Here is a 62,167-nt window from a genome sequence, read left to right as displayed (position 1 = left end):
CAGAGGCAGTTTATGCATGTATATCTTCCAGCAACATGGCAGGAAAAAACATTGCCCCCCCCCCCCTTCCCCCTTCACTGCCATCCCCATCACCTCCATCATGGCAGTTGTAAACGGAGAGAGACGGGCAGTAATCTGCTTGATAAATGTAAAGCGAAATGAAGCTATCAGCTGAAAGCAATTTTCGAGCCAGCGGCTCAGGATTTTCACCCCTCCATCGATCATGAGCCTCTGGTCCAGGCCAAGATACACAATGCCCCCAAATTGCTGACATATGGACCCGGGACCAGCACGAACCTGCGCGTTTCCTCTGTCTGCGGACTAGCCCCTCTAAACTTCTGTTTATTCAGTCACTTCACTGTTTTTCTCCATTAGGATGACGCTTTTCGTGCAAGCACTAGCACTGTTAGCATGAATGCTTCTCAGTGACCCGTGTGTGGGCCCATACTTCAGATGATATGTTTGATATTAGTTTCATAGAAGATTCTGAATTATTATCAGGTACTGATACTAAATAATTACTTAAATACTTAATACTGAATAATTCTTACTGAATTTTAATAGATACTAAATAATTAGTACTTATTACTCAATTTGGTGCTGAATATCTAGTAGGTATGGAATCATTAGTAGGAACCGAATAACTAGTATGTACTAAATAATTAATACTTATTGAATAAGTCGATACTGAATAACTAGTATGAACTGAATTATTAGTACTTGTTTAAGAAGTACGAACTGAATAATAAGTAGAAAATTAATAAATTGAACGTAGTAAATATTGAATAATTATTGAATAAGTCAATACTGTATAGCCAGTAGTTATTCAATTGATACTGAATAACTAGTATTTACTGAATTATTAGAATAAGTAGAAACTGAATAACTAGTAGGTCTTGAATAATTTGTACTTATTAAATAAGTAGTAACTGAATAACTAGTATTACTATTGTGTATATTTTTAGTATTAGTATTTAGTATTTACTAAATTAATAAATAAGTACTAAATAATTGGTGTAAGTCAATACTGAATAACTAGTGATACCAATTAGTGCTTAATAAACAATAAGTCAATAATGAATATATTGTATGTTCTGAATAATTAGTACTTACTAAATAATACGTACAAACTAAATTACTAGTACTTATTAAATAGGTAGAAACTGAATAACTAGTAGGTCCTGAATAATTAGTACTTGTTGAATAATAAGTCAGTACTGAATAACTAGAATGTACTTCATAATTATGTAGTAAATGATTGTAATTTTTGAATAAGCAGACACTGAATAACTAGTATGTACTAATTAGTGCTTACTGAATAACAAGAAGTACTGAATAATTAGTACTGACTGAATAATGTTTTACTCAGCAATTAATAAGTACTGAATTAGTAGACAAAGAATAAACACTACTTATTAAATAGCCCAATTAGCAGATACTGAATAATTAGTACTTACTAAATAATACGTACAAACTGAATAACTAGTAGGTCCTGAATAATTAGTATGTAGTAAATAATTGGTACTTATTGAATAATAATAATACATTAATGCTGAATAAAAATTAAGTACTGAATAATTAGTATTGACTGAATAATAAGTATTACTAATAGGTACTGAATTAGTAGGCACTGAATAAACACTACTTACTACCACTACTACTACTACTACTAATACCCTATTTAGCAGATACTGAATAATTAGTATGTAGTAAATTATTGAACTGAATAACCAGTACGTCCTAAATAATTAGTACTGTCTGAATAATAAGTCTTGCTAAAGGTACTGAATAAACACTACTTATCTAATACCCTAATTAGTAGATTCTGGATAATTAGTATGTACTGAATAATTAAAACTCACAAATAAGGCTGGGCTTAAAGTTGTGAAAAGGTATTTATGAAATCAGAAGAGCTGCTTCTAAGAATCCCTTCAGAGAACGCTTCCCCGGACCTTCATGTTTATTCTTAGGGAGTTCTGTCAGGGAGTACATGGCTGTTCCATCAGACATCCCAGTGATGAACCAGGCGTGGCCCAGAGGTCCAAAATAAGTAACCTCATGATATCAATGACTGATCAAGGGCCTGAAAGATTATTCAGTGTGCATTTTTATTGTGTTTGTATCGGTAGCTGTACGATTCATCCTCACAAACAGAAGGAAAGCAAGACCGTTTTTAGCCCAGTGGCTGTGAATGTGAAACAAATGTTGGCAGTGCCTTAGTGGGAGCGCTCCCGCACAGTCCTCAGAGACTTCCACCATCCTGTAAAGACCACAGAGTTTACATTCAGTGCTGCGCTTTCTTACATAAACACTGCACTTGTGGCATCGCTCTGATTAGGAGGAGGACCCCCAAATCACATTAAAACTTCATCTGTCCTCCCGATTGTTTGTTTGAAGAAGTGAGGACGAGGGGAGCCAACAGCCACTGGCGTGCCATGGCAACATTTGTTTATGCACGAGATGAAATACACAAACATCGCCCCAAACGGCACCTTCAACACTCCACATTCTATCACCACTGTCGCCCCAGTTTTTGTGCCCACCCCCCATTTTTGTTGTTTGTTAAAGTGTCCTTTTCTTTCTTTTTCGAATGTCCAGCTGAAGGCCCGACTGACAGCTTCCGGCCTGAATCACGACAACCAAAACAACCGCAGTGACGTTATGAAGGTTTGGAAGGCCTTGTCCACGTCAGCCCAGCAGCTCCTTGGTTTTTGCGGCCAGCTGTTTGTCAACGTCTGCTGCGTAACTGTCTGCCATCTGCTGAACCTGGGAATGAACGTCAAAAAAAGAGACAAGAGAGTCAATGCTTTTAATCATTTTTTATCAATAAAAATGTTAGTAATTACAATAGCAATAGATTACTCTGATTAAAACACACAGAGACAGACAGTGAAAGTAAGTAGCCTACTGCTACAGCCTTCCTTTCACACCATGACAACACCCTGTATGTTTACTATACTTATAAACATATGTAAATTGCAGCAGATTTAAAAATATATATTTTTTTAACTTACATGTTTTTATTGTTTATAGTTTAAACTGTTGCTGATTTGTAGGTAAAAAACAATGAGCAAAAATGAGCTATAATTAAATATTCCAATGTGTGTGTGTCCTTTTTACAAATTTTTCAGTACATTTTAACAATATCACAATAGCCAAAATTGTGGCCAATGACTTGATTTTCACTGGACAATGAACAGCTGATTATATTAGACCATTAAAACATGCTGAACTATGCGGCACTATGGCCTGCTTGCCTCCCAGGTAGTATATGAGCAGATTTGTCTGGGGAAACAATAAATAAATAAAATAAAAATAATAAAAAGCAGTTCTATGCTGTACTGTATGCTGTCAGGCACATGCATACTCAGTTTCCAGTAAAGTGAGGGAAAATGTTGTGCAGTACAAACATATTAGTTAAAACAACAAAAAAAAATTATAATAAAATAATAAATCAATTTAAAAATGTATTGAAGCAGAAATCAGGTGATTTTACCTGTTTTTCTAACAGGTGGATAGTGTCTTCCGAGACGCCTTCCTTGGCCTTCTTGACCTTGGTCAAAGCATTCGAGCGCACTCTCCTCACAGACTCCTTGGCCTTGTTGCTTAACTGCTTGGCCAGCTTAGCCAGGTTCTCCCTGTGCTCCCGTGTTACTCTGCCAAATACACAAACACACACACACACACACACACACACACACACACGGAATTAGTTTTTATAAAATATAATCACATTCAAAATCTTAATATACCTAATGTAAGTCCATCTATATGTAATATTACTACTAGCAATAATAATAAGGCTTATATATACAGTACATTTATAGATTGGACAGATTGGGAGTAACCTTGAGGGACCTGCAGGACTTTGACATGAGCCAGATTGACAAGGGACAAGCTACAATTGGCCACAATTTAATGATAGTTAAAAAAAGGAATGCATCACAACACACAGTGCTGCGCCCCCTGCTGTGTATGGACCTGCGTATCTGCAGACCTGTTGTGATTTGAGTGCCCATGCTAACCCCTGTCCACTGTCATGTGTTAGAAATTTTCTTTTTAAAATGTTTTTTTTTTGTTTGTTTTTTTAAATAATTTTACAATACAAAATATTCATTGCAAAATTTTCACATGCAGACAAAATTCGTCAGTAACAGCAGATACTCTCCCATACTGTACCCAGTACTGCCTATGAACTCACCCCTTCGTAGCTCCCCCCAACACTAGCAATACTCCTCTGATACATGTAGAGCCATCCACTGCCACTTCTCAAACTGCCACCAATGAAGCACTGCTAGGCAGCCAACGCACTCTGAGAAAAGCGGCAGGTCCCCACCTCCAGACGCCTGTGCCGGCCAACAGCGCTTTAAGAGTCATGAGGGGAAAGAGCAACATCTACCCACTCGGAGGGAGCAGGCACGTCCAACTGTGCTCTCTCGGACTCTGGCCTCTGATGGCAAAACGGCATAGCTCGGGATTTGAACTTGCGACCCCCAGGCCGCAGTGGTGGCGCATTAGACCGCTGAGCAACTCATTATTTTCTTTCATATCACGCAGGAACAACAAAACCTTAAGACTTAAAGATTCTGCTGTAATGCCCGGATGCCAGATACCACAGATACCATCCTTTGGCCAGGTGGTAATAATGTTTTGGCTCATCATTGTAATCTCAGTATATAGACGTATACATGGGACATATGACTTATGTCTAGCCATAACCATAACCTCACTTGCTCCATTCGTCTCTCGCCCTCTTTGTTCTCTTTCTCTCGTGTCTCCATTTCCTTTCATCTTTCTCTTGTTCTCTCTCTTCCCTTTATTTCTCTCCTTTTTTCATTTTTTAAAAGAAAGATTAAAAAATCTCATCCTAGTTTATTTTTTTTTTATAAAAATAAATAAATAAAAAAAATACATTTTAAAAATGAATCCCTTTTTTTTATTTTTGTCTTGGAAATATGCCAAAACAAGCCAATAAACACATATAAATGAGTACTGAGGCTTTCAGAGGTTATAATACTAGAAAAAGGTAATTTCTTATGAAAGACATATTTAAATAAAAAGAAATTCCCTGGCCGAGGCGTCTGAAATAAAAAGCGTTCTTGCTCAACTGCCAAACAGTTTTCCAGATGAAGCAACAGAAATACCAAAAGGAAATGAAAAAATACAGCGTTTAAAAATAGGCCGCAACTGATCTGGAGCGGCAAAGCCAGACGCCTCCCGCCACCTCTTTTTAAAAGGCGACCTGGAACGGGAGCAGAAAACTGACTGAAACTTTCTTCTCTAATTTCTGGTGTTTGTGGAAGTTCTCCTCCTCCTCCTTAATTGGCATTTTGCTATGATCCATTTGCAAACAGTCCAAGTGCAGCGTCTGTTTACTGCAAACAATGTGTGTAATTAGTGATTCCGAGCCAATCAAGCCTCGCGCTCTCTTTAGATATGCAAATCCGAGCGAGGAGTTGGTGCTGATTGCGGCGGCGCTGTGTCCGGCCCCTCCGCGCGCCGCTGCCAGATGAGCACCTGCCGCAGCCATGGGCACGCCGAGGCTTTCTAATCAAGCCGTTTTTGTGGCTTGCAGAATAAAGGCAGCGATGTGTGGCTATTTTTCCTGGCAGGAGCGAACAGGAGCGGTCAGAAACTGCAGACCACGGAGATGGTTCTTTTTTTTCTTTTCTTCTTCCTGAAGAGACTTCAGTGGTGGAGGAAACAGGATCCAGTGATGGCTGCGGATTTACTGCAGCATGTTAAATATCACCACCGGCTTATAATCTTTTAAACCTCAAGCTGTTTACTGTAATCTGTGGTGCAGCAACACAAACTAACACCGAGAAATGAAAGAAAATAAACCAGATGTAGAAAAACATCTGGACAGAGCGCAGAACAGTGTTCTGTGAATCTGATTAGAACCTGTGTTCTCATAAACAGAACCAAAACCCGAATAAATGACTGCAAACAATTCATTTGTAGATTCCTACTGCAGTCACACGATGTCCAAAAGTTTGTGGACACCCCTTTTAATAAATGCATTCAGCTACTTTAAGTTGCCCCCATTTGCTGACACAGATGTGCAAGTGCAAACACACACAGAGCTTATCTAGTGCCTGCAGAGATATAGACAGATAGATAGAGAGAGAGAGAGAGAGAGAGAGAGAGAGAGAGAGAGAAGAAAAAAAAATAAAATAAAATAAAAAAAATGCTTGAGCACCCAAGCAGATGAGACCCAGGTAGAGAAAAAAGAGAAAGACAAGAGAGAGGGAGAATAAAAAAAATGAAAAAGGAGAGGGAAAGTAAGAGAGAGAGAGAGAGAGAGAGAGAGAGAGAGAGAGAGAGAGAGAGAGAGAGGGGTCGGAGGAGAAGAGCAAGCAAGAGGGGAACAGAGCGAAAGAGGAAGTGGAAGAAGAGAAAAAAAGGGAGAGAGAGAGATACAGACGGAGGAGAGAGAGAGAGAAAGAAAACAAAAGAAAGGAAAAAGAAAGGAGACATTTCAGGAAAATAGAAAAAAGAGGGAGAGAGACAGATAGAGCAGGTGAGCGAGAGAGGGGGAAAAAGGGTGAAAAAGGGAGAGGGAAAGAGATACATAGTTAAGGAGAAAAAGAGAGAGAGACAAAAGTGAGAAAGAGAGATACAGAGGTCGGAGGAGGAAGAGAAAGTAGATGAAGGAGAGAAAGAAAAAGGGAGACACATACAGAAAAGAAAGTGTGTGTGTGTGTGAGAGAGAGAGAGAGAGAGAGAGAGAGAGAGAGAGAGACAGAGACATAGAGGGAGAGAGAGATCCAGAGGGGGGAGAAGGAGGGAGAAAGAAAAAGAGAGAGCACGCGAGAGGGGAAGAGAGCGCAAGAGAAAAAAGGTCAGTGAAGGTGCTGAATGTGAAAGTGCTTTGCTGGGTCTCAGCAGCCCCTCAGAATGTGGTCACTCACTTGGGAACGGGCACTCTGATGATGGTGCCCTCCACCTCCGGGTTCAACATCATGCTGCTCTCCCGCAGAGCTTGGGTGGCTGCTGCTGTGGCCTGAGGACACACACAAACACACACACATACATCAGGGATAATGGCAGCCAGCTGAGGAGGCTGCTGTACCTGCTGTAAACCTTCACACACACACACTCACTCACACACACACACACACTCACTCACACCACTCAATGTATAATAAAGTAAACAATAAACTACACAGATGTATATGCAGATAAACTGGGTACTAGATGGGAGCTGGGAATACTGGCCTTCCTTCAGGAGAACACTGAAAATGGTCATTACACACACACACACACACACACACACACACACACACACACAAATACACATGTTGTAGTAGAGCCCCAGGCCACTGTCAACACACTCCTCTGGGAAAGGGCCAAGGGGCTGCGATGCTGACCCCTGATGACCTGCAGTGAGGGCTCCTGCCTGCTGACCCCACCGGGGGAACATACACTGAAGCACACTGATGAGCAAGAGCTAGGCTGAGGCAATGAACTTCTTCAGGGTTCCAAAGCTCACCTAGAGGAAGCCCAGTATTCCCAACACATGCAGCACCCACACCTGTGTCCTTACAACTGTGATCTCCTAGGGGGCTGTATACCCCTGTAGTCCACGCCTGGCATTAGGCACAGTGCCAATAGGTTTATATTTATATGCTTCAAAGAGTCCTATTCTATTAGCAATACTTCTCTCCAGAGACTAGACAAGATGTGTGAATGTGTGTGCATTTGCACATCTGTGTCAGCAATGGGTGCTACATAAGGAAAGCAGCTAAAAGCATTCATAAGAAAGGTGTGTCCACAAACTTTGGACATACAGTGTATCAATAACTTTACTGACCAACAATACATTTAACTGCTGACTTTTTGTGCATTTGGGTTTATTCTAATGTTATATAGAGTTTTACGGGTAGACACTCTCATTGACCAGAGTTTACGTGTATTTAGGTTTATTCAAAATGTTATATAGAGTTTTACAGGTATAGTTTTACAACCTGTTATATACAGGTTTTACAGGTAGTCAGTGACCACTGACTTTATGCTTATTTGGGTTTATTGTACTGTAATATAGAGTTATTTACAGGTAGACACTCTCACTGACCACTGATTTTATGTTTATTTGGGTTTATTCTAATGTTATATAGAGTTCTACAGGTAGACACTCTCACTGACCACTGACTTTATGTTTATTTGGGTTTATTCTAATGTTATATAGAGTTCTACAGGTAGACACTCTCACTGACCACTGACTTTATGTTTATTTGGGTTTATTCTAATGTTATATAGAGTTCATTACAGGTAGACACTCTCACTGATCACTGATTATGTTTATTTGGGTTTATTCTAATGTTATATAGAGTTCTACAGCTAGACACTCTCACTGACCACTGTCTTTATGTTTATTTGGGTTTATTCTAATGGTATATAGAGTTAATTACAGGTAGACACTGTCACTGACCACTGACTTTATGCTTATTTGGGATTATTGTACTGTAATATAGAGTTAGAGCTTTACAGGTAGACACTCTCACTGACTTTACATGTAATCGGGTTTATTCTAATGTTATATAGAGTTTTACAGGTAAATTGGTGGCTTCTAGCGTCTATAACTACTTAGCTACAACAGCTTGCTAAAATAAAATAGGCGCCGGCTGACTGACCACACTTGCAGGGTGGGGAGCAAAGCAGGGTAAATCTGATTGTTTCCTGAACGATGCCTTTAATTTGCTGGAGAAGCTGGATTTCTCTGTGGTCTGTTCTCCCAGAATGTCCTTTCTGAATTTCATTCATCATTATGTTCTGCCAGCAGCTCCGCCTCTTACGGTAAAGAGAAAACACCCTGGTTAACATGTTAAAAACAGTGATGAACGCGCCATGCTTTTGATTAAAAACGCGACGCAAGTTCAAAGAAGGCCGGAGAAGAGCGGAGCTAAAGAAAACACGTTCCTAATGAGCGCGGATACCACACAGGCGCTGTCTGCGGAGCTACACGCACAACAGCGAACAGCACCCTCCCCAGCTCTTTAATGAATGACTGCAAAACAATGGCCTCTCGGGCAGAGGCGTGTGTAATGGATTAGAATAATTATAAAGCTGTTTGCTTTTGGGCCAGGCCAGTCACCTCGCTGTCGGGCTTTTTCGCAGGCCTGTTAGGTAATGGCCAGTTACTGTGACACCCTACACACACACACACATATACAGCACTGCAGGCCATTACAAACAGCTGTGCATGAAAAAAGGTGCACTTTAAAGCTGAGCAGAATCCTTCTGTGTATTAGCGTAATTTAAAGGTGATGAAAAGGACAGCAAATTCATTCAGGACTACCTGATGGGCATATAAATCATGCCAGTGTCCAGGTCAGCACCATCCTAGACCCGGATGCTGTACAGATGTGTGTGTGTGTGGGGAGGGGGGGCAGCTTTCTAACTGTTCTGAGATCTTTTTAACCCCCTTCCCAGACTCTGCCTCTGCTTCTACAACCTTCTTTCTGAAGGCCTCAGAGAGATCTTTGGATCTGGCCATGGTGGTGATCTTCTTCACCACTTACTTCAACGCATTCAAGAGCAGACCAGACTAAACGACTGAGGTTTAAATTTAAAGGCTGGCTTCTCCAGAATAATCCTCTCCAACCATGTTCTGATCATCTGCAGCTGATGTTCTGCACCTGAGTGTAATTCCACACATTCTACTGCATTTCAATAATTACGTTTCATTAATAGACGTTTCTTCAGTTCTGTTTAGTTGCGTGTTTAGTTTAGTGATATTACCTTTATCTCTCAGTTGTGATCAGTTGACATCATGTCCAGATGTTTCAATATGTTTAAAAAGACAAAAGGTTTTCATGGGGTGTCCTAATTGTTTCACATCTGTAAAATTTACAGTTTACACATCATCTGTAAAATTTGACGCACTACTATCTCGAAGCATGGAAATGGGGAATTATGGGGAAAATTCATGCTTCAAGCTACGCAACGAATTTCCATTTTTGTCACCAGGCACATTCGACTACATCTGTGTGAGCGGAAAGTTGGGTTTGTTGGTTTTTTGCCAAACTATCACTTTCAAAATCCTCTGTACTGAAATGCTGGACCGTCTGACCCTGGCATGCAGCTAGACTCTCAAACAGCAGGAACCTACAAGCCAAAAGGAAAGAGCATTAATCTCTGTTACAGACTTATCTCTGAGCATCAGGCACTAACTGCTCTCATTAATAACAACAGAGAGAGAGAGAGCAAAATGAGGGGTGGGTGAGCAAGCAAAAGAAAGAGTGAGACACAATTTGGAGGGGAAGAGAGAGAGTAAAAGGAGAACGACAGGAGAAACTGAAAGAGTAAAAGCAACTATTTACAAAACATACTGCATTTACTACTTTAAAGATCAGTTTCTTGGACAGGGACCAAGCCCAGTCCATCTGGTGTCCTCAGGACGTCATTAACAGCCATTACTGGACCTTCTCAGAAGGTAAATAAAGGAGTTGAGGTTCTGCAGCAGTGTGGAGCTATTTTACAGTGGAACCTGAAAACAGACCATAATATCTGACCCTTTATTAAACTCTCACTGAAAAGCTCTGTTTTACCAGCGGGAGAACTGGAGAACCGCTCGCTCGCCTTTCTCTGTTTCTAAACCAGCACTAAAGAACCCATTCAGAACCGAGTGGAGGCTAATGCTAATGCTAACACACACACACATAAGCTATATATACACATCCACCCACTATAGACCAGTTATTATACACCAGTAGACCAACAACCATAGATACCAGTCCAGAGTGTTTACCACTATACACACACACACACACACACACACACACAGGACGTGATCAGACTGCAGTGTTGTAAAGGAGCTGGGAGCTGATTGGTCAGGAAGGAGAGTCAGACTGGATTATAAGATATTAAACAGTATAAAACATGATTTTAAGAAAAGTCTCGACTAAACTAAATCAGTCAGTCCAGAAAGTCTGATTATAGAAACTGATACTGAAAATAAAGGATTTTACTGAACAGACTAAGAGTCTCTTAATGCTGAGTATCAGCCGATACCCATCCGATCTGATCTCTGTGTGTGTGTATAAATAATAATTGGATCACAGGGCAAAATAATCTGAGACATCCCTAAAAGAGAAAAACTACAAAAATAGAGATACAAGGCTTTAGTCTGACAGAGACACATATGCACACATACATGTTAGTATTATCATATTGAGGGTTATATTCCTGGACAGGCAATAAGATTCTCCATTGGTCCAAGACTAGACTTAATCCTAGTCTGGGAAACCAACTAATAAATCTATAAAAGACCTCTCAGAACTAACTCTCTCTCTCTTTTTACCTTCTCTGAGTAAATGGTCACCCAGCCCGACCTGCTGGAAGATTGCCCGCTGAGGTCCCCTCTACCTATGTCAGACCAGCTGCCACCTACCAGTCCGACCAGCAGGCCCCGTCCCCACCACCACCCATACCAGACCAGCGGCACACCCTCCTACCACTGCTACCTGTTTAATGACCATGTTCAAACCTAAATGACTCTTTACTATATAATATCACCACTATTAACTATCATTACTCTGACCATCACTGCCAGGACTATATTAAGTTATGCTTCACCATGATTATTATATTATGATCATAATTAGAGCAGATCAACAGTTTAGATGGTTTGGTAACTTTTATTAATAATTAATAAATAGTTCTGATCAGAGGAGGACGGGTCAGGTCCCCCTTGTGAGTCTTGGTTCCTCCCAAGGTTTCTTCCTCCAGCTCTAAGGGAGTTTCTTCTTGCCACTGTCGCTGTTGGCTGCTCACTGGGGGTCTTTGATCCTTCATGTCTTACGTTATTTCTTTTTTGTTTGTCTTTTACTAATTACTAATTATGTAAAGCTGCTTTGTGACGACAACAGTTGTACAAATACATTTGACTTGAATTTGACTATGGGACATATTATTATTGCATACCAGGCCTTAAATACACTGATCAGCCATAACATTAAAACCACTGACGGGTGAAGTGAATGTCAAATATCTGGCTCCTATGGCACCTGACAAAGGGTGGTTATATTAGGTAGCAAGTGAACAGTCAGTTCTTGAAAGTGATGTTGGTGTTAAAAGCAGGACAAATGGACAAGCGTGAGAATCTGAGCCACTCCGACAAGAGTCCAACTGTGATGGCTAGACGACTGGGACAGGACATCTCCAAAACATCAGGAAGATACAGCCACTGGGGTTTCTCAGTGAAACGGCACCCTCCCCAGCTCTTTAATGAATGACTGCAAAACAATGGCCTCTCGGGCAGAGGCGTGTGTAATGGATTAGAATAATTATAAAGCTGTTTGCTTTTGGGCCAGGCCAGTCACCTCGCTGTCGGGCTTTTTCGCAGGCCTGTTAGGTAATGGCCAGTTACTGTGACACCCTACACACACACACACATATACAGCACTGCAGGCCATTACAAACAGCTGTGCATGAAAAAAGGTGCACTTTAAAGCTGAGCAGAATCCTTCTGTGTATTAGCGTAATTTAAAGGTGATGAAAAGGACAGCAAATTCATTCAGGACTACCTGATGGGCATATAAATCATGCCAGTGTCCAGGTCAGCACCATCCTAGACCCGGATGCTGTACAGATGTGTTTGTGGTGGGGGGGGAGGAAGAGCCGAAACATTAGGACAAGACTAAAGTTGACCAGAGAACACCTAAACAAAGACCAGGACTTCTGGAACAATGAGCTTTGGACAGATGTGTCTTGAGTCTTTGCCCTGATGTTCTCATGGTAGATTTACATTTACATTTACAACTGTGGCGAGACCTATCTGAAGGTCCTCTGATGACAGGACTGTCAGGACCGTTGGAGACGGGAGACTGTGAGCTGAACTTGCTGGGACGTCCTGACATCCATGCAAATGATTTAGTGGGCGGTGGAGCGGCTGATTTCTAACTCTTCAGAGATCTTTTTAAACCCCTATGTTGGATCTTGTAAGGTGATTCTGTATGAAATGGTCAATACCTACCAGAAGTGCTCCAAGGTCATTTGATAAAAAAAATTATGTGTTATTTGATGTAGGCCCCGTATCCCGACAACTTACAGGACCTAAAGGATCTGCTGCTAACATCTTGGGTGCCAGATACCTTGAGGACACCTTGAGAATAATTGTGGAGGACATGCCTCGGCAGGTCAGAGCTGTTTTGGTGGCACGACGGAGACCTACACCCATGTTAGGCAGGTGGTTTTAATGTTATGGCTGATTGGTGTATCTATGTAACACGTCCATGAAATATGTATGACAGACACTGCATAGCAACAAGTGTGTCTGTGTTAGACTGAAGGAGCACAGAAAGACAGAGCACACATTAAGGCCGGTCTGTGCTGTAGAGGGCAGTGTGCGGTCATTTCCTGATCTCTGTCAGCCTCCTGGCCGCTGCTTCAATCACTCCGAGAGAACAAAGGGCTTCCCCTCTACGATCAATCAATTTCCCCCAAACCACGCTGGACTGGCTCCACCACACTCAGGTTACAGAGCAAGATGGGATTGTGTATGTGTGTGTGTGTGTGTGTGTGTGTGAGAGAGAGAGAGAGATCTTTGTGTGTGTTCAGCTCCCACATGTACAAACATTTTGCAGAGGAACAGTAAAAAAAAGAAAGAAAGAAAGAAAGAAAGCTCTGATGGGGGGATGTGGTGTGGTTACCTCGGGGTAGCTGGTCATGTTGACCACTATTAACTGTGGAGATTTCATGGAGATTTGGCCTAACTGGTTCAGAGGGTATTTCCCATCCTTGGTGGTCACTGTGATGTGGTCCAGAGCACCTGTAGACAACAATGGTGAACATCATGTACTGTTTTTTTTTTTTACTTAATATTATTATAACCGATAATATTAACAGATAAACATTCAAAAAGGAAGCTGATTTCCATCTTCAGCAAATATATGGACAAAAGTAATGGGACACCTACACATTACATTTTATGACAGCTTTTATGACCTCCTGTTCTAAACCCATAGGCATTATTAATATGGAGCTGGTCCCTCTTTGCAGCTCTACCAGCAGCTCTGCAGTTATTGAGTCAGTTGGAGGCTTTTCTGCACTCTGCTCTGAGCTCAGCACTCGGCCCTGACCCCGCTCTGTAACTTTACGTGGTCTGACAGACACTCAATGGCTGAGCTGCTCTCTGTGAGCTGTTCCTCCTAAACTCTTCCACTGTTCAATAATAACACCACTCACAGCTGATGGAGGAAGATCTAGGAGGGAGGAAATTTCCCCAGCTGACTTGTTGTTGTTGTTGGTGCAGCGGTGTCTCCTATTACATACAGAACCACGCTGGAGTTCAGTGAGCTCTTCAGAACCTCCCGTTCTTTCACTAATGTGTGGAAAAAGGCAGACTGCATGGTTAGGGGCTTAATTTTATACACCTGTGGCAATGCGACAAGAGGGGTATATATATATATATATATATATATATATGCAAATACTGATATTTTGGCCCACATGACACTTTTAGCTGCATTGGCATTGTATTATGACACATATTTATATGCATTGGGACAGTAGGGGGAGATGTTGAGATAAGGTGGTAACATTGTTCAAGCGTGCAGGGATGGGCGATGGTGATGGGCATTCCAGTAAAAGGGTGGGACAGGGATGGTGTCAGAGATATTTTACCCCAGTGCAGCCCTCTCTACTGCGGACAATTAAATCACATTCACACAAATTGTATTTGAGTCCCTCAGAATAAAAAAAAAAAAACACATCTCCAAAATGTCAACGTTACAGGAGCAAGAAAAAATCTGCCTCTTTCAATGGAGGTCAGTGTAAAAAAGATTTTATTCCGAGTCATTCTGGAGTTTTTCTATTGGTCCATTCATCATCACATTTTATTTCTATGTAAAAAAACAACAAAAAAAAAACAAAAAACAAAAACATCTACTACATTTATATCAGGACCAAACGTCAAAATCAACAAAAATTGATTGAAAGTTTTTTGCAGGACAACAACAATATACCCATTAGCATACACTGTTGCACTGTCTGTTTAAGCTATGAAATACAATTTTTGAAATTGAAATTTGAGATCCAATAAGTCATAACATTATTTATACATTTAGTGTAAAATAAAAAGGTTTTGGGCAGGTATAATATTAATCTGGTTGTTTTTGTCATGAAAAATGAGAACAGTGGTAATGTTTTGTACCTTTCCATCACACTCCAAAAAAGTTGTGTTTAGTGCAAAACTCTATCACATTTAATCTAAATCTAATTCTTTTTTTTTATTAAACAATACAATATTATATATATAGAGAGAGGAAAAGAGAGAGCGAGAGAGAGAGAATATATATAGAAAATATAAATAAATAATGTTTAAATTATTTATAAACAATAGTTAAATTGTTTATATATATATATGTATATATATATATATATATATATATATATATATATATATATATATATATATGAATGAATAATTAATATACACACACAAGTTTATATACTATACTATATTATACTATTTCATGCTAATTTTGGTTATTCATAAGGTCCCACTGCATTTGTAGTCACCTCCCCCTTTTTTATCTTTATTTATTAATTAATGTCACAGTTTATTCTTATTTTTGGAAAACAATAAAAAAATTTTTATATATATATATTCACAAAAAAGCACCCAAAAAGTTGAAGCATAACATGCCCAATATAATTTGACAATTTGCACGTTCTCAGACTATATAACTAAATGCTAAAATGATATACTGCATATATCATACTTATAGCAGGTAAGAATGTACAAAAATAGATTAATATTAATTTACAAAATTAGATATTAAATTACAAGACTAATCTGTAAAATTAGACGAAGAGGTCTATTGTTTATCTGCTGGATAATTACTCAATATAGACACGGCTCAAGGCCATTCAGAATGACACCTCTGGGATCTTCTCTGGGCAGGGAACGGACCCTCAGTCTACCATGTGAACGGCAGTGGTGTTAACCACTACGCCACACCAAGCAGTATGGCTTTCTTCAGTAAAACGTCCTGCAGTGCAAGTTGCTCAGGGGTTCTCTGGGCCTGCAGGCTTTCTTCATCCCTGCTCAGTTTGTACATATAAGGAAGAAACAGAGAGAAAGAGGCAACAGCCTGAAGCATGACTGAGAGTCTCACTCTCTAGTTCTCCTCTGGGGAGGTGAGCAGTTCACCTCCTCGTTCTGCTCCTTCTCAACGGGGAGAACCAACAGCTTCAGGCCAACACGTTTCCTCCCCTCATCTGCCTTCCTTCACACTCCTCCGCTCTCCCTCTCCCTTTCTCGCTTCTGTTTTACCTCACTAACTCTGCATGTCCATCCGTCCATCACCCCTCCCCCCGTTCTCTCTCTCTCTCTCTGTCTCTCTCTCTCTCCATCCCTCGCTCCAGAACGGGTGGAGCGCTGCCGAGACACACCGCAATCTACCATCTTTCTCCTCTTTGATCTTTCCAAGCCACAGAGCCACGGAGCGGGAGACAAAATGTCCATATTTGTACCATTTTCTGAACATGTGTCTGAATGAATGGCAATACCTGGAATAGTTTAAAATAAAAAAAAGAAAGAAAAGAAAAAAAAAATTACACCATTTGCGAATTTGGACTCCGAGCCGGTCCAATCAGCCGACAGCTCTAATAGAGCAGATGTGGCTTACAAAGAACCAAGCTTCCATTCTGTCATTAGGGACAGCGCGTGCCCCGACGATGAGCAAAATCTTTGGCTGCCGGTTTTGGATAATGAGTGGACATGCCCTAAGAGCCTGCGTCTCAGGTCCCTATCTGTGTGTGTGCATATGTGTGTGTGTGTATGTGTGTGTGTATGTGTGTGTGTCTGCGCGCACGAGCGTGATACCTGGTCCCTCTCACATCTGCTAACGCTTCAGCGGTACATACTGCCGTTTCCTCCATCACAAAACGATGAGGATCAACTGGGAGGCTATTAACCAATTGAGCCCTTCCTGGTCATGCCACCATCTCCTGCCCTCTCCGTCGGCAGAGTCCAAAGGTCACTTGGCATTTAAATAAAGAGCGCATTCTCTGATAACACTGGAAAAGACTCTCCAAACCATGATTTCCTCTTGTGGTCCTGAGGACCAGCCTGATGGTGATTCTACTTGACACAACTGACCTGCCCAAGCTCCACCCACAAATGACCTCTTGTAACATCACTTGTGAGGTTAGGAAAGCTTTATAGACCCTAATGAAAACTAGACGTAGCTGAATACCAGAACTGTGGTACTAAAGGCTTGATATCAAGCTATGCTATAAATCAGAGCACAGAGGAACGCTCACGCTTCTACAGCTTCACCCACATCTTCATTAAGGCTTTTATTGGCTAACTGTTTTTTTTTATATTTTATTTTATAAAGGAAACTAAAGTTTTCTAGGTATCCATCATGCTTTTATATTTTTGCCTTAATGTTGATTTGAAGCATGGTGCAAACATCTGCTACTATACACTTATTTTAGAATAAATACAAAATATATTAATAGATTTTTTTTATTATGGTGTCCATTTGACTTGCACTGAATTGTTTTTGTCTGACCAATCAACCAGCTTTACATATATTACATATTTCCCCTGAAAAAGATAAACAAACAAACAAACAAAAAACATAGTGTTTGGTTTAAAAATATAAAAAATAAATATTAAATAATAATATATATTATATATAATTTCTTTTTTTAATACAAATAAATACGTGGCAACATACCACCCCCATTAAATATTAAATAAATATTGCTAGCTATTAATATTATTATTATTATTATTATTTCCAGTGTTTAATGAAAGTTTAATTTTATTTATTTATTTTGTTTATTATTAGTTAATTATTATTACAATATTATACACACACACACACACACACACAATCATCGTCATGCAAACCCTGTTATCACCAAAGAAGAAGGAAACTTTTAATGTAAGTCTATGCACAAAGACATTCCATGTCATTTTGAAGTATTTCTATTGGTCCATGCATGACAGCAAGATTATAAAAATATGAACATCTGATGAATATGATCATCTTCAACTAACTAGTACCACTATGGACTTAGAGTAACTTGAGTGTCTAGTTTATAAGACGTTCAACCTGTAATGATCCTGATTTACAAAAACAGCATGATCTTCACCATAACAGAAACTCCTGAACTGAGATCATTTAAAAACACATCCTAAAATGAGGTGTATGGCAAAACCGGGTGTCAGCAGTTGTGTCCTGTGGATAGATCTTCTAAAGCCTGTTTAGAAGCACATTTATAGGCTGAGCATGGTCAACTCAATGCCCAAGTCCTGAAGCTCCACGGTGCTTACTTTAGCTTAGCAAGGCACTTGCATTCAGTGAATGACTAGTCATATGTGTCCAGGGAGAGAAACAGTAAACTGCAGTATTGTAGATCTCCCGGGCCTGGAGTTGTCCATTACTTGGTCAGAAGAAGATACTCTATGGAAGCCAAGAGCTTATCTGTGCTTTGCTCAAAGCATTTGGAGGAATACAAATGAGCCAGAAAAGAGATGTTGCCCCTAGAAGGCTCATTTATCTGGGGGCCCATATGCATCACTGCTGTCTAGAGAGGGAACAGGAGAAGCCAGGCCGGAGAGAGAGAGAGAGAGAAAAAGCATGGCATCCCACAGCAGCCACAACCGCATGTGCCATTGGCCAAGATGCCGGGTCATCGCATTACTCCGCTGCTGCTCCACCACCTCCTTCCCAAAGTTCAGGTGACTCGTCCCCTCCTCCACAACAAAAACACTCTGTAATGAGGCCCAGATGACCATCACTCTCCATTTAAAAAAAATGAAGCCATACTAGCCCAACGTCTCCTCAAGCTCGGCGGCCTGACAAGTCTAAGTCCTTCTGTCTGTATGGATGAAGCCACAGACGCACTGAGAAGAGAAGGAATGAGGGAGGAGGACAAGTGAGAAGGTCAATGGGGGGTGGGGGGGTGAATGAGCTTGAAGGAGTCCCTGCTGTTGGGGCCTTGTCTGCAAAGTTCTTGGGGTACACTTTTTTTTTTTTTTTTTTTTTTTTTTAAGGGGGGGTTACAAAGGGTTCTTTGAGCGGTGCAATACAATAACTATTTTTGGTTCCATAAAGAACCATATTTGGTTCTATAAAGATATATACATGTGTGTAAAGAACCATTAAAGGTTCTTCCCTTGTTCTTTTCGGAAACCAAAAGTGATTCTTCTATCTCGTCACTCAAAAAACCCTTTGTAGCACCTTTATTTTTTTATGAGTTTGTTCAATTGAACTCTAAATCTGCACCATGTGTCCAAATGTATGTGGACACCCCTTATAATTAATGTATTCAGCCACTTGAAGTAGCCCAAAAGCACTGCCAATAGTGCTCCAATCTCTGGAGCAGATAAACATGAACCTATTGACACCATGCTGCCTAATGCCAGGCATGGGCTAGAGGGGTATAAAGCCCCCCAGCATTGAGCTGTGGAGCAGTTTCAAGAACTGTGTCCTCTAGAATCAGGTTCTCCATCCAATACTTCTAATGCTCACTGATGCACTGTTGTTGGTGAATGCAATCAAATTCTCATAGCAATGCTCCTCCAAAATCTAGTACAAAGCCTTCCCTAACAAAAGAAAGAAAATAAACTATTTGTTTCTTCATTCACTTGATTTCAGAAGAAACAAGGACTGAGCAGGTGTCCCAATACTTTTGTCCAATTGTGTATATTACAATGTTTTCCACTAACACAATGACATTAGTACAGGACCATCAGTACTCTTTCATGCAAATGTTAGAACTGTAATTCTTTGTTGAAAAATTAAAATGATATAAAATATAATGTTATAATTTAAAAAAGTATAAAATGATTAGCCATGTTTAAGTCGTGCTGGATCATTAATTCCAGTAATATCCTCAACCTTGCGATTAGGGATTGGGCTGGTCTGGGTTGAAGAGGCCTGACCTGGATGTACTTGAGGAAGCAGGACCACAAAAAGGGTAAGTGTTCCCACCTTATGAAACAATGGTCACTGAATGGATCCATGGATGGATCTGTAAATGTTGACCCTTAGGGAGATCAAGGCAACACAATGCTCCTCTAGCCTCACGTAACCTCAGCAACAGTTACACGGCTGACCTTGATAGCCTTGTAGAAAATGGACGCTTGAGGAGGGGCTGGACTTAGTTGACTAGTGTAGATCACTGTGAGGGCTTTAAATGGGCCTGATAATCTGAATCTAACTCAGAAACCACTTAGGCTACACCAAGAGGCAACCCAAACCCGATTTTTTCAAATTTAGACAAACCAGAACTCGATCACCATAAACAGCAGAAATGGTACCTGCTAATGACAATAAGTCATGAAATCTTCAATAAAAAATATTTTTAAAATGAATAGCAGAGTTACCAGCTATCCAAAATGAAGTCTACACGAATTTTACAGGTAGACACTCTCACTGACCACTGACTTTATGTTTATTTGGGTTTATTCTAATGTTATATAGAGTTAATTACAGGTAGACACTCTCACTGACCACTGACATTATGTTTATTTGGGTTTATTCTAATTGTATATACAGTTAATTACAGGTAGACACTCTCACTGACCACTGACTTTATGCTTTTTTTTAGGGTTTTTTTTCTAATGTTATATAAATTTTACATGTAGACACACCCACTTTTGCACAGAGGCGTGAATGTAAAGGCACGAATCCTGACCTATTGAGGTTCGGATACCCAGGTTGCGGCTGAAGTCGTCCTTCAGAGTGGCTAGCACAGCAACCATGTCTTCCTTAACTTCCTCCAGGTTGATGATGTCCTCCACCAAGGCGGCATTGATGCTCACTTTGGACGTCTGTGCCTTTGCTTTTGCTGTGGTGGAGAAATAGGGGAGGATGGAGGGGTTAAACATGACCACTACAGGCTTCAAAAAGAGAGCGGTAGCGGATGGCAGAGAAATGAAAGGACTCGCCAGCATGCTGGTAGGATATCACTGCTATTACATATGAAAGCAAGACACAAGGAATTCCTCATCCTCTCACATGGACTCTAAAGAGCCACTCCAGCGAATCTAAGCAAGCACTACACTAGAGAGGGGAGATTTTCCAAAGAACAAACGCCAGACCCACCCCCACCCTTATACGCAGCCCTTTGAAATGCTCTGTGCGGTGGGTGTGTGTTGTGGCTCAGAGGCAGATGAGTGATACAGGTGCTATACTGACCTTTACTTTTCTTTGTGGCGTAATGGCGGACATAACAAGGCAGAGGGATGTCAACATAAGGGCAGCCATGTTGGAGGAGAGGAAGCACTCTTGTCCTGGTTGGAAGGGGGCTTCTTGTGAAGGAGAGCGCTGACCGCAGCAGGCCTAGACGACCACACGCCATTACTGTACCAAGAAAGAACAGGAGAAAATGGCTTAGTCCCCTGCAAAAAAGCTGCTTATCTGGGCAGTTTATTCTAATGTTATATAGAGTTTTACAGGTAGACACTCTTTTACTGACCACTGAATGTATGTTTATTTGTTTTGTTTCTAATGTTATATAACATTTTAAAGGTAGACACTCTCACTGACCACTGACTTTATGTTTATTTAAGTTTATTCTAATGTTATATAGAGTTTTAGAGGTAGACACTCTCACTGACCACTGCCTTTATGTTTATTTGGGTTTGTTCTAATGTTATATAGAGTTTTACAGGTAGACACTCTTTTACTGACCACTGAATGTATGTTTATTTAAGTTTATTCTAATGTTATATAGAGTTTTACAGGTAGACACTGTCACTGACCACTGACTGTATGTTTATTTGTTTTGTTTCTAATGTTATATAACGTTTTAAAGGTAGACACTCTCACTGACCACTGACTTTATGTTTATTTAAGTTTATTCTAATGTTATATAGAGTTTTAGGGGTAGACACTCTCACTGACCACTGCCTTTATGTTTATTTGGGTTTGTTCTAATGTTATATAGAGTTTTAGAGGTAGACACTCTCACTGACCACTGCCTTTATGTTTATTTGGGTTTATTCTAATGTTATATAGAGTTTTAGAGGTAGACACTCTCACTGACCACTGCCTTTATGTTTATTTGGGTTTATTCTAATGTTATATAAAGTTTTACAGGTAGACACTCTCACTGACCACTGCCTTTATGTTTATTTAAGTTTGTTCTAATGTTATATAGAGTTTTAGAGGTAGACACTCTCACTGACCACTGCCTTTATGTTTATTTGGGTTTGTTCTAATGTTATATAGAGTTTTAGAGGTAGACACTCTCACTGACCACTGCCTTTATGTTTATTTGGGTTTATTCTAATGTTATATAGAGTTTTAGAGGTAGACACTCTCACTGACCACTGCCTTTATGTTTATTTGGGTTTGTTCTAATGTTATATAACGTTTTACAGGTAGACACCGTCACTGACTGTATGTTTATTTGTTTTTTTTCTAATGTTATATAACGTTTTAGAGGTAGACACTCTCACTGACCACTGACTTTATGTTTATTTAAGTTTGTTCTAATGTTATATAACGTTTTACAGGTAGACACCGTCACTGACTGTATGTTTATTTGTTTTTTTTCTAATGTTATATAACGTTTTAGAGGTAGACACTCTCACTGACCACTGCCTTTATGTTTATTTGGGTTTGTTCTAATGTTATATAGAGTTTTAAAGGTAGACACTCTCACTGACCACTGACTTTATGTTTATTTGGGTTTGTTCTAATGTTATATAGAGTTTTAAAGGTAGACACTCTCACCGACCACTGACTATGTTTATTTGGGTTTGTTCTAATGTTATATAGAGTTTTAGAGGTAGACACTCTCACTGACTATGTTTATTTGGGTTTGTTCTAATGTTATATAGAGTTTTAGAGGTAGACACTCTCACTGACCACTGACTATGTTTATTTCGGTTTGTTCTAATGTTATATAGAGTTTTAGAGGTAGACATTCTCACTGACCACTGACTATGTTTATTTGGGTTTGTTCTAATGTTATATAGAGTTTTAGAGGTAGACACTCTCACTGACTATGTTTATTTGGGTTTGTTCTAATGTTATATAGAGTTTTACAGGTAGACACTGTCACTGACCACTGACTGTATGTTTATTTGTTTTGTTTCTAATGTTATATAACGTTTTAAAGGTAGACACTCTCACTGACCACTGACTTTATGTTTATTTAAGTTTATTCTAATGTTATATAGAGTTTTAGGGGTAGACACTCTCACTGACCACTGCCTTTATGTTTATTTGGGTTTGTTCTAATGTTATATAGAGTTTTAGAGGTAGACACTCTCACTGACCACTGCCTTTATGTTTATTTGGGTTTATTCTAATGTTATATAGAGTTTTAGAGGTAGACACTCTCACTGACCACTGCCTTTATGTTTATTTGGGTTTATTCTAATGTTATATAAAGTTTTACAGGTAGACACTCTCACTGACCACTGCCTTTATGTTTATTTAAGTTTGTTCTAATGTTATATAGAGTTTTAGAGGTAGACACTCTCACTGACCACTGCCTTTATGTTTATTTGGGTTTGTTCTAATGTTATATAGAGTTTTAGAGGTAGACACTCTCACTGACCACTGCCTTTATGTTTATTTGGGTTTATTCTAATGTTATATAGAGTTTTAGAGGTAGACACTCTCACTGACCACTGCCTTTATGTTTATTTGGGTTTATTCTAATGTTATATAAAGTTTTAAAGGTAGAAACTCTCACTGACCACTGACTTTATGTTTATTTAAGTTTGTTCTAATGTTATATAACGTTTTACAGGTAGACACCGTCACTGACTGTATGTTTATTTGTTTTTTTTCTAATGTTATATAACGTTTTAGAGGTAGACACTCTCACTGACCACTGCCTTTATGTTTATTTGGGTTTGTTCTAATGTTATATAGAGTTTTAAAGGTAGACACTCTCACTGACCACTGACTTTATGTTTATTTGGGTTTGTTCTAATGTTATATAGAGTTTTAAAGGTAGACACTCTCACCGACCACTGACTATGTTTATTTGGGTTTGTTCTAATGTTATATAGAGTTTTAGAGGTAGACACTCTCACTGACTATGTTTATTTGGGTTTGTTCTAATGTTATATAGAGTTTTAGAGGTAGACACTCTCACTGACCACTGACTATGTTTATTTCGGTTTGTTCTAATGTTATATAGAGTTTTAGAGGTAGACATTCTCACTGACCACTGACTATGTTTATTTGGGTTTGTTCTAATGTTATATAGAGTTTTAGAGGTAGACACTCTCACTGACCACTGACTTTATGTTTATTTCGGTTTGTTCTAATGTTATATAGAGTTTTAGAGGTAGACACTCTCACTGACCACTGACTTTAAGTTTATTTGGGTTTGTTCTAATGTTATATAGAGTTTTAGAGGTAGACACTCTCACTGACTTTACATTTATTTGGGCTTATTTTAATGTTATATAGAGACATGAACTCTATGGGACACAGTGGAGTAACAGTGTCGATACTGGATACTGGAACATCGTGCCATCTCTAGGCTACCTGTAAGACTACTGCTGTCCCACACATGCTCGGAAACTGGCTCTTTGCTGCGTGTAGGTGTGAGGTATCCCTCTAGCCAAAATAAAGCCTTGCTTATTGTCTCAGAGTGACAGCTAGTGAGACGGGTCAGGCCTCTGTGTGTTTTCACAGTTGCCGTGCTCCGCCGTGTCAGTGGCGGTCAGACGGCACGAGGGCTAAAAGCAGACGCAGCGACTGCTGTCCCAAAACAAGCGATTTTTATCAGGCCTTGATGACGGCGGGTGGCAGCTCCGATGAAAGCCGCAGCTGTTCCGGTTAAAGGCAGATCAAGCCTGAAAAGCAGGACTTAGATGGCAACTCTAACCATCTAAGCAAGACAAGAGGAGAAGACAGAGCAGGGGATGACGGCAGCTTTTAGAGCGCAGGTGAAGCGGAAAAACTATTGCACAGGTGGTCTCTAGGACTCTGACTGATTTCTGCAGTGCGTGGTGAGAGCAGCTGGAGCGCCCCGATTGTGTGAGACGGCCTCATGAAAGAAGAGTTTGCCGCGACTGTAAAAGACGACACGATCAGTATCCAAGTGACTGTGACAGCAAGTGCAGCAGTAGGAGATGAGTAATGGCACACAGCGATGAGATGATACATGGGTTTGACTAAAACAGGCTACTCTGAAATTTACTCCAAAAATAGATACATCTATGGACAAAAGTATTGGGACATCTGCTCATTCACTGTTTATTCAGAAATCTAGACTATTACAATAGGAGCTGGTCCTGCTTTTGTTGGAGTGACTGTCTCTACTGACCAGGAAAGATGGCTTTCTACTAGATTTTAGAGGAGCATTGCTGTGAGGATTTGATTGTATTCCACAATAAGAGTATTAGTGAGGTCTGGATGTTGGATGATCACCACCCCACCTCATTATCCCCAACTCCTGGAGCACCAACCAACACAGTTCCACTGCTTCACAGCTCAATGCTGGGGGGCTTCATACCCCTCTAGCCCACACCTGGTGTTAGGCATGTTCAACTCAACCTAAGTACCTGAATGCATTATTAGAAGGGGTGTCCACAAACAATTGGACATATATATATTATTCTATCAAACATCAACTTTAAAGGAAAAGGGAAAACACTTACTTAACTTTTAATGATAGTCAATGGTTTTAAATATTTGGCAAGTCATTTTTAGGCATTTAAAAAAAATGAGTGGATCAGACAGATGTTTACATTTCACACATATTTTTAAGATGACATTTGATGATAAATCCAGAAGACAAATATCTGAATTTTATACTATATATCTGCATTTATAACTCTCAATAATAAAAGTTGCATTGTGGACCAGGACCGGGGGACCCAATTTTCTTTGTAAACTTTTGCATATTGTCATCAGCATCAGCGCATAAAAACAGCAAATATCATCAGCAGCTCCCAATTCCCCATACTGATGCATCCCTCAGTTTATTTACACACTGCTCTGGTCATACACTGCTCTGGGGAAAAGCCATGGCCTAAAGGTTAGAGAAGTGGGCTTGGGACCGGAAAGTCACCGGCTTGATCCCCTCCACTAGCAGGAAGTGAGGGTGGGGGGAATGAAGGAACAGCATCCTCTCCTTCCTTAGTGTTTACGGCTGAGCTGCCCTTGAGCAAGGCAGCTAACAGGCTTTGATTGATCCCCAGGCCCTGAGGTGGCTGCCCACCGCTTCAGTTGGGTGTTCACTGCCCTGTCCACCGGTGAAAGTGTGTGTGTGTGTGTTTGTGTTCACCGTCACACACAGGTTAAAAAATAGAAACTTGCGTTCTGTTGTATTTCTGTGCAATGACTATAAAGGGTGTTTCTATTTCTAATTTCCTCACTGAGAAGCACAACACCATCATACTCAAACTGGTGGACAATATAAATGTGTATATTGTGATTTATATACTGTGATTAGGGCTGCATAATATTGGGGGAAAAAATCATTGTCACTGTGATATGTTATATATATATATATATATATACACACACACACACACACACACATACATATATATTGCAATATTAAAAAATACAGGAATTTTAACAAGCTTTCTCCAGAAGTCACGATCCAACATGGTGTGATATTAACAATGCACTCCATGTATCGAAGATGGTAAAGGTAAAAGTGCACGTATTTGTCACTGTACAGCGAGACGTGTCCTCCGCATTTAACCCATCTGTGGTAGTGAACACACACACACATTAGTGAACTAGGGGCAGTGAGTACACACACACCCAGAGCGGTGGGCAGCCAACTCCAGCGCCCGGGGAGCAGAGAGGGTAAAGGGTCTTGCTCAATGGGAGTACAATCAATGATACTGGGTAGATATAATCTGCCCCTGTTAGATACACAATGCTAAATGAGAACAGTGTGGATTTTCCTTTTGTATTAAGTAAGTTGTAGCATGATGTGCATGACTGTATTTACTTTACATGACATTGCATATCCTGCAATTTGACCAGTGTGCATGCCCACATTGCGATAATGAGGCTGAAACAAGATGTGTGTGTGTATATACACTATATATACATATATATATATATTTTTTTATTATTTATATATATATATATATATATATATATATATATATTATTTTTTACTTTATTTATTTATATATATATATATATATATATATATATATATATATATAATACATAAAAAAACATATGACACAAATCCACACATTACATCCAGTGTTTTCTATGTATTTTGCAGGTTTGTGTGTAGGCTTTAAAATATTACTGTAGTTCTACCATCAAACCTTTGTCGTCCAATGCACTATATATATATATATATATATATATATATATATATATATATATATATATATATATATATATATATGTATAGTGCATCCCTAACTGTGATAATCAACATGCTTAAAGGTGATCAGATCACTTATTGTTGGTATTAAGTAGCTAGGTGTAGTACAATGGATGTTAGGTTGGTAAAATTATATATAATTAATTATTACACATTTATTATGTTTTTTTGGGGGGGGGGGGTGGGGGGGGCAGACACAGGTTGGACGACAAAGGTTTGATGGTAGAACTACAGTAATATTTTAAAGCCTAATTTTTTATGTATTTTAACTACTTATAAATATGAATAACCTCTAATCAGAATATTGTTAAGAGCAGACTATTCGAGTATTAGCCAGGTACACGTTAAGCTACCTGCACACCCCAGAGACTACTGCATACCGTGATGGCCTACATGTGCGTGTGCATCTCTCTACTGTTGGTCAACCAGCCGTTATTCACCAGCGAGCTGACGAACAGCCGCTCTTAGACAAACACTGGAAGTCAAATAAAGAACTCATTCGTACTTACTGGACTCACACAGAGCAGATTTCCCCCAAAATCCATGTACTGTACACCGACACACGAGTGTACTCAAGGGCGCAGCGCGCAGAACGTCAACAAAGGCGTGTGGAACGTCATGCGTTTCTGCGTGAAACGTCAGCGCTCTACGCCGTAAACGTCACTGGTTTGCGTCGTCCTGCCAGCGCTGTTAGCGCCGAAGCTAATTTAGGAGTCAAGAAGCCGTCAGATAAACTACTTAGTTGACTAGTTTAGGGAGGAATGAACGACATGGCTCGTTTTTAAGACCTCAAGGCTGTCTTGTTTTAAAGTCGCGAGTTTTAAAGGTTAAAGGAGAGTTTACGGTGAGTGGAAATAGGCGTTAGCTAGCTAGCTACCTAGCTACATCAACACATAATGCTAGCTAAGCTAGGTAGCTAAACAGCCGCTTACTTCACATTTACGTTAACCGGCGCTCGTGTGAGATATTTATTAAGTAGTTAATGTTGGTTGATTAGATATTACAGCTTGTTTTGGAGCTGTCATTACGTTGGGAGCTAGCTAGCGTGTTAGCTTGGGGGGTAGATTTGCATTGTGCTAGAGCATGTAGCTAGCTAGCTATAGCTAACGTAACGTTGGCTAGACGTGTGTTTACATTAAAGCATGTAGATTTAGTGCCTTTCTCTTAAACAAAAGAAAGAAATAAAGAAAGAGTAAGGATATCCACTGTCTAACGTGTTAAGGAGGCAGTGGTAAAGCTGGCATGTGATTCATGCCCACCACAGGATGCCCACCATTTCAGCTGTTACTAGCTCTCTAGTCCTAAGCTCATTCTTCAGGACTCCAGGTTTTCAGCCCTGGTCCACAAGTACTCCCATTAAAACAGTCCAGCCAGGTTCATGCCAGGCATTGCTTGTTTTTGGACAGATCACAAGACCACTTCAGCTGGTTTTGGTCCTAAACTCATCCTTTATGATACAGGTTCACAAGCCTGATCCTGGAGAACCTGCACAGTTTAGGAGTTTTCTCCACTAACACGCCTCCTGAGGTTTTTGTTAATTGTCTGATTGGTTGGAGCAGGGTAAAAACCCTGCAATGTGCAGGGCAGGGCTGGGATACAGGTTTGCAACCCAGCTCCAAAAGTACTCCCACTACAGATGCTTGCATTAAACCCATCTAATGGGAGGCAGGTAACAAGGCAGTGTTAAAGCTGGGATGTGGTTCATGCCGAGCATTGCTTGTGTTTGGACAGATCATTAGATCCTTTCAGTTGTTTTTGGTCCTAAACTCATCCTTCATAACCCTGATCATTGCCCTGCACATTTTAGGAGTTTTCTGCACTAACATGCCTCCTAATGTGCTTGTTATTCATCTGATTAGTTGGATCAGGTGTTGGGAGCAGGGTTAAGCCTTCAATGTGCAGGACAGGGGTCCTCGTGGACCGTGGTTTACATTTACATTTACATTTATATTTATGGCATTTAGCCGACGCTCTTATCCAGAGCGACTTACAAAGTGCTTTGCTATTTACCCAAGGAAGCCATAGCTAGTTAGAATAGACTAATAATTCAAAGATCCTCTAAGCTTAGACATCACTAAACACAAGACAATTAGGTGACCATAATACTCTATTCGTCCAAGTATTCTCAGAAGAGGAGGGTCTTCAGTCTGGGTTTGAGGACAGCGAGCGTTGGACTCTGCTGTTCGGACTCCCAGGGGAAGCTCGTTCCACCACTTTGGTGCAGGACAGAAAAAAGCCTGGACGCTCGTCTTCCGTGGATTTTGAGGGATGGCAGGTCGAGCCGAGCCGTACTTGAAGCTCGAAGGGCTCTTGGTGCGGATCGGCCATCAAGTATGGAGGGGCTGGTCTGTTCTTGGCTTTGTAGAATCTGATGACCTGGGCAGCAGCTACAGGAAGCCAGTGAAGAGAGAACGCAGCAGTGGAGTGACATGGCTGAATATAGGGACATTGAAGACGACCCCTGCCGCTGCATTCTGGATGAGTTGCAGGGCCCTGATGGTGCACTAGAGTGGTTGGGAGCCTTTGCTTTAGGATACAGGTTTGCAACCTAGGTCCTGTGGTTCATGCCAAGCATTGCTTGTTTTTGGACAGATCACTAGATCATTTAAGTTGTTTTTGGTCCTAAACTCATCTAGAAGTTCCCCACCCTGGTCACAGAGTACTCCTTATACACACATTTGCATTAGAGCACCTCAATTCAGTGCCCTTTCACTTGAGAAGCATGGGTACTCCTTGTTAATGCACTGTTTAATGCACTGTAGCTGGTATGTTGGCTGATGCCAAGCATTGCTGGCATTTGAACAGACCACAAGACCATTCATGTCATTCATTACTGGACATAAAGTCTTTCCTTGGAATACAGGTTCCCTAACCTGATCCCAGAGTTCGCCCTGCCTTGCACATTTTTGAGTTTTTTAGTTGCAACACAGCTGTGTCATCTCAAGAAAGACTGGCTTATAAACTTAGTAGTTGGATCACGTACCGGAAGCAAGGAAAAGGGCTAAAATATGCAGAACAGGGGCTACTTCAGGATAACCACTGTTTTTAAACGTATCCATTCTGCTCTTTGTCCAGGAGCCCGATGCAGTCACCTGAAGAGACAGTGGAGAATGCCTCCATCCTTTCGAGCGGCTCCTCGCAGGAAGGTCATCGCCTGTGGATCGGCAATATCGACCCCAAAATCACAGAGTGAGTACCTCTAGCTGATCGGCGTGTAACGATCTACATTTTTTTATTAGGTCCAGATTAATCACATTTTACTGCTGTTGCACAACAATACAGCGTAATTCAGCCTCCTCATTTAGTCCATCCACGGCAATGACCACACACACACTTGCAAAACTAGTGATTAGAGCAGTGAGAACACACACCCAGAGTGTTGAGCAGCCACCTTTGCGCCCAGGGAGCAGCAGGGGGGTTGGTTCTTTAGTCCAAGGCATCTCAGCCATAAATGTTGAGAAAGGGGCAAACGCTGTTCCTGTGCTCTCCCAACCCCCACTTCCTACTGATCCAGGGGATCGAACCAGCGGCCTTCTGGTTCAAACCTGGCCCAAACCATGTCTTTTAACAACCGGAGCATTTGGGGGTTTGGTGTCTTGCTCACAGCCACCTCAGCAGGGATGGCAGTCATTGGATTCGAGTCAAAGACCTTCTGGTCCCAAGCCCACTTTTCTAACCTTTTGCTATGGCTGCTGCCACCTAAGAATCAATTCAACTCCGACTTTAATTTCATTGCTGAAAGGTATCAGTAGTTTATAGACCGTTTATAGAGTTTAAAATTATGAAACTTTAAATATTTGTATTAATTTGCAAAGATTTTTCTTTACTGTATTGTGTTGAATAGCTCTTGCTAGCCCAGGGGGGAGGCCCTAGACTGGGCAGTTGGCCCTAAGCCTTGCCTGCCCGGGTGATTGATTAGCTGAGTGTGTGCGTGTTGCAATGGAGAATGAGCAGACGACGGTGGGGCGTGTGAAAGAGAACCATTCGTGCATGGAGACCTGCTTTGCTCAGGGGCTCCCATCGTTTCCTAGTCACCTGGCATGTTTACACTGTCAACCTGCGGCCACTGCGTAAGGTGGAGGGGTGGAGAGGAGGACACCGTCAGAAAGAGCGCGAGAGAGAGAGAGAGAGGGCGCGAGAGAAGGAGAGGGGAGTGAAATCCAGAGAGAGGCGCAGGTTGAGAGGGGGCTGCTGGAAAATGTACGGCTTGCCTGGGCCGGCGTCTAGACAGGAGTTTCCTTCCCACTCGATCCGCTGTTTTTCTTTAAATAACCTGCTCGAATGAAAACAGCCACGATGCCTACGGGCTGGTGTTTGGGAAGATTAATTAGTTCACATGCTGGAAGTGTTTGTTGTTGCGAAATCTACTGCACAGTCGCACAGACGCACATACAGAGTTCTGAAAATCCTGCTGTGTGAGGTCACTGCTCACCTAGCGAGGTTTCCAAGTAAGTGGATAATTGAAAGCACTATTGGAGTTCTGTGGTAAAAGTGCATTTGTAATTTTTTCGACTGTAGCTAATGCGGGCTGGGCATCGGGATGATGGATGGGGCCACGGAGAAGAAGAGGTGGAAGGTGAAAGTGAATTGGTTACAGGTTGGTAAGGGAAGGCTGTGGCTTCAGTAGACGATATGGTAAAGCTGTTTAATCAGTGAATGTAAAAATTGTCACAATTTAAAGAAGGTGGTTTTGTTGTTGTTATGGTTGCATATAAAGGCTGTCATCATTGCTCTTGAACAATACACATTCCAGAAACTGGCGTCAGAGCGCAGGGTCGGCTATGAGCAGCTTAGCAGACACCGATATTGAACCTACAACCCTGCGCTATAACTACTGAGCTACTGTTCAGTTTCAATGCAGAATTGGAAACTCTCATGTTTAAAAATGGGTCTTTTCTAAATCTCTCATTGGGAAAGCTCTGTCAGTGACCAAAACAAGGCCTCTGGATTCATCCTGTTTATTTGGTGCAGTTTAAAGCTCAGTGTTAACACAAGCTCCCTATTATAACTTTTTTTTAATTCATTTTTTAATTTTTAATTTTATCATCCAATTTTTTGACAAAGTTGGCAGTTCATCTCTATATTGTATCGGAATTTCATTAAGAATGGACCAACAGAAATACCTCACAATTACTTGGAATAAAGTCTCTTTTCATTGACTTCCATTAAAAGTTATTCTAGTATTTCAAAAGACACCATTTTAGAAATACAAGATTTTTGCTGACAGTCACATTATGTATAATATTCATTTTTCAAAAAATGAGCTTTGTAAAGTCGAGGTTTTTTAAAAACATGTATAAAAAAAAATTCTACAAATATAACGTTTTCAGGACTGCAGCGAATTTGGGAAATACAATGAGCTTGCAAAATAATGACATCTGATTAGAGCTGTATGGAAATTGCTAAATATTTAGTAAGTCAGTGGGGATAGTGTTAAGTCATGCATTTAAAATGTTACTATAAATGAACACCTATACTATTTGTTCAAATGTTTGTGGACACCCCTTCTAATGAATGCTTTCAGCTACACAGATGAGCAAATGCACATGCGCAGCTTGTCTAGTCCCTGTAGAGAAGTAGAATAAGTAGAATAGAATAAAAGCCTACCCTGGACAGTAGAGACAGTTACTCCAGCAAAAGCATATTATGTTATTTTTAATTTATTTTTTCTTATAAATACCCTTTATTTGAGAATAAACAGATGATAAGCGGGTGTCCCAATAGTTTTATCCATATCAAGTATTAATCAATCAATTAACCAGTCAGGTCACATGACCTCTTATGCTAGTTGCATGCATTATTCTTATCCAAACAAATCATAGTCCATTTTCTTTGTCATGCAAAAAAAAAAACCCGTGTATAAATTTTTGCTGTTTTTCTGTTTATCTTCTGAATTAATTTTAATAAAGCAGTTGTTCTTTAAAATGTCCCGATTTCATGATGAACAGACCAATAGGAATGCTTTAAAATGGCTTAAATCTATATTTTTAACAGATACAATGTAAAAAAAAAAACAAATATTGCATAAAAAATAGAGGTGTATCATTGCACCTCTATTAATTAGTTGTTATTACGCACATTTCTACACACACTTTAGACTCTTCCTTCCTTTACAGTGCTCACGATTTATCCAAAATTTGCCAGTAAAAATAAACACCGAAATAAACGCAGAAAGTCATCAATGCCCTTGAGCAACTGCCCCGTTGCCTTCATGTCCAAGTGCTAGGAAAGTTGTTTGAGCTGGAACTCTGAAGCAGTAACTTGGAAGGTCATTGCCAGGGGAACATGACAAGGTACACTGCTGAAATCACTCACAGTGCCTGTCATCTTCTTGCCCCATACACACACACACACATGCGTAGACACACACTTTCCACTTCACTACCTCTCAGTACACTGCATCACCTCACCGCCTGACGCGCAGAGAACCTTCAGTTGCTGGCAGAAGAGACGAATTTGAGAGGAAAAACTGCTACAACACAGACAGGCCTTCCACAGTTGGATTAACACTTTCCCTTTGCACTTGAACCTGAGAGCTTTAATCAGGCCTGATATTTTGAACCGAGAAGTTTCTGCCCCAGACTCATCAAGCCTGACACAGTTCAGGCTGTTCCGACCCTTTCTCCACCTTGCGAATGAAGTTACATTAGCAACGGTGTTAATTTACCTAATAACAATGACAACAGTCACTGGATCACCGGTAATTAAAATAAATGTATTTTCTTTACAGGTTTATTCTTTGATCAGAATGAAATCCCAAGCAATTTAGCGTGGATACACTTTGGGCTACATAATGCATGTTGTTGGCCAACAAGAAAGTTTCCAGCGTCCTGGATTTAACATTTTTTAAGGGACTCTAAAAAATTAAGGTGCGGCAAATATTTCTTCGAGTGATTCCATAGAAGAACCACTTTTTGTAATGTTTGTAATCGAGATCTGTGAGTGTGAAGAACCTCCAAATTGGTAAAGAAACTTTAAAGCAGGGCCGGGAGTGGGTGTACTAGTGTTGGGCTGCACGCGCCTGTGTTGACAATTCACTGCCAAGATAGCAAGGAACGTCTGACTGTTGACATCTGCCTAGGGTGTGTTTTTATTTTCAGTCAGTGAAGCTCCTGTGTTTTCCTTTGTCAATATACCAATATGCCAGAAATTGACCTAAACACCCCTCATTTTGAGACCGCCACGCCCATCGGCATAGGTATATTGGCACGCACCGTTGCTATTTAAACAAGGCAGGTGGAAGGCGTGGAAATAGGCTGTTGGCTGGGTGTAAGATAGCAATGAGCATTGTGAAGCACCTTCAAAAGCCTATGGACCGACGATGGGCTGAAAGTATTACGTCTATTACCAAAGAATAGCCCCACCAGTTTGTACAGAAGTCCCTGTAGTTATTGATTAACACACCTTAGTATGTTCCATACCTTGGAGTGTTACGGAAAGTGTTAAGCAAGGCTCCCAACACTACATTCTCCGTCCTGTATAACATGATTCTAACGTAAGTCACTCTGGATAAGAACGGCAGATAAATGTCATAAATAGAAATGTAATAGTGTCCAAATCGTACTTTTACAAGAGAACTCAATTCTGACATTTTAATAGAAGTTAAGACTGTAGACCTAATAAAAGTCGAGGGGAAAAATAAAGTCGTGAGAGAGGTTTACCTTAAAACTGTCAGAGCCGTGGGATGGACTATGGACAAATATTTGAGAAATGAAATGTCAAGCGCTACTTGAAACCAACCCACTTATTATGTGGGACTATGTGTCCAAATGTTTGTGGACACCCCTTCTAATGAATACATTTAGCTACTTTAAGCTGCACCTGTTGCTGACACAGATGTGTACATGCAAACACACATACACACACGGCTTGTCTGATCCCTGTAGAGAAGTATTGCCAATAGAAGAGGACTCCCTGGAGAATAGGAGCTGATTAACATGAAACTATTGGCTCCATGCTGCCTAATGGCAGGCGTGGGCTTAAGGGGTATAAAGCCCTGCATCACTGAGCTGTGGAGCTGTGTTCTCTGGAATGATGGATGGTGCTCCATCCAGTACTTTTGGATGGGATGAATTGGGAATGATGAGGTGGGGTGGTAAGGTGATCATCCAACATCCTGACCTCACTAACGCTCGTGTCGCAGAATGCAGTCAAATCTTCACTGCAATTCTCCTCCAAAATCTGGTAGAAAGCCTTCTTCCCTGTACAGTAGAGACAGTTACTCCAACAAAAGCAGGTAATCTTTGTAAACTCCTTGATTTCGGGGGGAAAAAACAATAAATGAGCAGGTGTCCCAATACTTTTGTCCTTCTGGTCTGCGTAAGTAATCCACCTGTAGGTGTGCTGAAGCCCAGTTCCTTCACCATCTGTTTTGACACTATGACTTTAGTGAGTAATAGGATTCAGACTTCCTCACACATATGCACATTCAACCTTTTTCACCTTCTATTGGGACTGGTTTCCCCACAGTTCCTCTCTCACCCCTTCGTTCCGAGCTACTGTCGTTACAAGGCCGGCAAGGTGACCTGTTGGAGCTCCGCCAGTGCTGCTGATGGCTCCAGCATGTGCTGAAGGCTGCTTGTACTTGTTTGAACTCTGCTATGCATTGTCTATATGGCTGGCAGGTAGAAGGGGATGGAGCTCCATTTCCGACAAAATAAGTAGAAAAAAGTAGAAAAGAAGGAAGGAGCTCTGCCCTCCCACCACGTGCTCAGGTCATCTGCACAGACAGATGTTTGTACTTTATTAGGAACACCATATCAATACTGGGTTGGGCCTACATTTGCTCTAAAAACAGCTTCATTTTCTCAGGCATGGATTCCACAAGATGTTGAAAACATGCTTTTGAGATTCTGGTCCATGTTGACATAATTGCATGGCACAGTCCTGCAGATTTTGTAGGTAAACTTTCATGCTCTGAATCGTCTGTTCTACCGTCTCAGCGATGTTCTGCCGGATTCAGATCTGGAAACTGGGAAGGCCGCTAAAGAACCCTCAACTCGTTTTCATGTTGATGAGACCAGTTTGAGAAGACCTATTGGTAAATTGTGGACATGAAGGGATGCACATGGTCAGCAATGGAGATGGACCAGTCAGTGTTTTTGGGGCCGATTGTCTATACTGGTCAAGGGCCGGGCTTGATGCCACAGCAACCTTTCTAGGCAAAGGGTTCTGTAGTGTTCCTGCGTCGTCTCTAAAGAGGAAATGTAGTCTGCTTTTGTTTTAAAATCTTTGTTGACCTCTGAGCACCAGCTGTGAGTGCAAATTCCTGTGCAGAACTGCACCGTTGAGTTCAGAGTATCCTTAGCAGTGTTTGCTAGCTCTGCTGATACTCACTGTGCTGGGCTGAGTGAAGCAAGTTACTCTCAAAGGTAACTACGCTGCACGGAAGACTCAAGCTTTAACCTAGAGTTAGCTTAGAGCCGCGGTGTAAACGTGCAACAGCAGACGGCTCCCAGAGCAGCAGGTAAAGAGTGTGTTAGTAAATCTGTCAGAAGATTTTCACCTTCCTCTTCACCCTTCCACAAAAAGTTTTGTAGATTTTCTGCTGTTTTTGTCCTCACTGCCAAAAAAACCACCCAGTTTAGTTGTAGCTAGTTGTGCAACGACACCTTTATTGTATCCCATTCTCTCCATTTGGAAAGATCTAACGTTCCTCCCATCCTGTCTTTACTCTGGAATTTTGCCTGTTTAGAAACCAGACCATGGTGGAAATGCTCTGTTCTACCAGTGAGAGAACCACGCTCCTTTCTTTGGTTCTAAACCAGCTCTGAACGGCGCAATCAGAACCGAGGAGGAGACTAACGCTAATACTAATGCACACAAACTAAGTGATCAGACTGCAGAGCTGTAAAGGAGCTGGGAGCTGAATGGTCAGGTGGGTCAGTCAGACTGGACTGTAGGATATTAAACACTACAGAGTTTAAAAATACAGTCATTTAAAAAGTTGCTCTAAACAACGTAGATCAGATTAGATTTTAGTCTGATTACAGAAACTGGATTTTACTGCTGTTCGCTGTTAGTTGTGGAGATGTTTTATGTGTAGAAACACAAAAAGCACCTCAGATCAGACCGGTATTGACTGATAGTCAGCATAGAGGGACTTTCATTGGATTGGAGGTTTAAAAATTAAATAAAAAAATAATAAAAATCATGAGCTGGACATCCCTCTTGAACTTTGAATGGTGCTTATTATGACCAGAGACATAAACTAAAGATTTAATTAAATGAAATCTGAAAGATCGGATTAGACCAGATCACATCTCATGATGGCTGAAAACGTTTAATACTTTTATCGAAATGTTAAATATTTTTTGAAAAGATATTTGAATGTTATTTAATTAAAAATTAGGATATTTGAACAGCCCTCCCCCCCCCCTCTCTCTCTCTGTTTACACCTGCCTCTCTTTTGAGCTCCGCCACTCTGCTTCTGCATCAGTGCCATTGAAAGCAACAGTTTGCGGTTCGGTGGGTGGGATGACTGCTGTCCTGTTCCTTTGGCTCATACAGATGTCTTGCTTGGCTCTGAATTGTGATTTCACAGAATGCCCTGAAGCAAACCTCAATCTCCCTTTTTCTTTTTTCTTCCTGGCCACACGGTTTTAGCCCTCTGGAGGAGTACATTGTGGTCTGCTAAAAGTCACAGGTCGTCCCCGTGTATCAGGCCCCTATCAATTCCTCAGTCTTGCCTGGGCCAGGAAAACCCTATGTGCAGTGGCTGAGTGGGTGGAGTCTGGGAAAGTGCGAAATGCTCCTCGCAGAAAAAGCTCCAGGGAGATGAGGGGAAGACATTAAGACAGCAGCCAGGACCCCCAGTCCTGCCCCTTTGCCCCTGCTCCTACCTTTCCAGGATTAAAAATAACTCCAAACCAGCCCAAAACAATAAAGAAATCCCAACCATCTCCTCGGCCAAGAAGGGCTACTCCCAAACCACTGCGGGTGTCAATTCAGGGGAAAAACAGTTAAGTAACGACGCAAATGTTTTGTTAGGCAAATGTGGTGGTGTTATATAATGTATGCATTTTTTTATACAATAGCATTAAGTGTGTTTATATAGTGATTAAAAAAACACTTATTTATTTATTTTTATTTGAGCCATGCTCTTTTCCAGACTGGTTGAATTTGGATGTGCAGAGTAATGTAATTTCTTAAGTGTTTTAAGCCGTTTTGTTTAATTTACTCAAGCTGTAACATATTTTGTTGAGTTTATGCAAGCTATCACACGTTTCCCCTCTACATTAGCATGAATCATCCAGGTGCCTAGGGATCAATGCTGTGCACAATGTTGTTTGCATATACTTGGCGATCCATAATCAACATCTAGTGAGGCAAGCAGGAAAAGTAACTGATGCATTACATGAAGTGAAGGAAAACCTCTTTTCAGGTTTTCCTGCTCAGCTCAGGTATATTATAAAGAAAAAAAAACAAATTATGTAAAGATGAGCAAGCAGGAGCAGAGCCTCAGTGAAAGAGAAAGACCGCTGTCGTACATGCAGACTGCATGCTACACTGCCTGTCAATGCAGAGTACTCTTCTGAGCAATCATTTGGTGTATCATTCCGGGATGAAGTAGTACACGTAAATAATAATGAATAGGGTACAGATTTGGTCTGATGAGTAGCGGAGGACGACCTCGGTAGGCACTAGCCAGCACGCAGCATTTTAGACATAAAACTGGATGAGCAAGGATCAGCATATTCACATCAGGTCTAATGCTTTATACAGTAGAAGCAGACTTTGGAGTTGTGGTGCACTATTCTACTGTGCAACGACACCTGCTTGATGAGCCTTAAAAATTCCCCAAAATCCACAATGGACTACCTCAAGCTGAAGGGTTTCCCATGGTTCTCACATATTCACATCTATGGATAGCCCTCAAAATCTGACTGAAATCCGGTCGATGTGTAGAATGGACTAAGCATATTCGCTCAGCAATTATTACTGGTGATTTGGTTGTACTAGGAGGGGCTTTCTTTCATTCTCGGAGAGACGGATGCGTCTACACTGCTGTAATGTGGCACACATGTGTCTTGGACACCGCCTGTGTTCAAGTGGTTTGAGTGATGGGATTTGTATCTGGTTTAAATGCATCTTGGGTGTGTTACACTTGCATTTTTATGTGGCTTGAGTTTATACAGGAATAATTCAGATAAGTGACCAGTCTTAAGTGACCAGGTGTAAATGGGGTCTAAGCAGCAACAAAAACAAGAGCGGTCATATTTGCAAAAGGGGGACGTTACTAAATGCTAAGTACTAAATACTGACTTTAAAGTCCATGCACAATCTTGCATGCCCCCCTTAAAATGATCTTGGATAAAAATAATAATAATAATAATAATATTAATAATAAATTAAAAGGTCAGGATGCAAGTGATCCAGTAGACTATGGCAGTACCACTATGATCAGAGGATCGCTGGTTCGAATCCCGGTCATGCTGCTAGGCGACTGCAGCCGAGGCCCAGAGGGAGCACGATTGACCTTGCTCTCCCCACGGTGGGTATTTGGCGCATTCTCCCCACATTGCTTTGCTGCGGTGCGAATCCGAGTATGTGGCGCTGCCCGGTGATGTTGCATAGGGAGTGCATATGGGTTGGCTAAATGCTGGTCCAAATTAGGAAGAAAATGTGTGAAAAATCTGATAAAATTTAAAAGTGAATGTTCTGAGTGTGTCCAGTGTACCCAATATCTAGGACTCTGATTAGTGCACAAATGAATTAATATTATTGTTTACGTATATGTTTTTCTGGCATTGTTTGTTTAATCAGTGTTTACTCTTTTTTTTTTTTTTTTTTTTTTTGTAGGCTCATTATTTGATGATATAAGAAGGTAAAAAAAAATATTGGAGAACATCAGGGGTGTGGACTGTCCGAGTTAGCTGCAGCATGTTTGTATTCTCTTGGCTCTATATGAGGAAAATCGCACATCCTCAGGCAGCATACAGCTCACATCTTAGGCATGGATAAGTCATTCCTAATCTTAATGGATTTAAGGATTGTGAAGTGACTGTAATTAATTGCCCTCATTCGCATGAAGAATGGGAATGGGGGCGGGCTTTAGAGATTTCCCTCCTCCCCTATTGGCTGTTAATGTGGTCAGTCAACACCGAGGGGGTTTGGAACTGGTCACAGTTGTCGATGTTTGTTTGGAATTGAGGTCTGTGGGGAATTCAGACTTCCTCTTTTTTATATTTTCATTGTCTTCATGCTGTATCCTCTGTATTGTGTGAATAAAAGATTTACTGCAGCTAAAAAGGTGTAAAGAGACCTGTCATTCCAATCAAGCCCATCTGTGGGAGGACGATGAGGTCACCCCAAGGATATGTTCTTTGCTGTTCTTGTAACTTGCATTGCTTTTGTGTGTGTGTGTGTGTGTGTGTGTGTGTGTGTGTGTGTGTGTGTGTGTGTGTGTGTGTGTGTGTGTGTGTGTGTGTGTGTGTGTGTGTGTGTGTGTGTGTGAAGAGGCTCATATAGCTGTAATTAGAACAGTTATGTAGAGTACAGGTGGATTTCTCAGTAAACGGTATGTTTGAGGTTCAGAATGTACAGTGATTAGTATTAAAGCTGTTCATGTCCTTCTGAACGTCATCAGTCATGCTGTTAATAATCTGTTAATACCCTTTTGTTGCTTTCATTACATGACGAATCTATTCTTCTGCAGGTATCACCTAGTGAAGCTCCTGGAGAAGTTTGGACAAGTGAAGCAGTTTGACTTTTTATTTCACAAGTCTGGACCCCTAGAAGGCCAGCCCAGAGGATACTGCTTTGTGAACTTCCACACAAAAGAGGTTCTGCACAATTTCCTTTACAGATGTCCTTTGAGAGCTATCTGTGTCTTTCTCCAGGGTCAGTTGTACAACTCATCTGACTGTGATCTGTTCTTAACTGGTCCAAAAACTGCATTCAGGAATGGCTGAATACTGCTAGAACCAGGCACACTCACTAACTCAGCATGGACCAGTACCACCCCTGGTTCGGACTGAACTCAGCCCATTATATCAGCTCCACTTCCCATGCTGGAGAACTTTGTAGTTCTTGAAGTCTGTGTCCATCTGTTTCTCTGCATACTTTTGTCAGCCTCATTTCACCCTGTTCTTCAATGCTCAGGACCCCACAAGACCACCGCAGAGCAGGTAGTTTTTGGGTGGTGGGTCATTCAGAGCACTACAGTGATGTGGTGCTGTGGTGTTAGTGTGTGTTGTGCTGGTGGTACGAGTGGATCAGACACAGCGGTGCTGCTATGCTGCTAGTTGGTTCAATTTGTATATGTGAAGTCAGAGACAGAAGCTCATCTATTGCAACATGGTTTGTCTTAGTCTCCCTCAGTCCTTCATCAGTGCTCACGGGACGATGGCCAAAAGAATGCTGTCTGATCCACTCCTGCCACCAGCGCAACACACACTACTAACACACCTCCACCATGTCAGGGTGTCGCTGGAGTAGAGAGAATGACCCACCACCCTAATAATACCTGCTTTGTGGTGGTCCTGTGGGATCTGAAATTATAGAACCACAAAGGGCTTCTGTATGATAAATGTAGCTGTTATAATTGGCCATAAAGTTCATATAGATATAGATAGATAGATAGATAGATAGATAGATAGATATATCTGTGTTATTTAAAAGACAATGTTGTAAACACAAGAAATGTAAACAAAGACATAATTAATCAAAAGGGGTCTAAATCTCATAAGACCTCATAAGTATTCTCAATTCTTTAGCAAACTATTCTATAAATAAACTATTAATTCTAATAGAATGTTAAATTTGGCCAAATGACATAATTTATCTGATTTATCTTTTCAGAGTTATTAAAATGACTAAATTTGCCTAACAATTCAATTACAACCAAAATAGAGTGCATGCTCTGATTCAGTTTTTGGCCCCGACCTGATCTAAAAACCTTAATGCTGCGAATCAGTCACTACTAATCTGATCTGATCTTTGTGTTTCTGCAAATAATACAGCCTCACAATGTAGGTAAGGTGAATTCCTTATTAATACTGAAATGAAATCACTTTGTTTTTTAGTAACAGTTTCTATAATAAGGCTTTTTTTATTGACGTTTTTGTTAGTTTGGTAGCCTAATTTATCAAAAGACTTGTTTTATAGTGTGATTAATATCTTACAATCCAGTCTGACTCACCTCCCAGACCATTCATCTCCCAGTTCCTTTAAAACACTTCAGTGACACCAATTCATGTGTATTATATGCTATCTGCTCTGAATGCGCGGTTTAGTGCTGGTGTAAAAGTGCTGGCATGAGCAGAAACGGCAGAAAATAGACATCTGGAGCCAAAGTGGCTCAAACATGGTCAAAATAGTAGAAATACAGATATGTTTTCAAGTTCCACTGTAAACTAGTTCCACACTGCAGACTCTTAACTGTTCTGTTTCCTTCTGAGAACATCCTCACCACTGTCCGCTGGGAATAATGTCCGTTAACAGCGCATTAAAGATGCTAGAACACAGTGGTAAAAACAAAGGATTGTGACTAGTCCAGGCTTAAAATTGGCCAGTACCTGAGCCATTAAAACATGCCTGGATCGGTTAGGATAGGATTGGGATATATTTCAACATTCCCCAAATAATTTGGCTAAATGAGCACTTTTCACAACCTCGCAATGCTTCAGTGCCTCCGTATGCCCCTGTTAGCTTCAGCTGCTCTTTAAAAGAGGCTCAGAGAAGTCTGATGGCTCCAACTATGGGTTTTTCTCCACGTAGTGTGAAGGGATGTATTCATCGGGGTGGTGTTTGCTGGGGAAATGTGTGTTTACTAGATCACGAACACACTCAACAATAGTACTGGAAATCCAGTGATCCATCATCAGCTATTATTCTCCATGACATCACATATTGCGCTCTCACAGCTCTGAGCAGGCTAGTGGGGGAACAATGACCTTATAAAATCTCATATTAAAACATGGATTTAGATGTTGTTTCCTTTATGGACAGAGCTGATGTAGTCATTTGTGCTACAGTGCCACTCCTGCTTCTGTCAGTTGCATCAGGAAAAGAAATGTGTTGTGTTGTAGCAAAAACATTGAAATGCACAATATATAATGTAAGACTAGGATTAGAAAACTGCTCTAGCTAGTATTATTCAAGCCTTCTATCACACCTAGTTTGAAACATGCATAGGTTGTTAGTCAGCTATCAGGGGGGAAAAAAAGGCTTCCGGAAAAATAATAATTTTATTTTGACAATATCTAATTCCATCAGACATGCATAATGAAATGTCTGCTATGTTTGCGACTGCCAGCGTTCTCCATGCAGCAGGAGTAATGGGCAATTTTGTGACTGACTCTCTTCCCCTTCCTCAGGAGGCTGAGCGTGCCATACAATGTCTGAATGGAAAGCTGGCATTATCCAAGAAGCTAGTGGTGCGTTGGGCCCACGCACAGGTAAAGGTAAGTCTCTGCCAAATTCTCTGAAACAATAAGTTATGCAAATGTTGTTTACACTCCTTAAGGTCATAGTTTTATTGTAGAAAGCATTGCCAATAGAATAGGACACTCTGGAGCCGATAAACAGGTCAACCTATTGGCACCATGTCTAATGTCAGGTCTTGGCTAGAAGGGTTTAAAGCCCCACAGCATTGAGCTGTGGAGCAGTGGAATGATGGTTGGTGCTCCATCTAATACTTTTGGGATGAGGTGTGATGGTGATGGTGCAATCAAAATCTTTACAGCAGTTCTCCTCCAAAGTAGAAAGCCTTCTAGTAGAAAGCCATCTTCCCTGGAAGACAGTTACTACGAAAAGCAGGATGAAGCGGTGAATGAGCAGGTGTCCCAATACTTTGTGATTCCAAACTTTTTAATGGTGTCTAATTTGCGCTGGCTTTATGAGCCTTATGTAGCTTGTACTCCAATGCTCAGCACTGTGCAAACTGCCTGCCATGCTTTCGGACCTGAACATCAACTCAACAACTAGGTTACTTAACTCTATGTGGTTTAAGATTGCATGATATTAAATAGTGGGGTGTAGTCCATCCTTTGTTAGGTACGTTAGTCTTGTAGCTCCAGGACAAAACCAAAAAAGAAGTAAACCTCCAACATCCATATTCATGGTAGACCAGAAACAAAACCGAAACCACAGTGGAATCGGTTCGAGTTGGACAGTAGCCACTCGCTTGGACAGAAGCAGTAGCATGGCTGAGTATTGAGGATACCCCTGCTGCACACGGAGTGGACCTACTCTAGAGAGCCAGGCCTCTAACAATAGGCAGCTGCTGCTCGGAGAAAGGAAATCCTGTATGGTTAAGAATCACGCCCTCTTAAACCCCCCCTTTCCCTCACTGTCTGAGAGGAACGTAACACCAGCCTGGGGTCAAGGTCAACAGTAGAGTTGTTGACAACAACAAGCAGAAGCACCCTTCCGCACTGTGCTAGGGAGTGCACTGCTGGGCTGGTTGAATGTGCATGGGCAGGTATTATTTGTGTGTCAGAGCTTAGTTTGGTGTGACAAATGTTTGTGGACACATTTAGCTACTTTAACATGCAACCATTGCTGACACGCATAGCTTGTCTAGTCACTACAGAGAAGTACAACCAATAGAATAGGACTCTCTGGAGCAGATAAACATGAACCTACTGGCACAATGCTGCCTAATGGCAGCTTAGAGCTGTGTATCAGTGGAACCGTGCCCAATGCTTTTAGGATGAGTTGGGGATAAGGTTGGGTGGTGGTCATCCAACAATCTGACCTCACCAGCGCTCTTGCTGCTGAACGCAATCAAATTTTTACAGCAATATTTCTCCAAAATCTAATAGAAAGCCTTCTTACCTGGACAGTACAGACAGTTACTCAAAAAAAAAAAAAAAAAAAAGAATTTTAATACCCTTGATTTCAGAAGAAATTTATAAGTTTATAAGTAAGCAGGTGTCCCAATATTTATGTCCATACATATATCTCACCTTTACCTCACAATTACTTAGAAATCTCAGACCAAATAGACTCCTCCCAAGCATCCACAATGGTTGGACTGTCAATGTGGAACATTGACAACTCCAAGAACCAGTTTAAAGAGGTTAAGGAGTTGTTCTTATTGCCGTCCCTTGTTGTTAAAAGTCCAGGAACTCCTTTTCAGTACCATATGGAACATTGTGTGCTTGGACAGTACCTTCACTTCACTATCCCCTACATGCAATAATCCAGATGACTATTTAGTCATCTAAATTACCATTACCATACCATTGTGGGGAGCAGAATTTAACAGGGTAGTGAACGATTTTGGACATGTGGGTAATTTGTGCATGGGCAGGGAGGGTTGCCAGATTGCAGCAGTGGTTTGCAGCCAAACTGTGTTTCAGAATGCATGCAAAAGTAACCCACAAAAACAGCTGATGTTCAGCATTTCAATAACAGCAAGCCTAACCAACATGGCTAGTAATAAAGTGTTGATTGCTTAAAATGTACAAATCAAATTTAATAAAAAATATATATATAATAAAAATAAATTCAGAAGCACGTTTTAATTGTATCATTTTAATCAAATTTAAAAGTTTTATAATTTATAGTTTATTCTGTGGCTCAACCCAAATGTGTTTTTGTATGGTGGTACGCTTGACCCTGCAATCAGAAAAGCTAATAAATAAGATTAAATGTGCAGCAGTGAAAGAATATTTATATACATATAAAAACTAGCTTACCTTTATAAGTGATGCAGCATCACTGCTCAGTCCCCTTTTAACAGCAGAACACCTGTGTACAGGTATACAGCAGGACCATGCACTCTCTGCCAGGTTAACCATGCATGCAGGAGTCGAGTCTCCTCAGCAACATTCGGCACATCTGAGTCTTGGTACTTAAGCAGTGAGACTTGTGTTTGCTTGTTGCACAGCGATCCTTTAACTCCTGCTAAAGGGCCCTGATGTCACTGTCCCACCCAATTTGGCAGGAAGCTGCCCAATCTGGCAGCACTGGTCACATAAATCGCCTGAACGCGGATCTTCAAACCAAACCGTGTAAAAAAAAAAAAAATGGCAGAACCCCAAAGTAGTGCACTATATGGTGAATAGGGCACAGTTTGGGACACACATATATAGAGTTGCTTATTTGGACAGGACTGAAATGATCAGAGCAGCACTTTGACTGGAGGACTGAAATGGCCAATCCAGACAGAAATACCAGCACAGAGTAGCGCCTGTAAAATAGGGAACTGTTCTAGGACCCCATGAACTTGTTGTTCCCATCCCAGCTTTTGACTTTCTCCCATGCTTTCTTTGGTCCTTGAAGTTCTTGAGCCTGCAAGTCTGGTTAATTTCCCCTTTCTTATTCTATTCCCCACAGGTTCACAGGATATGCAGAAGGGTGACCACACTTATGGGCATAAAGAAAATTTGGGGCAGTTTTGAGAGGAATGAACACGTGGCCCAATGCTGTGCAGTTCAACTTCTCCCATAATGCCTCAGAGCGAGGATTTGACCAATATGCCAAGGCTGTCACTCTTTCTGTCCACTCTGCGGGTTCATTCTCCACAAACAGTCCTCAAGTGTGTTCTGGCTCTTCGTCAGTATGTGTCTCACTAGTGTCTTCCCTTTGTCTTCTGTCCCCCTGGTGTGCGTGTGTGTGTGTGTGTGTGTGTCTCTGTGTGTGTGTTCTCTTGCAGAGGTTTGAACCCTACAGAGGGGACAAGAACCTGCCTGCCAGCTTAGAGCCGTCATCTAGTGAAACAGAGGAGCTGCCAACGTCACTGAGGTTTGTGAAGTTCACTGTTTTTGCTCTCGCTCTCTCGCATGGCAGCTGAAAACAAACAGCCGTCGTGTTGCAGTACCAGGCAGTTAATGCTGCATCTCTGTGCAGAGTGGCAAAGTGTAGTTTATCTTTCACTCCTGAACACCAGACTGACACTTTATCTTTTTTCTTTTTTTCCACCTCTCTCTCGCGCTCTCTCTCTCCTGCACTCTCTCGCTCTTGCTCTCTTGCTCCCTTACTCGCACTCCCTCTTTTTCTATGTTGCTGCTGTTATTTTCTCTCTTTTCTCGCTCTTGCTCCCTCTGTCTTGCTTGCTTTCACCTTTTCTCTCTCTGTTGCTCCTTTCTCTCTCTTTCTCTCCTTTTTTCTTTCCTTCATCGCCCTCTCTTTTCTTTGCCTCGTCTTCTCGCTCTATGGCTCACATGATCACTTGATCACATGATCATCATGCTCCATTTCTTTTTCTCTTCATCTCTCTCTCTCTCTCTCTCTCTGTGTCCTGTCTGTGTGTGTGTCTCTCTCTCTCTCTCTCTCTCTGTGTCCTGTCTGTGGCTCTCTCTCTCTCTCTCTATGTGTCCTGTCTGTCTGTCTCTCTCTTACTGTGTCCTGTCTCTCTCTCTCTTCCTTATTTCTCTTACATTATTTTTCCTTTTACTCGTTGCCTCTTTTTTGTCTCACTTTTTTTCCCTTCCTGCCTCCCACCAACTTTTTCTCTTTATTTCTCTTTTTCTCTCTCTCTTTCTTTTTCTTTTTCTCTCTCTCTCATGCTATTTTCTCTCCTTACACTCTAATTGTCTCATCCTCGCTCCTTCTGGCTCGCATGCTCGCTCTTTTCTCTCTTTCCCCAATTCCTCTCTTTATTTCCTTACTCTCCCTTTACCCTCCAATGCCCCCCCCCCCCTCTCGCTCGCGCGCTCTCCTCTCTCTCTCTCGCTCGCTCTCTCTCTCAGTGTCAGTGCGAAGATCAGAGCCATCGAAGCCAAGCTGCAGATGATGGAGGAGAACACAGATGAGGAGTACTCGGGCCCTTCAGCTTATCTCTATAATAAGCCCCCGGAGAAGAAGGAGAAAAGATCTCAGCCGTATAACAAGCAGTTCCGCAGGCACAGGAGATGACCTCTTTCCGTCAGGTTCACGGGCCCGGAGTCCCTGCACTGAGTGGACCTGCACACCTTCTGTGTGTTCTAGACTTGCATTGAAAATAAATCCTCACGTTTCCGGACTTTGATTTCAGCAGGGGAGAAAGAGAGCATACGAGACTTTCTGTGTCTCCGAGTTGAGAAAATGTGATGCTTTCTGTGTCCAAAAGTTTGTAGACACCTACTCCTTTACAGCATTTCATCGGAGATCAAGGATATTGGGGAGGTTATAGGGTGTTTGTCTCCGGATACTGGAAGGAGGTCCAGCACTCACCATCCTGCTGCTCCAGAGCCCAATGGCGTTGGGCACGGTGACCTTAGGCTCACATCTTAAGTAATTAGAAGGGGTGTCTGGATACTTGGGACAAATTAAGAGGTCCTCTCCCAAACGAAGACATTTGTGGCTCTGATGGTGTTGTATGGGTGTTTTTTTTTTTTGTTTTTTTTTTGTTTTTTTTTTTTTTTAATAATTGTGTTTTTCATGTTTTAGAAATTTTGAACTTTTTTTTTCTTGGTCTCCCCTTTAGTTTCCAGAAACACGGCCACTTACTCCCGTGAAATTGATATTCACATTGAAAGATCCCCCATCCAATCAGGGAGCCTACTGTTTCTGTCCACTCACTCTTAACCTCGTCTACTTTATTGTATTGTAATCCTGAATTGCCTGCGGATGTGTCGTAGCATTTTGTATTGTGAAGATGAAAAGTAATGATTTGTAATTGTGCTGCAGTGAAATGTCAGGACCTTTCCCTTCCACCATTTAGACAATAGGTAAATTTTGTATAGACCGAGCACAAAATATGGCACAAGCGTACCTTTGTTACAGTAGTCTGTAAGTATATTATTACGGCTTGCCTTGTAGCATCACCCACTATTAAAAAGGGCTTCATTTGCGTGATCGTAGGCTGTGTTATTCTCTGTATTCTTTAGGTTTGGCACAATGAATAGCATGGACATAAACTATAAAATTACCTCAAATTACCCTCATGATCCTGGAAGCTTTGAATTTACGTAGTTCTCACAATCGTTTTCTCTGACCTGTAGCCAGTTCACAAATGCTCCATGTCTGACTCTTTCAGATGTTGCTTAAAGGCCTTTGGCTGGATGCTGTCTGATGCCACAAAAAGGTTCAGAACAGGTGGGCCTCTGGAGAATACCCTAATGTGGTGTCTCATCCACCACTTTGGAGGCACCAGCACCCGCTCCTCTCAACCCAGATTCCCGATTCCCTGTCTCACTGCCCTCTTCAGCCAGACCATTAGAGACTACACTTGAAAGAGGGGGGCCACTGGGCCAACCCAGCCCTCTTGGACAGAGTATGGTTGGAGCATCACCTGCTAGTAGCCCTGAGATGGCCGTGTCAACCGTGGTGGTTTCCCCTGGAGGAAGCTTTTTTTAATTATTATTATTATTTACTTCCAGTCTATCTGCCTATCAGCATGTACCAACCATTAGGACCCTAGAAAGCACAAGCTGTGTCTTGTACAGACACTAAAAGGTTACGCTATATTGACAAAAGTATTTGGACAACTGCTCTTTCATTGTTTCTTCTGAAGTGCATCGAACACCGTTCCACTGCTCTACAGCTCAATGCTTAACGGCTCAATGACCCTCTAGCCCAATAGCCCTCTAGCCCGTGGCTGGTGTTGGACATGGTGCTGTTAGGTTCATGTTTGTGTTCCAGGGAGTCACAATCTATTGGCAGTCCTTCTCTACAGGGACTAGACAAGCTGTGTATACTCCCTGGAGCATTCACACATCTGTGTCAGCAGTGGTTGCATGTTAAAGTAGCTGAATGCATTAATTAAAAGGAGTGTCCACAAACATTTGGACACCTAGTGTATTAGGGCGACATGCTCCTTTCGCTTAAATACAGTATCTGTACAAATTGAAGGCTGCTCTGAAGGGTTAGTAATACACTGCTGCTGCACTTATGGGAAGAATAGCAACTAACTAGTGGTGTCCAAAAGTTTGTGGACTCCTCTCATCCAACATTTCATCTGGAATTAAGAGCGTTTCTCCCTCTCTTTGCTGCTGCAGTAGCAATCTCTTCTGGGAGGGGTTTACACCAGCTGTTAAAAAAAATTGCTGTGAGGACTAGATTGCACTGGGCCAGGAGAGCATTGAGGGTGTCAGGTAATGAAGATGGATGAATCTGGGTCACAAACAGAACGCCTGCTCATCACAGGTACTGCAGAGATCTCCACAATCCCATTCCCCAGTGCTGGGGGTCTTTATACCTCTCAAACCATGCTTAGCGTTGGGCATGGTGGCCTTAGGCTTGTGCTTGTGCAGCTGCTGCAGAGCCCCCCTCTATTCTATTGGCAAAATAAAGCTGCGTGTAAGCGCCTGTATCAGCAGTGGGGGTGTCTGCATACTTTTGGCCATATAATCATCTGCAGTAACTACTGTGTGTTTGCTCGTTTATTTTTCCTTAGTTAAAAACAGAGAGATCCAGAAACAGGGAGGGTGTGATCATGCAGTGCTGGGGGTGGGTCGGTGGGTGGGAGTGAGGGGGGCTTTTACTCGCCAGTCAGAGCAGCACAATGCGAACAAATAGGGCCCCTAATAACTGGTGTGGGGCTCCAACATAAAGACCCCAGAAAAGCGACACGGTGGGATTAAAATGAGATGCTAATAGAATCTTTGACCCGCAGGAGTCTATAAAAGGAGGCAGTAATTGGGTGGGTAGTTATTACATGTTAGGCTACAGATTAATCAGAGACCACACTAGCAGGAGATGGAGGCATATATATATATATATATATATAAATATATAAATTTCTTTCCTATTTATATTATAGTTACTTGATTATTATTATTATTATTATTATTATTATTATTATTATTATTATTATATTGTCAATCATAATGATAATGCATTAGTATATTAATAGTAATGTTAATATAATATAGTAATATAGTGCTAAATCCCACAATATATAGTGTTACTATATTTGATAATAGCCAGTATTATTAATAGAATATATATATGTATATTATATATTATATATATATTTGTAGTGTAGTTTGTAAGGTAGTATTACTACTATTATGATATTGTCATAAATATAAAAATATATATTTTAATAGTAGTAGTATTATTGTAGTGTAGCTTGTTACTATTACTGCTACTTCTCTCATAATATTATGTATTAATTACAATAATTACAATTACAATAATATTAGATACATATGGTTAATACTACTCTTTATTATTATTATTATTATTATTATTATTATTATTTGTAGTAGTAGTAATAGTTGTTTTATGGCTGTATTTAACATTTTAACATGAATTTAATAAGCAATAAAAGCCTGGATGGTGTAAATGTTACCAGTTTAGTCCCCGGATGTTCCCTGTGATTTATTTAGACACTTAGAGGACTTATATATTTACACTATATGCATATTTTATATTTAGTTTTCTTCCATTTTTAAAACAACAGAAAAGGCAGTAATCCAAGTGAACAGCCCTCAGTAAACTGTAGAGATCAGGACTGTAGAGATCAGGACTGTAGAGATCAGTATACTGCAGAGATCAGGACTGTAAAGATCAGGACTGTAGAAATCAGGACTGTAGAGATCAGGACTGTAGAGATCAGTAAACTGTAGAAATCAGGACTGCAGAGATCAGGACTGTAGAGATCAGTAGACTGCAGAGATCAGGACTGTAGAGATCAGTAAACTGTAGAGATCAGGACTGTAGAGATCAGGACTGTAGAGATCAGTAGACTGCAGAGATCAGGACTGTAGAGATCAGTAAACTGTAGAAATCAGGACTGCAGAGATCAGGACTGTAGAGATCAGGACTGTAGAGATCAGTAAACTGTAGAGATCAGGACTGTAGAGATCAGGACTGTAGAGATCAGTAAACTGCGGAGATCAGGACTGTAGAGATCAGTAAACTGTAGAGATCAGTAAACTGTAGAGATCAGGACTGCAGAGATCAGGACTGTAGAGATCAGTAAACTGTAGAGATCAGGACTGTAGAGATCAGGACTGTAGAGATCAGGAAACTGTAGAGATCAGGACTGCAGAGATCAGGACTGCAGAGATCAGGACTGTAGAGATCAGTAAACTGTAGAGATCAGGACTGCAGAGATCAGTAAACTGCAGAGATCAGGACTGTAGAGATCAGTAAACTGTAGAGATCAGTAGACTGTAGAGATCAGGACTGCAGAGATCAGGACTGCAGAGATCAGTAAACTGTAGAGATCAGGACTGTAGAGATCAGGACTGTAGAGATCAGTAAACTGTAGAGATCAGTAGACTGTAGAGATCAGGACTGTAGAGATCAGGACTGTAGAGATCAGTAAACTGTAGAGATCAGGACTGTAGAGATCAGTAAACTGTAGAGATCAGGACTGTAGAGATCAGTAGACTGTAGAGATCAGGACTGTAGAGATCAGTAAACTGTAGAGATCAGTAAACTGTAGAGATCAGGACTGTAGAGATCAGGACTGTAGAGATCAGTAGACTGTAGAGATCAGGACTGTAGAGATCAGTAAACTGTAGAGATCAGTAAACTGTAGAGATCAGGACTGCGGAGATCAGGACTGTAGAGCTGTGGTGGTGCTGATCTTTAACCCAGTGAAGTTCGGTGGTAAATGTAGTTCTCAGTCTCAGGAATCGGACCGCGCGGATCTGATGAGGCTTTTAAACTGAAGATGCTAAAATATTAAAGCAGTGATGTAGTTCTGTTACACATCCCCTCTGTTACCCCCCCCCCCCCCCAAACCTCCAGCTTCACTACACCCCCACAGTAAGAGCAAGAACCACAGAACTGCCTGATCCTCACTGATCTAAAATAATGCCATGCTGTCTGAACTCCAGCAGCACCGAGCTCCTCTCTTTCATTTGTAGTTGAGCAGTTCGGTCATATTTGGAGTCACAGTCCCGCTCTGTGTTATTGTCATTAATCAAATACTGCATTAAATACATCAAAAACACGTAAATCCACTGTGTGTATCTGTGTGTATCGTGTGGCTGGAAACTGAACATGTCGTTGCTGGGTGAAAGATCAGCTCTGATGGCCCTGGTCTGTTCAGTTCACAACCTCGTATTTACTCGTTTTATTTATTTATCTTAACAAAAAGGTTTTTACATAAAAACAAGATACAAAAAATACAAATAAACACATAACAAATATTTATTAGATGTGTTCAGTATATGCCACTGTGATTCTCACAGACTGCTATTTATTACGGTCTAAAATATGGATTCATTAAAGCTATATATAATATATATACATACATATCAATAAAGCCACAGGGAACATCCGGGGACTGATGACTGATGACCGGTGGATTAAACTACAGACTGAAACGAAACGCAGTGGAGATGGTGTGTGTGTGTGTGTGTGTGTGTGTGTGTGTGTGTGTGTGTGTGTGTGTGTGTGTGTGTGTGTGTGATTGCATCATATATATATATATATATACTATACTGTTGTTACTATTATAATATAACGTAATATAACACACACACGCATATATACATATATATATAAAATGAGTGTGTATAATTATTCTATTATAATAACAGTAGAGTATATATGCATATAAATATATATGATGCAATCAATACTAATATACGTATATATACTATACTGTTGCTACTATTATAATATAAGGTAATATAACACATATATATAATGTCTGTGTATAATTATTCTATAATAATAACAGTAGTGTGTATATATATATATATATAAAATGAGTGTGTATAATTATTCTATTATAATAACAGTAGTGAGTATATATGTATATATATATATATGATGCAATCAATACTAATATACGTATATATACTATACTGTTGCTACTATTATAATATAACATAATATAACACATATATATAATGTCTGTGTATAATTATTCTATAATAATAACAGTAGTGTGTGTATATATATATATGATGCAATCAATACTAATATATATATATACTATACTGTTGCTACTATTATAATATAACGTAATATAACACATATATATAATGTGTGTGTATAATTATTCACACACATATTATAATAACAGTAGTATATATATATATATATATATATATATATGTGACCACTGTTGTTATCATTCGCATTCTAATATAACGTTATAATTGTTATTATTCTAATCATTATTACTATTATTAGTGCTACTATTATTATTATTATTAAATTATAATAATATTTCCTTTGTGCTCCTCTTTCCCATCCTAATCACCTAATTAACCAATAAACCAATAAACACTATTCAGAGATTCATCTTCACACCATCACTAATACAAACTAATATCTTCCACTAATTCAATATTATTATTATATTATTATTATTATTATTATTATTATTATTATTATTTAACAGCTTAACAACAAATGTCAGTGTGTGTGTGTAACCCTTACGCACGCGTAATACACAGTGTGTATTTGTGTGTGTGTGTGTGTGTGTGTGTGTGTGTGTGTGTGTGTGTGTGTAGGAGAGACTCTCCGTCTGTGCGTCCCACCCTCACACTCCTCCGCTGAGCTCGCGGGACAAGAAAAAAAAGGGGGGAGAAAAAAGAAAGAGAAAAGTCCACCAGCCCCTCCAGCCCCTCCAGCCCCTCCATCTCCTCCACTTCCTGCAGTCAGCAGCTCCAGCCCTGAAAGAAAGTCAGAGGAGGGGAAAAAGTGCTGAGAGTTGTTTGCCCCCCTCCACCGGCTCCGATACGACGAGCTCGCGCGGCTTCTCCCCCGGCCGGACGGACTGCGCCCGGGTCTGCGGGGCTGTTAATCCCTTCTGAAGGTTCTGAAGCCCTTCGAGGAACCGAACCACAGAAAATCCCCCGCACGAGCGGATGATGCAGCAGCGGAGGAGCAGAGCAGATGGAGGAGAAGGTGGAGCAGAAACACGGCGAGTGAACTCTGCATCGGACTAAACAGCTGGACCAGGTCTGGACCAGGAGTGGGGGGATCAGCTGCGGAGCTCCAGCAGGACCACTACCAGCTCTCTGGCCCCCTTTTTTGTGTGTTGTATATGTACTGGAAAAATGAGCTTTGGGCTCCACAGGGGGAGGGAAATCAGCTCGTATGTGAAGGAATCCCCTCTGAACAGGTGAGGAACCAGCACTGCATGGAGATACATCTGTTTTACACTGGTTTACTGCAGTGCTCAAAGCTAGACCTGGTGGTACCGGCGCGCGGAGCTGCTTTCCAGCCCAGTCACCCATGCATTTCAACACAAACTGCTGGAGGACTCGTATTACACTGCATTTAATGCAATACAAGCTTAAACTCCACTGAACACGGGCATGCACGCTGCTGGAGGACTCCTCGCATCCCGCGCGCCGCTTTACAGTGCTTTAAATCCGGGCAAACTGCACGAGCCCCTCATTTACCTTAATAAATCCCACAATAACTGCAATATTAACGCTCGTTATTCTCAGCACTCACCAACACTGAACTCCTCTCACAGCCACGTGCGTACAAGCTGCCGTACTGAGCTGCATTTCAGCCCCTTTGCCACCAACACTGGTCACCTGAAGGCTCGCGGAATTCAGTGCAAGTTGCTGGAAGTAATGCAAACTACTGCACTGGTAATTAAATACACAGCTAAGGCTAAGCTGCAGGGCTGATTTACAGTCCATTGAACCACTGACCATATCCCTGCCCTGCGCCCTGCTGTAGAGGACTGCTGTTACTGCCCCTCAGACGCCGGTCACTTCTGTGCAAACCGCTGGAGAACTGCTTTCCAGCCTTTAACCAGTTTAATGCAGCTAAAAAAAGCTAATTTACTCATAAATACTAATATTAATCCCACCATACCTCAATTTAATTCACTACATGATGCTGGGAGTAACGTTAAACCCCATCCAACCCTCATTCGCTGCACTACAAGCTAATAAACAGCTAATCCTAAACCTAAAACCTGCTCTAAACCTATTTTAACCCTAATTTAGTTCAGTCCAAACTGCTATAGACCTTATTTTAAGCTGCAAAACTGCATTAGATGCATTTAACACCCACCTAAACCCATCTGATTCAATGCAAACTGCTTTAAAGCTCCTCTTAAAGCCATAATATTAAACTGCAATACTGCTCGAAATGCATTTACCACACATTTAGGTCCCTATGCATTTAATATTAAACTGCAAAACTGCTGCACGCGCATTTAACACTCACACAAAGATTTCAGAGCAAGCTGCAACGCTGCTTTACAGGCTATGCACGTTGCCCCTAATACCCTAATGCCCTAGTACCCTGCAGTGCTGTTGACTAATACAGACTTAATGTTAAACTGCAAAACTGCAACACGTGCATTTAGCACTCAGGCCAAGACTTGCATATCTATGCATAGTCTATGCACGTTACCCCCAATGCATGCTGCTAGTAACCTGCAATGCTTAATATTAAACTGCAAAGTTGCAGCACGCGCATTATTTAACACTCAGAGACTTCAGAGCTGCAATGCTGCTACATGCTACATGCATGCAGACCTAGTGCTAAACTGCTAAATTGCTCCACATGCATTGAGCACTCATCCACTTCAGCAGCCTTCAGCAGACTACTAAAAAGATAGGCTATGTGCCCTCAGCGCGTGCATTGCTCGTTTACAGCACTACAGACTCCTGCAGAGCCTGGGTTATTCGTGCCTATGTGCAGAACCGACTGCAAAACTACTGACTTGCACTACAGCGCTGCACTGAACTGCCCGCGCGCTCCCACTGCCCGCGCGCTTAAAGAAGCCCAAATCAGTCTTAAAACGGCTTACTCTCCACGCCGGACACCAGAGCCCCAGTCCGGGCTCAGACCGGACGCCGTAAAGCCTCCGCGCGTGGAGGGTGGAGGGTGAGGGTGAGGGTGAGGGTGCTGGGCGAGTGCCTGCTGGTATTCCCCAGCCCAGAGTGTTGTGATCAGACTCAGACCCTCTTTTAACGATCTCACTAACACACACTCTCACTAACACACACACACACACACACACACAGGCATACACACTTCTACTGACATGCACGCGCATTCACACCAGTCAGTGCAGAGGATTTTAATTACTGCCATTAAAAAATCAAATTTGCAATTCTTTCAAAGGGAAGGTGGCTGCGGCGGGGTGGGTGGGTTTGAGGAGGGGGTGTTTGGTGGGGGGGGGGTTATGGCTCTTTTCTCTGATTGACAGCTGAAATGAACACTTGGAGCCCCTCTTATAGGAGCATGCGCGCGCTATTTGTAATTACAGGTAGTTTATTTTTGATTTATCTCTCTCTGCATCTTTTCAGCTCTCTCTGGATGGCGTGGAAATGCGATTATCCAAAGAGGCACTGGGGGTTAAGTGTGTAAGGGTGTGTTGGAGGGGTGTGTGGATGAAGGGGAGGGGGGGTGGGGGGTGGGGGGGGGGCAGAGATTGATGTGGCTTGATGATCATCTCTGAGGGTCTTTTTTGTCACTCTGCTCTCCAGCGCGAGGCTTGAACGTGTTTTTGCTGTTTTTATTGTTTTGAGACCCTATAAAGCCCCTCGCCATGGACTCACGAGCTCCAATCCTCTGGCTTTTTTTCTAGGTGATCGGCGCCCGCAAGCAAGCACGCACGCAGGCAGGCAGGCACGCACGCACGGATTCACTCACTCACTCACTCAGTCACTCACGCGCGCGCGCGCAGACACAAGGACGCACGGACGCACGGACTCACCCACACACACACACACAGATACACACATTCTCCAGCTCGAGCGGAGGGCACGGCGCGGACTCGCCATGGTAAGAGCTGATGGAGCGCGTGTCTGCATGCGTGAGTGAATGTTAGTGCCTCCTTCTCTTTCTTTCCTCTTTATTTTAACGTAGTTTTTTCTTTACGCAAAATTGCGTCAACAGTGCAGCGCGCGCCGCTTTTGCTTGCCTTAACTTTCCACCGCCGGTTTTTGCACTCTCTCGAGCGGATTTGCGTGCAGCACGAGCCCTTTTTTTCCCACTGCACTCACGTTTACCGCACGTTTTTGTTGTTTTTGCGTTCATCGCGCGCTTGTCGCCGTTTTTAACGCAGTAACTGACGTCTGATTCGCTTTACGATAAAAACGGCAAAGGTATCGTTCAGAGAGATCTCTCAGAAGAACCTCATTTTGGGTTCCACGTAGAGCGTTTCGGTGGTCGGTTCTTCAAGTGCACCTGAGAAGTAAAGTTAAGGACGTTTAAGGAACCTTCACGTGCACTCCTAAAAATGAACGTGCTTCACCTGTGAAGTCCGGAGAGATGTCACTCCAGAAAAGAGGCTTTAAAGGGTTCTTTGAGCGATGAGCCAAAGAGGAACCACGACTGGTTCCGTACAGAACCACGTTTGTAGCAGACACATATGCGCGCGTGGAGAACCTTTAAAGGGCTTAATGGCTTTACTTTGGGCCCAAACGCGGTTCCTCTGTGGCATCACCATTTTTAGGAGCGAAATAAGCCCAAAAAACAAAACATCAATCAATTTGATTATATTTCTGAAAAATCATGCAATTAATGTAATAAACAATGCACGATTGAAAGCACGTGCAGATCTCTAATGCAGAAGCGTGCACGGATTTAAAATAGGTGTGTGTTTATTAGCAGCGTCTGAATCTTAACAAGGCCTTCAGCGGGCGCGAGGGGTTTGTTCTGCGGGCTGTTTGAGCTCGCGCTCAGGCTGAGTGTGTTTTCATGTGCAAGCTGGAACAGCTGGAGTGCTAATCAGTCCTCTGCGTCGTCCTTAGAAGACGTGCTGGATGAGTTTAGCTGTGCGTTATTAATATTATTATTATTATTATTATTATTATTAATATTGTTATTATTATTATTGTTATTATGAGGAGTTTGAGCTGTAATAAAAGCCGCGGTAGTTCGCGCGGTAGTTGGTAGTTGCTGCGCGCTCTGGGTGAGTGTGTGTAGGATAAGGATGGATGGACGTCGGTAAACGTTTAAACCGTTTTGCGGTAGATTAGATATTACACAGGTCTGAGTTTATACTGGGGTTAGAAGAAGGGTCTCTCTCTCTCTCTCTCTCTCTCTCTCTCTCTCTCTCTCTCTCTCTCTCTCTGCGCTTCCCCCAGTCTGGACCTTTTCTGAATCTTTTAGATGATTAAACGTTCACTTCAACAAACGTCTAATTTTTATTTCTTCATATTTTCTTGGTAATTTATTTTTGAGAGGTTATCTAAAAACGCTTTAATGTCTATAAATTAATTGGAATTAATATTATTTTATTTTATTGCCGATTATAATTTTGTACATTTCAGGTTATTATTATTAATATTATTATTATTATTATTATTATTATTATTATTATTATTAACAATACTACTATTACTACTAATAATAGTAATAACAGGTAGTTTTGTTATTATACTTATATTTATAGTTATATAGTTATACTATAGTTATATATTTATAGTTATATAGTTATACTATCGTTATATATTTATAGTTGTTATTATTATATATTTATAGTTATATAGTTATACTATAGTTATATATTTATAGTTATATAGTTATACTATCGTTATATATTTATAGTTGTTATTATTATATATTTATAGTTATATAGTTATACTATAGTTATATATTTATAGTTATATAGTTATACTATCGTTATATATTTATAGTTATATAGTTATACTATCGTTATATATTTATAGTTGTTATTATTATATATTTATAGTTATATAGTTATACTATAGTTATATATTTATAGTTATATAGTTATACTATAGTTATATATTTATAGTTATATAGTTATACTATCGTTATATATTTATAGTTGTTATTATTATATATTTATAGTTATATAGTTATACTATAGTTATATATTTATAGTTATATAGTTATACTATAGTTATATATTTATAGTTATATAGTTATACTATAGTTATATATTTATAGTTATAATTATTATATTTATAGTTATTATTATAATTACAGTGATAATTATTATTTTTTGTTGAGTGAATTATTATTAGGTTTAAGTAATAGATATTAAATAAAAATTAAATGCTGCCCAAAAACGCAGGACATAACGTTTAAAATTACATCTGAAAATGTGTGCAGAGCGCGAGCTTGTCAGAGGCGCGCTCGAACGTTTTCTTCATTTGATATAAAAATATAAAAATATAACATTTTATTGTCTGTATATCCTTATCTCTAAGGGTGTGTGTGCCTGCTGTTTATATGTGTGTGTGTGTGTGTGTGTGTGTGTGTGTGTGTGTGTGTGTGTGCCTGTACAGTGGGGGTATAGAGGGTGTATATCTGTATTAAAGGTGTATAAAGTGATTGCTGTGCATGCCCCCCTACAGTCCCGTTGTGACAGTGACTCTCAGAGGGAGCCCCCCCGCTCCCCATCCCCGTCCTCCTCTCCCTCCTCTCCACCCTCCAGCGCCTCCTCCTCCAGCAGGAACGTGTGCGCTAGCTGCGGCCTTGAGATCCTGGACAGATACCTGCTCAAGGTAAATAAGGGCACGCGCGGGGCTGCGGGGCGGCTCGTGGTGTTTTAGACGTTTTCGTTGAATAAACGAGTTTTACATGTTTAGTGATAGTTCTGGCCTGTTTTACTATAGCTGCTGATTTATTAATATTAATATTATTAATAATATTATTATTATTATTAGAACAGGCCTAGTTTTAGATATGGTTTATTGACTTGTGTTCCTGCTCCTCAGTGAAGCCGCTAGCCTGCCGTTTCAGAGCGGATCAATATTTAATAATTATTGATGGATTTATTTAACAGCAGCTACAAGCTTCATTCACTATCGGTTAATACGAGGGGTGTTACTGCAGGGCACAGCACGCGCTGTCTGCTGCGCCCGAAACACATCTGTTCATATTAAATATAAAATAAAGAGAAACAGAGGAAACTCCACAGCTGGAACGAAGTAAAGGAATATAAACATCTGTACAGTAAATATACACACATTCTTCATCACACACAGTTTTACATTCTCCTGCATCAGAATCAGATTCAGTCAGGAGTTTAATAATGAAATGTAATAATTTTACTGATAGAAATGATAGGAATAGGCAGTGATTATAATGAAGGTCAGGAACTCGCGTAAGAATACAGAATTAATACATCATTATTATTATTATTATTATTATTATTATTATTATTATTGTTATTATTATTATTGTTATTATTATTATTATTATTATTGTTGTTGTTGTAACAATAATAATAATAACACTTGTAATAATTGTGATCATATTTTATAATTATACCTTTAAAATAATATTTATACTACTACTACTACTAATAATAATGATAATAAACAGGAGTAATTTGATAACAACATAAGTACTACTACTATACTAATATACTTACCATTTAAAAAGTATTATTATTAATAATAATAACAAGTATAATGACTAATATCATATTTGTATTATATTATTTTTTATATTATATATTTGTATTATATGATATAATATTTATTATATTATTAATTTGTATTATTATATTTATATTATATTTCTATTCTAATTCTTATTAATATTATTATTATTGGTATGATTACTATCCTTTTGTTATTATTATTATTATTATTAGTAGTAGTAGTAATAGTAGTATGATTAGTATATATTTGTTATTATTGTTATTATAATAATAATAATTATTTTTTATTATTATTATTATTATTATAAGTAGTAGTAGTATGATTACTATCTATTTGTTATTATTATTTTTAAATATTATTATAAGTAGTAGTAGTAGTATGATTACTATCTATTTGTTATTATTATTTTTAAATATTATTATAAGTAGTAGTAGTAGTATGATTACTATCTATTTGTTATTATTATTTTTAAATATTATTATAAGTAGTAGTAGTAGTAGTATGATTACTATCTATTTGTTATTATTATTTTTAAATATTATTATAAGTAGTAGTAGTAGTATGATTACTATCTATTTGTTATTATTATTTTTAAATATTATTATAAGTAGTAGTAGTAGTAGTATGATTACTATCTATTTGTTATTATTATTTTTAAATATTATTATAAGTAGTAGTAGTAGTATGATTAGTATCTATTTGTTATTATTATTATTATTAGTAGT

At 40.5% G+C, this 62,167-nt stretch overlaps 3 protein-coding genes across 7 annotated transcripts in view; 2 read left to right on the top strand and 1 right to left on the bottom strand.

Annotated features, from left to right (window-relative positions):
• Positions 1–2,089: 2,089 nt before the first annotated feature.
• Positions 2,090–27,914, bottom strand: mrrf (mitochondrial ribosome recycling factor). Its single transcript, XM_072658351.1, has 7 exons — positions 27,822–27,914; positions 21,171–21,335; positions 20,668–20,820; positions 13,656–13,774; positions 6,915–7,006; positions 3,497–3,656; positions 2,090–2,766 (listed from the first exon to the last, which is right to left on the bottom strand). The coding sequence occupies exons 2-7, from the start codon at positions 21,331–21,333 to the stop codon at positions 2,689–2,691; spliced, it is 765 nt and encodes a 254-aa protein (XP_072514452.1). The 5' UTR covers positions 21,334–21,335; positions 27,822–27,914; the 3' UTR covers positions 2,090–2,688.
• Positions 27,915–27,951: 37 nt separating this feature from the next.
• rbm18 (RNA binding motif protein 18) lies at positions 27,952–49,036 on the top strand. 2 transcript variants are annotated; one of them, XM_072658353.1, is made up of 6 exons: positions 27,952–28,156; positions 30,388–30,501; positions 40,970–41,096; positions 43,632–43,712; positions 46,919–47,007; positions 47,955–49,036. In XM_072658353.1, the coding sequence occupies exons 2-6, from the start codon at positions 30,395–30,397 to the stop codon at positions 48,118–48,120; spliced, it is 570 nt and encodes a 189-aa protein (XP_072514454.1). In that variant the 5' UTR covers positions 27,952–28,156; positions 30,388–30,394; the 3' UTR covers positions 48,121–49,036. The 2 variants fall into 2 exon arrangements, with proteins under 2 accessions (XP_072514454.1, XP_072514453.1); XM_072658352.1 differs by having other exon boundaries at positions 43,632–43,718.
• Positions 49,037–54,812: 5,776 nt separating this feature from the next.
• lhx6a (LIM homeobox 6a) overlaps positions 54,813–62,167 on the top strand; it is a 31,170-nt gene continuing 23,815 nt past the window's right edge. For 3 of the 4 annotated variants that reach the window (XM_072658977.1, XM_072658978.1, XM_072658976.1), the window contains exons 1-2: positions 57,777–57,861; positions 60,408–60,557. In XM_072658977.1, the coding sequence (XP_072515078.1) occupies positions 57,859–57,861; positions 60,408–60,557 (153 nt within the window). In that variant the 5' untranslated portion in view covers positions 57,777–57,858. Of the gene's footprint in view, positions 55,226–57,776; positions 57,862–60,407; positions 60,558–62,167 lie in introns of those variants that run through there. The other variant, XM_072658979.1, reaches the window with a different exon arrangement.

This window comes from Salminus brasiliensis, chromosome 16, assembly GCF_030463535.1.
Source record: "Salminus brasiliensis chromosome 16, fSalBra1.hap2, whole genome shotgun sequence".
Classification (NCBI taxonomy): domain Eukaryota; kingdom Metazoa; phylum Chordata; class Actinopteri; order Characiformes; family Bryconidae; genus Salminus; species Salminus brasiliensis.
This window is presented reverse-complemented; position numbering and strand designations above follow the sequence as displayed.

What these genes read in the sequence shown, in the direction of transcription:
- rbm18 (XM_072658352.1), top strand. Translation starts at nt 30,395, where the DNA reads ATGCAGTCACCTGAAGAGACAGTGGAGAATGCCTCCATCCTTTCGAGC. An exon ending in ATCGACCCCAAAATCACAGA is followed by an intron (nt 30,502 to 40,969) that starts GTGAGTACCTCT and finishes ATTCTTCTGCAG; the next exon opens with GTATCACCTAGTGAAGCTCC. An exon ending in GAGCTGCCAACGTCACTGAG is followed by an intron (nt 47,008 to 47,954) that starts GTTTGTGAAGTT and finishes TCTCTCTCTCAG; the next exon opens with TGTCAGTGCGAAGATCAGAG.
- mrrf (XM_072658351.1), bottom strand. Translation starts at nt 21,333, where the DNA reads ATGGCGTGTGGTCGTCTAGGCCTGCTGCGGTCAGCGCTCTCCTTCACA. An exon ending in CGCCACAAAGAAAAGTAAAG is followed by an intron (nt 20,821 to 21,170) that starts GTCAGTATAGCA and finishes TCTCCACCACAG; the next exon opens with CAAAAGCAAAGGCACAGACG. An exon ending in ATCAGAGTGCCCGTTCCCAA is followed by an intron (nt 3,657 to 6,914) that starts GTGAGTGACCAC and finishes TGTATTTGGCAG; the next exon opens with AGTAACACGGGAGCACAGGG.